This window comes from Nicotiana sylvestris, chromosome 10 (genome assembly GCF_000393655.2).
Source record: "Nicotiana sylvestris chromosome 10, ASM39365v2, whole genome shotgun sequence".
In the NCBI taxonomy this organism is placed as follows: domain Eukaryota; kingdom Viridiplantae; phylum Streptophyta; class Magnoliopsida; order Solanales; family Solanaceae; genus Nicotiana; species Nicotiana sylvestris.
The window spans coordinates 18,975,156-19,047,244 of record NC_091066.1 but is presented as its reverse complement, the minus strand read 5'-3'; the positions used below and the strand labels follow the sequence as shown (position 1 = coordinate 19,047,244).

Genomic DNA, 72,089 nt, shown 5'->3' with positions numbered 1-72,089 from the left:
GTGAGGGAAAATGACAAGTTTTCCAGATTCTGAACCTGATCAAGTGACCTCTACCCATTCAGTTGGGTTTTCCTTTCTGGTGTTGTTCAGATCTACCATCTTTCCTTTGTTCCTGCTTCTGATAGGACTAGGAGAAGGAGTGGGTGGAGGGCCCTTTGATCTTGTGGAATATGATGACGATGCCAGAATGCACGAACTAACCTTTGGGAGGGGAATAAAAATGAAAAATAAAACAAAAAGTAACAAGTTAGTGAGGATTATAAGGAAAAGATGTTGCGATATTTAAACATATAGTGCAAGAATATAAATCATGTCCTAATTTGGGGACCTCTTTGTGACCGAGGTAGGCCTAGCGACAAGTTGATTTGGAGAACTTAGAATGCTAAATGCCTCATTTTATCGATAAAAACGGACGAATCCCAAATCGATACTAAATAAGCAAGAAATAAAAGTTACTAATGGTCATTGGCCTTATTACATTTATAAAGTGAAAAAGATGAACTCCTATCTACTTGGTCCCAGAAGGATCTTCCTCAGGTTGAAAGCTCTCGTTGATCAGATCCTCCAGTTCGCATAGGTTCACCAGTAAACATGCCTTTGCCAGTTGTTCTCCTTCGTTTCCCTCAGTGTTCTGGCAGTCAGTGACTCTTTTCCTCGCTTTTCCTTCCAATTCCAGCAGACTGTATTCCAGATATTCCAACATTTTGCTAGCTTTGGCGGCCCTTTCTTTCCACTCATTGATTTGGTCATTTGATGGAAGACTCCTCCACCAGTCTAGCAAGAGTGAGGGTATGCTAACCATACCAAAGTTGGGGACCTCATTCTTTATTTTCTGCAAAACAAAAGGGTTAAGACCCTACCCCCACCAGACACGACTATTAAATATCAATAATTGGCATAAAAATATTTAGTTCTCCAAATAAATGCACAAAATGTGGTAGTGTCCGTTTGGGTTTTGGAAAAACCCAGTGGACTTTGGACAAGGCTATCTTAAAGAGTCATTATGCGGACCACATAACTGACTCAGCTAGGTTTGACCATGATGCATGCACAATCAAACAGAGTAAGGTTTCTATGGGGTTTTTAGACTGGTACCCTTGAGCGGACAACTCAAGAGGGAAAGGCACGGAACCATCGACTACACCGTTGATCGACTGGTTTTACTGCAAATATGCCTTTGCCGGATTTAAAGGGTGATAATATTGGAAGAGCGCAACCACTCATTATAAGCGTTGCAATGGTATTTGTTTGGCACGAGTGGAATATGATGTTGAAAATATGCTTATGTAATAATTAAAATAATTTGTCACATATTTTCACGTTATGAAGTAATTACAGCAATTCTTCATAATTTAAAGCAGTAATAAAGAAAGCAGTAAAAGAAATAAAGGAAAGAAACAAAAGACAAGTCAGTTTTGTAATAGGAGAGGGAACTAAATACTTAAAGGCATTAAGCAAATAAAGACATATAGAAAAGCATAAAGTCACAATAATAGCCTGAAATGGTAAAAGCCTAAAAGATATCCCCAGCAGAGTCGCCATGCTGTCGCGCCCCCTTTTTCTCGCGAAATCGGGTTTATGATATTTGGGAGGACAACCTGTTCCCTTTCGGGAATTGGGTTTGAATTGAAGAGTCGCCACCTAATGATTTAAGTGCATTAGGACACTAAGAAATGTTTGATTTGAACAACTAGAGATTGGGTAAGGGCTTGAAATTATCCCAAGGGGAAGGTATTAGGTACCCCTCAAGATCCACTAGTGTAGTTCCTGGCCAAACCATTGTTGTGACTTTAGGTACAAATAACAAGTAGGAAAATAAGAACTTCAAACAAGAGGGGATTTTCACGTAGTGGTTACAAAATAGGTGAAGTTAAAAGAACTAAAAGAAAAGTTGATTTTTTTTAAAGAAAATAGTTTGAAATTTGAGAATAAACAACGAAACAAATAAATAAAGGAAAATGGGTCCTAGGTTTGTAAATAATATGGATCACCCCACACAACATACAGTAATCACTGCTCAATGAGGGGCTATACGAGATGTTATTGCATGGTCATCATATCCATATCTACCCTTTCCCACCCCGTTGAGGTATTAAAGCGCGGAATGGTCTCGTTTACTTATTGCATGCTATTACCCGCCCCAATCCTATCAGACCCAGAGGTATTTGGGACTACTAATCCTAAAGGGGAGGGATATTGGGCTTACTTGTGGTTTCAAAAGGTAAAAATACTAAGGCGACAAACAAAAACATATATGGCAAGTATGGGGAAGCATATAAACAAATGAAAAGGCTCAAATAGACCTCCTTTAAGCAGAGAAAAGCAAGTAGTTAGCATGACTTACACATACTGTTTAGGGTCTGATTAAACTTGACCAAAATCCGACTCCAACTAGGGTTTGGATTCCGATTTTTCGTATACTGGTTCTATTACTGATTTGTATGTGATCTTTTCCTTCCTTATTTACGTTTATTTGAATATTTTCCATATTTATTCATCCTAATTTGTCACTATATAAACCCTTCCCCAATCTCCCCTTAAATGACCTAATTTTTTACTGCTATTGCACTCACTATACTTTTCCCTTACTCGTTTACTTCTTCAGAGACATTTGGATCTTTGGCCGGCTGAAAGCCAATACCATAATATTGTTAAAACGACCTCCTCCGGTGCAAGCACTGCTCGGAGCCCTTTTCGAGGCTCTTGTGAACTCTGAAGCATCGGGGATCTGGGGTTCTTGTTACCAGTATTCTAAACTCCCTATTCTTTTTCTTGTTTAATTTTGCTACTGGTTAGTGTCCTTAACTCTTGCAAGGTTAACTATTTTCCTTCTGTTTATTTATGACATATGTGTTCTATGTGTTAATGTTGTTTGAATTCTGTAAGCATGATTCAATTTTTTTGTTATTTATGGATCCCTAACATTGTACTGCCTTGATATTGTTTTATAATCCCTAAAATTCCATGTTCTTTGTTAGTTGAATTCAGTAGGTTTCAGCACATGTGAGATGTTTTCATTATTGGAATGGATTCCAGCATTCTTAGTTTGTTTTAGACTATTGTGTGTTCTCTATTATATCCTACATTTCTATGTTTGTATTCTAGAATTTGTGAAGTTCTTCTTGATAGATCTCTGAGGTTGTATCGATTGGCTAAAGCATGTTTCCATTCAAGTTCTGTTGCATGTTTGGTTTAGGATGAATGCTAGGGTGAATTGCTATGTTAGTTCTCCCTACTGTCTAGGCAATTGGGTGCAAACGGCTATGATTGCTTGTCTCATTCCCTTTTAAGTGCTGCATGATCTCATGAATAATGACATTGCTGAGGTTTATAATAAGCCATGCTATTAGTGTTGCCATGCTGCTTGTGGTCACCTTCATGTGGAATTTCATATCCCTATGACAATAACAACTTCGAATAAGGCTCACTTGGAAATATTCTTTCTGACTCCTTTTGGTTAATGTCTGGATTGCTGGAAATTATCATGTGTGTGTTTGTTCTGTTAACTCAATGAACTTGCCTTTTTCAGTATTTTATTTGCGTGTTTCCACTATTGTGTGTCCTTAGATAATATATCTTAGGACACTGTAATATTTTACTCACCTAGATGACATGCCTATAGGATTTCAAAATAATCATTCTATCAATCGCTTTAATTACTTTTAGTGTGCTGTTTATTTAGATACCATGGCTATATGGTCTAATATTCCAACCAACTATCCCTCTTTGTTTTTCTATCACACTGTCAAACCGGCATCAATAACTTAGAACTACGATTGTTTTCATTAACTTTTTACCCAAATGATTAGATATTATGCCTATAGGATTTGCAATAGTCAATTTGCCTATGCGTTAATCCATAAATTGTTGCACTGCCCATATACTATTAGAATCCAGAATCGTTTAGAAATCATGCCTATAGGATTTGCAATTTGCCTGAACGCTACTTGTATATATAATACTGGAAATCAGAATCGCTTAGAGACCATGTCTATAGAACTCATAATGATCTAATTTACCCGTACATTAGCATAGTCAATGCAGCGTTACCTGTCAATATTAGAATCATATAGAAATCATGCCTATAGGATTTAATGACTCTAATACGTCTGAACCCTGTCTATTTCCTAAACTGCTTGCGTGCATTCGTTGTTTATGCGTGGAGGCTAACTTGGGCCTTTAACTGTCTTTACGTGAAGTCTTATTTGTTTTGAATGTCGCCTAGTTTTATCATTTTGAGCAGCCTAAGTAAGTCTAGAACCACCCAAATAGAGGTCGAAAGCCTCCTGGACCATAGGCATGGGACGGGTAGTGCATGCATAAGGTACGATTTAGAATTGAATTAGAGTGCCTTTAAGTAAACAACTTTAACATAGTAATTAGGTAGCAGGAGATGATAATTTGTGCCCGCTGAATAATATGAGCCCTTAAAGGAGTTACGAAGTATTATTTATATTACACGGGGTGATCCTTTAGGATAAAAAACTTAGGATCCCCTCTCCCCTTCCTTTATGTACTTATTATCTACGCTTAGTCGTTTAACATAGACCAATGGAGTTATATCATTGTAGTCATTAAGATTTGTACCAATTCTCGTATGTTATAATAAAACTCTTCGACTTTTATATTTCTTTGTTATATGATTATTTAGCCTAATGACATATCCCATATAGTGTTATGTTCAGTCGGGACCCACAGTTGTGGACCTCGAAGAGTGCCTAACACCTTCTCTTTGAGGTAATTTGAGCCCTTACCCGATCTTTGGTGACATCAACTAGTCAAACAGAGTTATTTGCATAATAGGTGCCCTAACGAACCTTAAAAATTATTAGGTGGCGACTCTTCTCTTTTAATACCCACTTTTAAAAGAGTTGTCACATGTCAAAATTTGTTTTCGCGAGAAAAAGGGGCGCGACACTATCGGTATATGAAATAAAACCCTATTATTATTTACTAGAATTTATTACAAATGATTCACCCCTGAAAGTAATAGAGAATTGATTTATTTTATGAAATTATTAGGAATGGTTTGACGCACATACTAGTTATTTATACTGTGGAGATTATTTATACTCTAAATGATAATAAAGGTTTATCATGCAACAATAATAATGCCCAAATATTATGTATTAATTTATGAGCATTTTAGTCTTTAAATACTTGTTGTCGCAATATTGCAGCTAATTCACAAATTGTTTCATTTCCTTAACGAAGAAAAACTTCTAAAAGAGAGGAATGCCACCAACAAGAGCCAGGATATACCACCCAAGGTTCTGTTAAATGAAGGGCTTACAACCCAAGAACCATCTTCCACTGAGGTGAGCGAGGATGAAGTAAAGGTCCTGCCCGAGTACGTCTTGCTCGGTACAGAGTGGGTGATGAAGATGAACACAAGGATGGACATCATGGAGGTCTTTGGCCAACGCTTGGGGAAGATGGAAGCCACCCTTAGCATTCTTGAGGGACACACTCTTGAAGAGATTGAGAGTATCCGAAATGACCTGGAGGGACGTACACAAACCAATATGGAACTAAGGCAAACCATCATTGCCTTGGAGTGCAGACTCATGGAGGCTTTGAGTACTATCAATGCTATGAAGGCAGAGATAGAGTCACTCGAGGAGCATGTCGATGTTGGTGTGATCGAGGCAGCCATTAATGTTGTGGTGATGAGGGAGACCAAGATCGAGGCTCCCAAACCCTCGGTGTTCAAAGGTGTTTGTGATGCACATGAAGTGGAAAACTGCCTTTGGCACTTGGAGAACTACTTCTAGCATGGCAAAGTGAGGGACAATGAGGCCAAAATCAACACTGTCATGTTGTACCTCTCAGAGACCGTCATGCTATGGTGGAGAAGGAAGATGGCTGATGTGGATAAAGGTCTATGTACTATTAGCATGTGGGATCAGTTCAAAGCTGAGTTCAAGTGATCATTCTTTCTAACTAATGTCTTATACAAGGCAAGGTGCAAGCTTAGGGAGTTGAAACAAACAGGGAGCATATGTGAATATGTCAAGGAGTTCTCTATCCTTATGCTTCAAAATCCCCAATCTGACCAATGATGACTTGTTGTTCCACTTCATGTACGGGTTGCAAAATTGGGCTAAGCAGGAGTTACAACATCGACAAGTCGTAGATATAGACAAAGCCATAGTGGAGGCCGAATCATTGATGGATTTCAAGCATGACAAGCATGACAAAGGCAAAGGCAAGGAGTCAAAGGTTAACAATGTCAAAGGTGGGGGAGATCGTGGCAAAGGCAAGGAAATACAAGAACAATATTCCAAGACTCAAGATTCTAAAAAGTCGAGTGGACTTTAGAGCTACACCGAGAAGAAGGCGCTGGCCGAGAAGAAGGGATGTTACATATGCAGAGGGCTGCACGGCTTCAGGAACTGTCCCAGCCTAAAGAGCCTCAACGCCATGGTCCGTGAACGGAAGGAATAACTGCAAGGAGAGAGTTCAGGAACCACATAGTTGGGTATGATTGGATAATGTGGTTCTATCACGAAGCAAGATATCCAACCTACCAAGAACGACAACCAGTACGTGGATCTCACCATCAACAACAAGCCTGCTCGTGCAATGGTGGATACTGGAGGACCTCATAATTTCTTACGTCAAGATTGTGAATGCTGAGGTACAAAATGCTCGTGGGGTAGCTACTGGAGTTGGTGTCAAATTGGGAACTTGGAAAGCTATGACAAACTTTACCGTAACCGCTATGGATATCTTTGACATCATACTAGGGAAAGAGTTCGTTAGACATTATCATACTTTGATCGACCCCTACCTCCAATGTTTCTTGGTTATGGAGCGAGAAGGATCTTGCATGATACCTACAGTGACTATGCCATATGGACAGAGGCAAGTACAACTTTAAGCTATGCAGGTTGTCAAGGGGATTAAGAAGGGGGAGCTGACGTTTGTGGCAACCGTTGCAAGTCTGGAAGAAGAAAAGGGTTTTCAAGAGACACTACCACCTTGCATAGAGAAGTTACTTGAGGAAAACAAAGATGTCATGCCCGAGGAGTTGCCTAAGCACTTTCTGCCTAGGCGAGAGGTGGATCACAAGATTGAGTTGGAGCTAGGGGCTAAGTCACCCGTATTTGCCCATATCATATGGCACTGCCCAAGCTAGAGGAGCTCAAGAAACAATTGAAAGAGATACTAGATGCTGGTTACATTCGCCCATCAAAGGCACATTTCGGCATACCAGTATTGTTCCAGAAGAAGAAGGATGGATCGTTGCGCTTATGCATAAACTATTGAGCACTTAATAAGGTCACATTGAAGAATAAGTAACCGATCCCGCTCATTGCTAACTTGTTCGATAGACTTGGGCAAGCCAAGTACTTTACTAAGGTGGATCTTCGCAAGGGCTACTACTAGGTTCGTACTTCAGAAAAGGATGATCCGAAGACATCATGTGTGATGAGATATGGAGCCTTTGAGTGATTGGTGATGCCCTTCGGCTTAATCAATGCACCAGCCACATTTTGGACCCTTATGAACAAGATTTTCCATCCCCACCTTGATCGGTTCATGGTAGTCTACCTAGATAACGTAGTCATCTTTAGCAACACCTTGGAGCAGCACATAGAGCACTTAAGGAAGGTTTTCCAAGTCTCACAGGAGAGCGAGCTATACATCAAGAGCGAGAAATGTAAGTTTGCATAATCAAAGGTAAACTTCTTAGGCTATGTCATTAGCAATGGCGAGCTATGCATGGACGAGGCTAAGGTACGTGCTATCCAAGAATGGAAGGTACCTATAAAGGTAACTGAGTTGAGATCCTGTCACGACCCAAACTGAAGGGCCATGACTAGCACCCGACCACACTTGCCGAGCACCAACGTACATTTCATCTAACCTTCATTATTATCTTTTAAGGCTGACGAGATCAATATAAATGGTAGACCTAGATCATGGACAACCAGCAATAAAATATGACGGCATGAACATACATAGCAGGGGATGACCAGACAATCAAGAAACTACGTATAAGGTATGAGCTACCACGCTACTATGAAAGACTATACAACAAAAACTAGCCGACAAGGCATACCAAACTATACATGAGCCGACACCTGTCTATGAGCCTCTAAAAGAACATAAGTGTTGCAACATAGCCGGAACAGGGCCCCGACATACCCATAATGTCTATAACAAAAATTGCATACCAAGACCAAGGCAAGTCCGGAGAAGGGATCTCGCCAATCACCGCTGAACTGGACAGTCTACTGTGGTGGGGGAGCTGCACCTGCCTATCTATCAGGACCTGCAGCACGACATGCAGTGTCCACAAATAAAAGGACGTCAGTACGAATAAAGTACTGAGTATGTAAGGCAAGGAACCATAAATACGATCAGTAATGTAAGCAAGGATAGAGAATATACAACCTGTAACATCTTAGTACCTCTGAGGGCTACTTACATGAAATGCATGATACATATGTATAAATACATAAACCTTTAAAGCATTCGCCTCTGTGGGCATCATTATCATCATATCGTACCCGGCCATAATAGGCTCGGTAGAATCGTACCCGGCCACGTGGAGCTCGGTAAAACCCAACTGATCAGTGGTTGCACAATAGGTGCCGTACCCGGCCAACTATAGCGTGGCTCGGTAGAGTAAAATAGATACATATATATAATGCATGCTCGACTCATGGAATCACATTCTAAACCTTTCAGAGTGACGTAAGGTCGGTATCCTCTGTACAACGTTATTAGGACTAACTCTTCACTATGAACCTTATAAGAATTAGGAAGTACCAACAACATTGATAACATAAGAATAAGAGAAGCAACATTAACATCAATCGTTCCATAAGAGGGAAAACAATGTAAGTACTGCTAGCTTCTAAGAGTAGAGTATCTTGGAAGCTCGTTCATTACATTATGTACAATCGGAGTCGTGCAAAAGAAGGAAAGGGATAGCCTCACATACCTTGTATATACTGCCCCAATCTCAAGCTATGCAATTTTCAAAACTCCTTAGTCTACAATAAGAGAAACGATACTATCGTTATCATTTAAGCGTCATAACTATTATGTATCGACCACAACCTATTTTACGATGAAACGGACAGCACCTCCCCTATATATATGACCTCACACCATTCAAAACAGTCACCAAACATCCCAAACAACATCAATAATAAACATATTGAGCCTCCCAAAATAGTCCACACATAGCCTAATCACTCCATACATACGACGACCACCGTAGTCGTGTCAAACAACCTGGAAATGTTACGAATAACTATCAGCCCATAAACCTACATATATATGGTGTTTCTCCACACCCTTCCTCCTCCAAAACTCCACAAGATAGTAGTAAAATACGCAGCCCAACAACAACGCAAAACAGTCCACAAAACAATAACATTACTACCAAGCCTTTCGATATATATCTCACAAGTTCTAGCTTCAATGGCTTAGCCGCAACTTGGATAATCTTAAATACATATAGAGTAAGAGGTTCCTTACCTTTATACAGAAATAACAACTCCAATTTGACCTTAAATTTCCATGAAATATCCCTCCAATGCTGCCACAACAACAACAAAGCGAAACTAGCGATCAATTAGTGTTTTTCGGCACTAGAATCACTTTAGAAGGCCTGAAATCACCTAGGATTGATATTAAGAACATGAGGGAGTATTTACAGAACATAAACCCTTTAAAACCACCTCCCACACGAGCTGGAACGACACAAAAATGAGCAACAACAAGAAGAACAAGAGACTTACTAGCGCCACGGAATTCCCGACACTTGATTTGTGTTGTTTGCCCTTTTTTGGGTCTTGAATCTTGAGAGAACCTTGAGAGGATGTTCCTAGGGTTCTAAGGTCTGAAAATAGTGAAAATAAATGACTTAAAACGGGTTGGAGTCATCCTATATAGGTCCAAATATCTTAAACCGACTTAGTGGGCCCCATAGAGAGGTGCTTGGCGCAGTCTCGCGAAAACGCGAATATCTCTCTACTCCGAGATCGTATCGATGAACGGTTTAATGCGTTGGAAACTAGACTCATAGATATTTAATTTGGTGGGTAGATCACCCCGTAATTCCTTGTAAATTATGAGAAAAGATTAGAAACATTTGACCTAATGTTTAAGTAAAATTATGAACCTAAGTTGCGACAACTTTTGTCGACTTTTGTTTCATAACTCGTTTGACTTCAAGACTTATGATACGGATATTATATGATTAAAATACCTTCATAAATGACCTCTTGAGTGTATTAAGCACCGCTAGATTACCTGAAAATTCGAGTTACAACATCCTTGATTCGTTTAACTTCTAATACTGGTTAATCACCCTTATACACTCTTGTATCACTTAAGACCAATAGGATTGACTTCTTATCATCTCAAAGATAATTCCTTCTTGGATTTATGTTAACTAATATATGGCATGAACTAACACATGTGGATATGGGTTGTAACACCCTCCCCCCTTAGGAACATTCGTCCTCGAATGTAAGGGTTTATGGGGAGTTTAAATCATCGTGGATTCCAATGGAAATTTCCGATCAATTTTCCCCTATAAAATGGTCACTAGCAAAACTTGCAAGTAATTAATCCCAACATATGGCTTCACAAGGCTACACAAAGCATTATGCGTATTTACATTATCTACATATCACCATTTTGTATTAAGGAGGAGTATTCTCAAATTATTGCTTACCTCATAGAGCCGTTTCACCTTCCAATGTATTCTGTCTTCCACCAGCATCCTTGTTATCTTTATTCTGGAATAAGTAAGGGTATTTAGACTTCATCTCCTCTTCTGCTTCCCATGTCATTTCTTCCATATTTTTGTTCCTCCACAATACTTTGACGGAAGCTACATCTTTTGTTCTCAGCTTGCGGACTTGCCGATCTAATATCGCCACTGGCACTTCTTCATATGATAGGTCCTCTGTAACTTGTACATCTTTGATAGGGATGACTCGAGAAGGGTCTCCAATACATTTTCTCAACATAGATACATGGAATATCGGGTGGACAAATTCCAATTCGGATGGCAATTCTAACTCATAAGCAACCTGTCCAATCCGTCGAAGAATTTTATACGGCCCGATATACCTTGGACTTAGCTTACCTTTCTTCCCAAAACGCATAATACCCTTCATTGGTGAGATCCTCAGGAAAACCCAATCACCAACCTCAAACTCCAGATCACGACGTCGAACATCAGAATAAGATTTTTGCCTGCTTTGTGCCATCCTCAATCGCTCCTGTATCACTTTCACCTTCTCAATAGCTTGGTGAATCAAATCTGGCCCATATAATTCTGTTTCACCGACTTCGAACCATCCAACTGGTGATCTACATCTCCTCCCGTATAGTGCCTCGTATGGGGCCATTTTAATACTGGAATGGTAGCTATTGTTATAGGCGAATTCTATGAGTGGAAGATGATCATCCCAATTCCCCTTAAAATCTAGAACACATGCTCGTAGCATATCTTCCAGTGTCTGAATGGTACGTTCAGCCTGTCCGTCAGTCTGCGGATGAAATGCAGTGCTGAGATTTACCTGTGTGCCTAAACCCTTCTGGAAAGACCTCCAAAAGTTAGCCGTAAATTGAGCTCCTCGGTCTGATATAATAGATATGGGCACACCATGAAGCCTAACAATCTCCTTGATATACAACTTTGCATAATCTTCAGCCGTGTAAGTTGTCTTCACTGGCAGAAAATGGGCACATTTTGTAAGTCGATCAATTATCACCCAGATGGAGTCAAACTTATGATAAGAGCGAGGTAATCCAATAATGAAGTCCATATTAATCACCTCCCACTTCCAGGTCGGAATCTCTATATTTTGAAGCAATCCACCGGGTTTCTGATGTTCTATCTTTACTTGTTGACAATTGGGACACTGGGCTACAAATTCTGCAATAGACTTCTTCATATTATCCCACCAATACTGCTCCTTGACATCATGATACATCTTTGTCGAGCCGGGATGGATGGAATATCGGGATTGATGAATCTCATTCATAATCTTCTCTCGCAACCCTGCCACATTAGGCACACACAATCGGCTCTGGTATCTCAGTGCCCCATCTTTTCCGATCCCAAAAGCCATACTTTTACACTGTTGAATGCTTTCTCTTAATCGTACTAAGATAGGATCTTCATATTGTCGTGCTTTTACCTCGGCTACCAAAGATGATTCTGATGTATTCTGTACAGTAACACCTCCATCATCAGAGTCTAACAATCTGATTCTCATATTGGCTAGCTGATGAAGCTCTTTAATCAACCCCCATCTACCTGCCTCAATATGTACTAAGCTTCCCATTGATTTACGGCTGAGAGCATCTGCCACAACATTGGCTTTACCGGGATGATACAATATCTCGACGTCGTAGTCTTTCAATAATTCAAGCCACCTACGCTGCCTCAAATTCAACTCTTTCTGCTTGAAGATGTATTGTAAACTCTTGTGATCTGTGTAGATGTCAACATGGACGCCGTATAAGTAGTGCCGCCATATCTTCAAAGCATATATTACTGCAGCCAATTCCAAATCATGGGTTGGATAATTCTTTTCATGCTTCTTCAATTGTCTTGATGCATAAGCAATCACATTCCCACGCTGCATCAATACGCACCCCAAACCTATACCTGAGGCATCACAATATACCACATAACCTTCTGTTCCTTCAGGAAGAGTGAGCACTGGTGCAGATGTCAATCGATTCTTCAACTCCTGAAAACTACGTTCACAAGTGTCAGACCACTGGAATTTGGTAGCTTTTTGTGTTAACTTAGTCAATGGTGATGATATAGAGGAAAATCCTTCTACAAACCGCCTATAATATCCTGCTAGTCCTAGGAAGCTGCGGACTTCTGATGGTGTTGTAGGTCTCGGCCAATTCTTTACTGCATCGATCTTCTGAGTGTCGACACTAATACCCTCATCAGATATCACATGGCCAAGGAATGCTACTGAGTTCAGCCAGAATTCACATTTGGAGAGCTTAGCATATAACTTACGATCCTGAAGCGTCTGTAATACTATCCGCAAGTGGCCCGCATGTTCCGCCTCCGAACGAGAATACACTAGAATGTCATCAATGAATACAATCACGAACACATCAAGATAGGGCCTGAATATAGTATTCATGAGATCCATAAAAGCTGCTGGGGCATTTGTTAGCCCGAACGACATCACCAAGAACTCAAAGTGCCCATATCTTGTCCGGAAGGCCGTCTTTGGAATATCCTTCTCCCTAACCCTCACCTGATGATACCCTGAACGTAAATCAATCTTAGAGAAATACTTGGCACCCTGGAGTTGGTCAAACAGGTCATCAATTCTTGGAAGTGGATACTTGTTCTTTATAGTAGACTTATTCAACTGTCGATAGTTGATACACATCCGTAACGACCCGTCTTTCTTCCGCACGAATAGGACTGGTGCACCCCAAGGTGAAGTGCTAGGCCTAATAAAGCCCTTATCCAGCAAGTCCTTCAACTGCACCTTCAACTCTCGCAACTCTGCCGGGGCCATTCTGTATGGAGGAATAGAGATCGGTTGAGTGTCAGGCAACACATCAATGCTAAACTCAATCTCCCTTTCAGGAGGAAGGCCTGGGAGTTCATCTGGGAAAACATCTGGGAATTCGTTGACCACAGGGATTGATTGTAAAGTAGGCGGTTTCGCCTCCGCATCCCTAACGCGAACGAGATGATAAATGTAACCTTTTGAGATCATTTTCCTTGCCTTAAGATAGGAAATAAACCTACCTTTCGGTGTAGCAATGTTCCCTTTCCATTCAATGACGGGTTCACCCGGAAATTGGAACCTAACCATCTTCGTACGACAGTCAACATTTGCATAGCATGAGGCCAACCAGTCCATTCCCATTATCACATCAAAATCAACCATTTCTAACTCAAATAAATTTGCCGAGGTTTGACGACTACAAATCATCACAGTGCAACCTCTATATACCCTTCTAGCAATCACAGAATCTCCTATCGGAGTAGATACCGCGAGGGGTTTACTTATCAATTCAGGTTCAATGCCAAACTTATTAGCCACAAAGGGTGTAACATATGATAATGTAGATCCCGGATCAATCAGCGCATATACATCATAAGAAAACACAGATATAATACCTGTAACAACATCTGGAGACGACTCGAGATCCTGTCGACCTACTAGAGCATAGGTTCGATTTTGAGCACCACTCGAACTCGGCACTGCACCTCTACCCCTACCACGACCTGTCGACTGCTGAAAACCCCGTGCTGGAGGTCGAACTGATGAGGAAGAACCAGACACAGATCCAGTCGGCTGAGCCATACCATCACCTCCTCTATTAGGACAATCCCGCATCATATGGCCAGGCTGCCCGCACGAATAGCATGCATCAGAACCTCGACGACACAGTCCAAAGTGGGCCTTGCCGCACTGATCACAATGTGGTGTTGGGGGTCTCATCTGACTAGTATCCCTGTGATGTTGCGAGCCAGATGCCCGCGAACTCTGACCTGGACCAGAATAGGATCGATCATATCGAGGCCTCTGAAACTGTGGAGGAGCACTAGCTACAGGTGGCGCCGAACTCCTCGAAAACTGTGGCCTGATGCGGCCTCTGAAGTCATCAGAATACCCTGCAAATCTCGCCCTCTTATGCTGGCCCCTATCCTGCTCCCTAACTGCCCTCTGCTGGCGCTTACGATCCTCTAGGGTCTGGGCATAAGCTTGAATACGGGAAATATCCATGCCCTCCACCAAGGAGGCTGTCGTACACTCATTTATCAGATGTGGTCCCAACCCATTCACGAACATATGCACCCTATCACTCATCTCGGCCACCATATGGGGAGCATACCTTGCCAAAGAATCAAACTGCATACTGTACTCTCGCACACTCATATTACCTTGTCTAAGGTTCAAGAACTTATCAGCTCTAGCTCGTCGTATCTCAACTGGCAAGTAGTGACGAAGAAAGGCCTCAGAAAATTCCTTCCACACAGCTGGAGGAGGGTTCGGACCCCTGGATCTCTCCCAACTATCATACCAGAGAACCGCTAAATCCCGTAGCCGATAAGAAGCCAACTCTACTGCCTCTGTATCACTAACATGCATAACCCGAAGTGTACGATGAACCTGGTCAATAAAAGTCTGTGGGTCCTCCTTGGGGTCTGATCCGGTAAACACTGGAGGGTCTAAATTAATAAAATCACGAACTCTTGTACTAACTGGTTTCTCAGCAGCACCTGTATTCTGCCTCTGAGCCTGAGCAGCTACCAAGCTAGTCAATAACTGCAAAGCACTCCGCATATCCTGGTCTGGAGTGCCAGACGGAGGAACTGGAGGCGCTGGGTGCCTTCTAATATCCTCTGGAGGAGATGGAGTAGATGAGGTATGAGAGGGCATCTCACTTTGAGCCTCACTTTGTCCTGCTCTGACTTGGGGCACCTGACTGGTACCCTCTCCCGCTGCTGTATCAAGCCGTCTACTAATCGTTTGCTTCCTAGTCGAAGGCATCACTGAAAAAACAAGGTGAATATTAGAGACGAACACTTACGACTCAACTCTACGCACGATCTAGATTCAGGAAGAAGGTAACAACCCTAGATGTCATGTAGCCTCCTGATTATAAATGTGGCGCGCTACACATCCATAATCAAGACTCTACTAGACACGGCTCATAGACAACCCCTAGGACAGACTTGCTCTGATACCAAGTTTGTCACGACCCAAACTGAAGGGCCATGACTAGCACCCGACCACACTTGCCGAGCACCAACGTACATTTCATCTAACCTTCATTATTATCTTTTAAGGCTGACGAGATCAATATAAATGGTAGACCTAGATCATGGACAACCAGCAATAAAATATGACGGCATGAACATACATAGCAGGGGATGACCAGACAATCAAGAAACTACGTATAAGGTATGAGCTACCACGCTACTATGAAAGACTATACAACAAAAACTAGCCGACAAGGCATACCAAACTATACATGAGTCGACACCTGTCTATGAGCCTCTAAAAGAACATAAGTGTTGCAACATAGCCGGAACAGGGCCCCGACATACCCATAATGTCTATAACAAAAATTGCATACCAAGACCAAGGCAAGTCCGGAGAAGGGATCTCGCCAATCACCGCTGAACTAGACAGTCTACTGTGGTGGGGGAGCTGCACCTGCCTGTCTATCAGGACCTGCAGCACGACATGCAGCGTCCACAAATAAAAGGACGTCAGTACGAATAAAGTACTGAGTATGTAAGGCAAGGAACCATAAATACGATCAGTAATGTAAGCAAGGATAGAGAATATACAACCTGTAACATCTTAGTACCTCTGAGGGCTACTTACATGAAATGCATGATACATATGTATAAATACATAAACCTTTAAAGCATTCGCCTCTGTGGGCATCATTATCATCATATCGTACCCGGCCATAATAGGCTCGGTAGAATCGTACCCGGCCACGTGGAGCTCGGTAAAACCCAACTGATCAGTGGTTGCACAATAGGTGCCGTACCCGGCCAACTATAGCGTGGCTCGGTAGAGTAAAATAGATACATATATATAATGCATGCTCGACTCATGGAATCACATTCTAAACCTTTCGGAGTGATGTAAGGTCGGTATCCTCTGTACACGTTATTAGGACTAACTCTTCACTATGAACCTTATAAGAATTAGGAAGTACCAACAACATTGATAACATAAGAATAAGAGAAGCAACATTAACATCAATCGTTCCATAAGAGGGAAAACAATGTAAGTACTGCTAGCTTCTAAGAGTAGAGTATCTTGGAAGCTCGTTCATTACATTATGTACAATCAGAGTCGTGCAAAAGAAGGAAAGGGATAGCCTCACATACCTTGTATATACTGCCCCAATCTCAAGCTATGCAATTGTCAAAACTCCTTAGTCTACAATAAGAGAAACGATACTATCGTTATCATTTAAGCGTCATAACTATTATGTATCGACCACAACCTATTTTACGATGAAACGGACAACACCTCCCCTATATATATGACCTCACACCATTCAAAACAGTCACCAAACAGCCCAAACAACATCAATAATAAACATATTGAGCCTCCCAAAATAGTCCACACATAGCCTAATCACTCCATACATACGACGACCACCGTAGTCGTGTCAAACAACCTGGAAATGTTACGAATAACTATCAGCCCATAAACCTACATATATATGGTGTTTCTCCACACCCTTCCTCCTCCAAAACTCCACAAGATAGTAGTAAAATACGCAGCCCAACAACAACGCAAAACAGTCCACAAAACAATAACATTACTACCAAGCCTTTCGATATATATCTCACAAGTTCTAGCTTCAATGGCTTAGCCGCAACTTGGATAATCTTAAATACATATAGAGTAAGAGGTTACTTACCTTTATACAGAAAGAACAACTCCAATTTGACCTTAAATTTCCATGAAATATCCCTCCAATGCTGCCACAACAACAACAAAGCGAAACTAGCGATCAATTAGTGTTTTTCGGCACTAGAATCACTTTAGAAGGCCTGAAATCACCTAGGATTGATATTAAGAACATGAGGGAGTATTTACAGAACATAAACCCTTTAAAACCACCTCCCACACGAGCTGGAACGACACAAAAATGAGCAACAACAAGAAGAACAAGAGACTTACTAGCGCCACGGAATTCCCGACACTTGATTTGTGTTGTTTGCCCTTTTTTGGGTCTTGAATCTTGAGAGAACCTTGAGAGGATGTTCCTAGGGTTCTAAGGTCTGAAAATAGTGAAAAGAAATGACTTAAAACGGGTTGGAGTCATCCTATATAGGTCCAAATATCTTAAACCGACTTAGTGGGCCCCATAGAGAGGTGCTTGGCGCAGTCTCGCAAAAACGCGAATATCTCTCTACTCCGAGATCGTATCGATGAACGGTTTAATGCGTTGGAAACTAGACTCATAGATATTTAATTTGGTTGGTATATAACCCCGTAATTCCTTGTAAATTATGAGAAAATATTAGAAACATTTGACCTAATGTTTAAGTAAAATTATGAACCTAAGTTGCGACAACTTTTGTCGACTTTTGTTTCATAACTCGTTTGACTTCAAGACTTATGATACGGATATTATATGATTAAAATACCTTCATAAATGACCTCTTGAGTGTATTAAGCACCGCTAGATTACCTGAAAATTCGAGTTACAACATCCTTGATTCGTTTAACTTCTAATACTGGTTAATCACCCTTATACACTCTTGTATCACTTAAGACCAATAGGATTGACTTCTTATCATCTCAAAGATAATTCCTTCTTGGATTTATGTTAACTAATATATGGCATGAACTAACACATGTGGATATGGGTTGTAACACATCCTTCCTTGGCCTTGTTAACTACTATCGTCGGTTCATCAGTGGCTACTCAGTAAAGGTCACACCATTGACTAAGTTACTAAAGAAGAACAAGCCATGGGTTTATTCTGAGCATTGTCAAAATGCGTTTGAAGGCTTTAAGGCAGCTATAACAGATGAGTCAGTCTTGGTGTTACCTGACTTTTCCAAGACATTTGAGGTGCACACAAATGCCTCATACTTTTGCCATTGGCGGTGTCCTGATACAGGATAAGCATACCATAATGTTTGAGAGTCGTAAGTTAAATGAGACGGAGCAGGGTTACACAGTGTAAGAGAAGGAAATGACAGTCATTGTGCATTGCCTTCATACTTGGTGACATTATTTGCTCGGTTTGAGGTTTGTGGTCAAGACTGACAATATGGCTACTAGATATTTTTAGACGCAGAAGAAGCTCACACTAAAACAGGCTAGGTAGTAGGATTTCTTGGCCGAGTTTGATTATGTGCTAGTGTACAAGCAGGGAAAAGTTAACATTGTAGACGACGCCTTGAGCCAAAAAACCGAGCTTGCTGTCATCCATTCAGCAAGTTGGGACATTCGTGAGGCTATAAAAGAAGGCATGCAGCATGATCTAGGAGCCAAACAACTTATCGAGTTAGCTAATCAGGGCAAGACAAGACGTTTTTGGGTAGAAGACACTCTATTGCTTACCACATCTCGGCAGGTCTACATGCCCAAGTTTGGAGACATTAGAAGATGGATCATAAGGGAGAGCCATAACACAATGTGGGTTGGTCATCTAGGCCAACATCGCACTAGGGCCTTGGTTGAGTCAATCTACTATTGGCCACGTATGCGAGATGACATAGAGTGTTATGTTCACTCTTTTCTTGTCTGTCAATAGGACAAGGTTGAGAAACAATGACCCGAAGGATATTTGGAGCCACTACCAGTTGCAGAGCGTCCACAGAAGGGCATGACTATGGACTTTATCACTTGCCTACAGAAGTTGGACGGTTATGGTACTATTATGGTGGTCGTGGATAGATTTTCCAAACATGCCACCTTCATGCTCACCTCACCAGGTTGCACTGCCAAGGAAACCGCCAAGCTATTCTTTAAGAATGTGGTGAAGTATTGGGACCAAGGCATATTATCAGTGATCGAGACCCCCGTTTTACTAGAAACTTTTGGAGAGAGTTATTTGTTATACTTGGCACAGAACTGCATTTTTCCACTAGTTTCCACCCATAGACGGATGGACAAACAGCGGCAGGCAACAGCGCACAACAACATACCACAGTGACATGGTAGCATCCTACAGCGGCAGGTAACAGCCCACAACAACAGCAAGCACTACAGTGACACGGTAGTCCCAGCTACCAAAGTTTCCCGAACTACATTGACCTGATTCCTGTTTAGACCAACCTTGATCGATATTTCCCATAAAATAATTTTTTTAAATAGAAAAATGACCAACAAGCGACCAAAGTTGGTCGCTTTTCTGGGTATAATTTTGGCAGAAACTGCCTGTTTTGGCAGCTACACCACCTGACAGCATACCAAATCCCTATTACAAGCAACAACAACAACAAAACCAACAACAACACAACAACAACATTAACAACAACATAAAACCAACAAAGTATAAAGTTCAATAGAACTAACACATTAAGCTAACCAAACTAATTTAACTCTTATTACAAGCCCATTCGAAAACCGATTCTATTTGTCCAGTTCAAAGTGTATAAAAGTCAAGGAGTGTTTTGTACATCATTATCATCACCGTCTGATGAACTTTCATCACCAAGACGGTATCTAGAAGGGTCTACTTGTTGAGAACGGGAAGAACGATCACGGGGAGGACGAGAGGAACGAGCATGAGGAAGCCGAGCCTCTGGCAATGACTCACGAGACCGGGGAATCGGAAAACCTCCAAAAACTAGGAGAGATTTGAGCTGCTCTTGCATGCCCTGGAACTGAGCTTGCATGCTAATGTACTGAGCATCTCTAAGCTTTTCTCTTTCCTTGGCTGCTTCTAGCTCGAATGTGAGCTTTGTCACAGTCTCCCACATAGCGGGGAGGATCTCCCCATCAAGTTGCTCAGCTTGCGAGGAAGTCCCTATTCCTTGAATTCCACACTTATAGCAATGAAATTTCTTAGTAGGAAACTCGTATACCTTCCCCTATTTTGGACCGCCTGCAGCCTCCGTCTACATTTTTTCAGCATCCTCGTCCAAAGGTTGGATTGGCTCGCCCGACTCATTAGGTGGTTGACTACGTATGAATTCTTCCACTTTAGTTGTGAAGCGACCCTATAAGAAAAATTACATTCAATTAGTATTTCAAAATTTATATAAAAGTAAATCAAAATACTTAATGAAAAGTGAAAACTTACATGTACAGTCGAGGCTCGGCCCTTGACCCACTTTTCTTGATCCGTCTCTTTCTTCTTCTTTACAATATGAGTCTCCTTGAATAGCTCATCTTGGTTCATCAGACGCCCCAACTTCTTTTTCTGAAAACTCATAAATTTTAGTTAATAAACAGAATAGATATACTTTGAAAATTAAAATAAATTAAGCAATTACGTATCATTCTTGTTTTTATTGTCCCTAGGCTGATCGCACCTCTAGTGTGCAAGGATCCTCCCTTCTCAGATGCGCGAGCTTTCTTTCCTTTTCGCTCTTCTCTAAGAACTTTGCGGTAATCCATTGCATTGCCTTTGTAAATCCTCCCATAAATTCTGAAGCAACCAGTCAGGCTTCTGGTTCAACTTTCTAGCTTTGGAGAAAGTATGCGATAATCGCTTGCGAGCTTTGAGATGAAAATTTGCAGCCACTTCTGCGCTATAGCGGTGTTCCCATACACACTTGCTCTGCATTTAAAAAGTTAAATATTATATGAAAATATCATAAATATAAATAATTATACTGCTTAAAAGAACATTTATACCTTAAATTGATTGAAAATTTGCTCCTTCAGCGAGAATGGAAATTCACTCCAAGTCGCATAAGGGCCATCATAAAGCTTTCTAGTTGCTTTGGTGATTATCCTCGTAGTAATATTACTCGGGATGAACCTGCAATTTAATAAAAAAAACACATTAATATCTTAGCAAAAATTGTACAAAATAATAAATGTAAAAATAACAAATAACTCTTACCCATCACCCTCAGGGACTGTGATGATCCTGCCATATTGATCATAATGCACCTCTTCGTCATCATCAGCATCACCGTCCGAAGCATGTATATCAAAGGCATGTGTGGAAGGTGTATGGGTGTCAGAGCTAGTATCTCGCAGGCGATGGCCTAAAATAGGTGGAGTCCCTGATGAAGATGGTTGTGATCCCTGTGACTGCGACATAGTTGGATGGACCGCAAGTGGGTGTGATACTGATTGCTGTGACCCGAGTGGTTGTGACACTGATGTCTGTGATCCATGTGGATGTGACATGGATCAATGTGATCCATGCGATGCAGATGGATGCGATCCACGTGGTCGTAAGGCAGGTGGACTGTATATCGGACGTATAGTCTTATGGCCCTGTGACGAAAGAGCTGGTGTCTGCACGAAGGTGTAGGGCTCATGATGCTGTGTCAGCTCAGAAAAGCCCTAGGGTGGAGGCATAGGCATAAGCACCTCTGAAGAGGGTGGAAAAGATTGAGTATTATCTTCTACCCTCCTCTTTGGTTTCCTAGCCTTTTCTCGACCCCGAGAACCAGTAGGGTCATTGTTACCTAGACCCTTACCTGTCACCTGCATAATATAATACATATTTAGATTGAAACATATAAAGAAACTAGCTATAAACGAGAGTTATTAAAGAAACCAACTTTTTAAAGCTCATCGACGTATTGTTCCTCATCAGAGAATTCTTCTTCCTCACTAGTTTGAGCTTCATCAGTTGATTCTTCTTCCTCGTTTTCTATAATTCTTACTTCATTTATATCAACTTCTTCCAATATGTGTTCAGGATGTTCCAAATCATTTTCTAAAAGTTCGTCCACTATTTGGTGAACACTGGAGATATCGTTTTGATATGTAACATCTAACACATTCTCGACTTCCACCCTACCTACAGGCTTAGTTTTGATTACAACCCACCAATCGATAATACACTTGCCTAACATTATGTGCAATTATGAAAGGATCATAGCGATCATTACTCCCTCGTATGATTAACCTCAATTATGTTGTATTGATTGTGTACTCTTGTACCTCTTGTTGGATTTGGTACAAACCACTTGCTTCAAAGAGTATCAATTTCTTAAATGGCCAACCTGTATATTCTAGTTCTATTATTTCTTTGAGCACACCAAAATAATCAATATCCCCAACTTGGTTGCCATCACCACCTTGAACCCACACCCCACTGTTGTTGCTATTTTTATTTTTAGAGCAATCCTTTGTGTGAAACTTATAACCATTCACAACGTACTTAGACATTGTTGTGACCTCAAGCCCAGGTCCCCAAGATATATCTTTCAAAAATTGATTTACACCATTATTTGGATCATTTACCTATACATTGTTAAAAAAATCCATAAGTTAGCATAACTTCCAAACATGCTTACCTACATAGTGTTAGAATATTTTAAGGATAAACTTATAAATTGTTTGAACCACGTATCAAATGTCGTATATACAGCATCATGGCCAAATTGATCCACGAAGTGACTGTGACACATCAAATATTTTTAGTAGTTGCATTGAGATGTAATCACAGTAATTTTATATTTTGATAACTACTAAATCAATACTTACTTGAGAAATGGTACAACTTCGGGACAATTTAGCAACACATGAAGTGTAGCTGACTTGTACTCCATATCACTCAAACTTCTTTTTCTAACATCCTTAGAACATCGGCTGGGTTGATTGAATATGGACATAGGCGTATATAATGGATCATTCACACATTCGACCGTGTACCTATTGGGCCTATTCCTAGCACATGGCACATTACTCTCAAAATAATAAGAACAAAAATGAGCAGTTTCCTTTGCAAGATAAGCTTCGGATATAGATCATTCAATCCTATTCCTCTTCTTAACAAATTATTTGCATTTGCCAATTGTCCTACATAATTTCAGGTTAGCCAAGAACATTCAAATAAAACAGAAAAGTACATCAAACTTATAATATTACCTCTAAAAGGGATACATCCATTTGCATTGAACAGGCCCTCCAAGTCGTGCCTCGTGTACAAGGTGGATTGGAAGGTGTTCCATCACATCAAAAACCCCACATGGAAATATCTTTTGCATCTTACTAGAAGTTACACTAATGTTATGATCCATCTGGAGTAGGTTTTCTTCCCTTAATGTGGAAGAACACAAGTCTTTGAAAAACAAACTAATCTCTGCGATGGGTTCCAGATTCTTTCAAGCAAACCACAAAATGCAATAGGCACTAAGGTCTCTATGAAAACATGACAGTCATGACTTTTCAAATGGCTCAACTTCCCTACCTCCATATCAACTTTTTTCCCAAGATTTGACGCATAACCCTCAGGCATCTTCAATTTTGTTACCCAATCACAAATTTGCCGTCTTTCCTCCAAAGTGAATGTGTAACTTGCTTTGGGCTTGAATATCTTACCATTGTTTATTGTCTGCAAGTATAATTCAGGTCGTCTGCAATATTCTTGTAAGTCCATTCTAACCTTCGGGTTATCCTTTGTCTTACCTTTAACATCCATGACTATGTTGAACAAATTGTCAAAATAATTCTTCTCAATATGCGTGACATCAAGGTTGTGATAGAGAAGATTATCCTTCCAATAAGGCAACTCCCAAAATATACTCTGTTTCGTCCAATTATGAGTAACATCGTATTCGAAAAATCTATAAGGTGGAGCTTCAGTAACTTTACTGAAGTTCTGGACCCTCTCCCAAATTTCTTCACCTGAAAGTATTGGAGGTGGAGAATCATATTCCATTTTATTCCTTTTTAATGCATTTTTCATCCTTCTAAACTCATGATCAGGAAGTAAGAATTGACGATGAGAATCAAACCATGATTGCTTTCGGCCATGTTTCAAAGTGAACGCTTTACTATTTTCCATGCAGTAAGGACAAGCTAGCTTCCCAGCAGTCATCCACCTAGACAACATTCCATACGCAGGAAAATCGTTAATTGTCCACATTAAATTAGCACGCAAATTGAAATTCTTCTTGGTTGATATGTCATATGTTTCAACAACATCGTACCACAATTGTTTCAGCTCATCAATCAAAGGTTGCAAATATACATCTATCAAACTTTTTGGATTACGTGGACCGGGGATAATACAATTTAAGAATATATATGGACTAGCCATGCACAACTCGGGTGGTAGATTATAAGGTGTAAGAAAGACAGGCCAACATGAATACGGTATCGCAGATACAGAAAAAGGCGTGAAGCCATCCGCACACAGACCTAACCGAATGTTCCTTGGTTCACTAGCAAAATCTGGATATGTCCTATCAAAGTGCTTCTAAGCTTCTCCATCTTAAGGATGTCACATACACCAGGTGTCGACGCCCCCTTTTTCCCTCCTAAAACAAGGTGAAATCGGGTTTACGACATTATGGGCAAAACAACTCTTATTCCCTTTTGAGGAATCGGGTTATGGAATTTGAAGAGTTGCCACCTAATGATTATAGTGCATTAGGACACTTTTAGAGAAGAGAAGAAGATTTTTTGGAAGAAAACCAGAGTTCGGGTAAGGGCTTGAGATTATCTCGAGGGGGAGGTGTTAGACACCCCTCAAGATCCACTAGTGTGGTTCCCGGCCATGCTTAATTGTGACTTTAAGAAGAGTAGGAGTAGACAAGCAAAGTTTGCACATAAGAAATATAAACAAGTTGACAATTTTGAAAGAAGAAAGACACAAGTGATTTTTTTTGAAAAAAAAAAAGGAAAGCTTAGTTTGAGGAAAACGTTAATTTAAATGAAGGAAAAGCAAAGAAAAGGGTCCTAGGTTTAACTATAATATGGATCACTTTGGTGCAATACCCAACAATCATTCTCACACGAGATATTAGCGCACCGGTCATCATATACATATTCTACCCTTCCCACCCCGTTAAGGTGTTAAAGAGCATTTAGTCTCGTTTACTTATTGCATGCTAATACCCGTCCCGACCTATCAGTCCCGGGGTATTACGACTTCTAATCCTAAGAGGGAAGAAAGGGATGGGGCCTTTATGGAGTTTAAAGGATAAAATTCTAGTTTCGACATTCAAAACAAATATCAAATAAAGGGATGAGTAAACAAGCAAACAAGGCTCAAATAAACCCCTTAAATCAGACAACACCTAGTTTAGCATGTCTTAGCATACACTGATTTGGTCTTAAGTTAAAAATTAAGCGGCGAGCGGACTGGTTCAACACATATATTTAGACAGAAAGTCTGCATTAGGCAACTCGGATATAATTGTCAGAGATTAAGGCACTTAATTAACACTAGTGAGATGACTGATTCTTTTGAAAATAGACAGAAAAGTTTTGAAGAAAAGGCAAGCCGCAGACTTAACAAAACGACGTAGAATAGTTCCCAGAAGACAGACCATTGAATTGCAGATTAGTAGAGAAAGAGCAATTTTAAACATGTTTCAAAAGAGGCAGATTGTTTAAGGAGAAAATGAGTTTGAGTTGCAGAACTTATTAAAAAATGATAAAATACAGAAAAGTGATATGTAACTCAGTTGGAAATCGTTCATCAAACTACCAGAAAAGGCAGTAAGTTTCAGAAAGCATGCAAGTTTACCAGAATATTAGGTTTTAGAAAGAGTTGCACTAATCTGAGAAGAGGCTCAATGGTTCGGAGAACCACTGGTTTTTGTCCGTTAGTCAATGAAATCGTTATTGCTTTTAGACGAGTGAGGAAAGTTTGATTTAAAAAAAACTTCCTATAGACATGATCTATACGAGTCATTTGTTTTAAAACCATGTTAACAAACTTGTAAATAGATGCTGATTTGATTAACCCTAAAAATTTGCCCAATATCGTGAACATGCACATTCCTATAGGCATGATATCTATATGCAAGATTGCAGAAAGTTAAATATTGTCTCCTATAGGCATGATTTCTATGGGATTGGATCAGAAACATTAAAAAGAATTAAAACCCTAAAGCATGGTTTCTACCCTTTGATGCAGGAAAGTAAAATCCCTCCCACACCCTTTTACTAGATTCCCCGAGTTTGTACAAGTTATTACAGACCAAAAGAAAAGATAAAAATACATCAAAGACCAACAGCTGCATCCGAGGAACCTAATTCAATCTTAATGTCTAATAATATGTGATTAACCAATTCCGAATCCAGATTTCCAAAGCCTTCTCTTATCCAAAGTGTTTCAGAGTTCCAAGGAATCTCAAGGATTCTCGGCATTGCTTACACCCAGGATACCATTAAAAGAATAGTGCAGTGTGGAAGAGCCAGCCCTCAAGCATCCAAGTTCAGTGGGAACTCAAGGGTCCCAAAGCATGGCTTACAAGAGGGGGCAGAACTTAATTGCTAAGAATGAGTACAAAGTGAGAGAGGGATTAAAGAGCCATAGCAGAGGGTGGTCATACCCAGCCATGGGTATAGACTGGCACACCCCTAACCCTCTCCTTGGTCCAAGCAAATAAAGAGCAGACTTTAGAAGTCAAACTTGGCTCTGGATGGTGATTAGGACACCACCAGACCTAAGTTAAGGCTCAGCACATAAGGGGTAAAGGGAATGGGGAACTGACTTGAGTAGAGGTTCAAGAGAACCTGATTCTAAGTCATGAATGGCAATAATAGAATACCAATATGACTCAGAATTACTCACACATAAGAGGGGGGCTAGAGGGAAAGGGACTTACATAGAAAAGCATATACAGAACCATTAGGGAAAGACAAGAGAGCATAATAGACTGAAGGTGCAGTAACATAAAGAAAGAAGCATAAAGTAAACACCTTGGAAAGAATGCATAGCAGGATAGAAAGAGTAAACACATAGTCAGGAGGGTAGTATTTAATTAGGAAAGACATACCAGACGCAATTTTCAGAACAACAGAACAACAATGGCAAGTAAACAGCCAGGGAGTCAGCAGAAGCAAACTCAGAAACTTCAGCAAGCAACTGAGGATTCAAAGGAACTCAAGAATGTTTTTGCAGTAATGAGAAGAGGAGCAGGGTGCTCAGTAGAGAAAGCAGTAGTAGAGAAAAGCAGTAGTAGAGAAAGTAGTATACTTTTTTAAGACAGAGGTGTCTGTGTGTCTGTTGATTGATGTCTTCCCAAGAGAATGGGGGAGGGGTATTTATAGCTTTTGAAAATAGTAGAGAACAAGGTATAATTATAGAAACAGTACCAAATTGAATCAATCATAGGTCCTGATTCAAATAAATCAGGGACTCATGATTCGAATAGGAGTACAGACTATCCGGTAAGGAAAGAATCAGTCAGATGACTGATTATACCATAACAAGAGCAGTAAGCATGTTGTACGCAATAAAGGCTAGGAACACGATGCTTAAAACAAGGAAAATATATTCTGAATACTTAAAAAATATGTTAAAGTGCACAAATATGGCAAAAATATAAGTTAACTCTGAAAAATCAATCAAAGAATCACAGACAAGACCAAAATTAGAGGGAATCAACATCAAATATAGAAAGCGACTCACAAGTAAGGAAATATTTTGAAAAATTAGTGTAAGAACTTTTAAGGGAAACACATGCAAATCAGGGATTCAAAGAGATGCTCGGAATTAACAGCATATTCAGTAAAGAGGAATATTCAAACGTATTTATACACAATAATCTCAGAATTAAGAACCCTAGGTAAGAAATCACATAAAATAGTAGGAAGTCGGAACCCTAGAAAAGATCTAAGACATGGAACTCAGAAACAAAAGGTTTCAACCAAATAACATAGGAGTAATCACATAATACCCAAAAGAAATAGAAGCATAGTGATTTAAAAAGGGGTCGGAAACCCTAGTTTTGAAAAGAGGAACAAGAACATTTTAAAACTTGAGCTAATCGAAGATATCGAGTGACAAGTAGTGTAGAACACCAAAATAAAACAAAAAATCGTTTAAAAGACATAGATTAAGAGATTTAGGCAAAGAATTAGGGTTTGCAATAAAATCAGTGAGATGAGAAACCTGGCCGTGAAACTTGCTAACAACGATATTTAAAGCATCATCGGACAAAAACCCACCGGAGAAAGGCCGGAAACGGACCCAGGCGAGGCTTCAATGACCATTTTGCATGATGAAGACTCCTGGAGTTCCAAAGATGAAGAGAACCGGTGAGATAAGGCTTCACGGCGGCTGGTGGTCGAAAGAGGCGAGGCTGGAGTTGGCCGGAGAGGCGATGAAAGCCATCGGAGAAGGTGAACCAGAAGGTTCTAGAGAGAAGGGGGAGGTGAAGAGTTTTAGAGAGAGACCGGTCTTTTTGCAAATGAGGGTAAAGGGAAGGGGGTCGTTTGATTTATTTTAGGCAAATTAATCTGGGTCGTTGATCTCGTTTGATCAACGGCTCAGATCAAAACAAAGCTGGACCGGGTATCCAAATGGGGTGTGGGTCGGGTCTCAATTGAAATTGGGTCGAATTTGGGGTGCAATTTGGGCTGTAATTGAAATGCAACTGGGGCTAGGTTTTAAATAGCCACTTTTCCCCTTTCTATTTTATAAAAATAGTAATAACGATTTTAAAAGCAAATTAAGAATACTAGGTATTCAAATATTATATAAATATTAGTTTAAAAATATTGTAGCAAATTTCATTTTTATAAAATGCTATTAATTACAAAATAGGCTATAATTGCAATTATATGCAATTTAGCTTTAAAATGCCAAATAAATTGGTAAAAATATGCAAAAATCACCTTAATTATATTTTGGTGTAAATATGAGAAAGAAATAAGTTATTCATCAAAAAATGATAATTTTGAGAATAGTTATTGGATTTTGTGGTATTAAAATAGGCAGTAAATTGGTTTAAAAATCACAAAAAAATACCAAAACTCTTGGGTGTGCTTATATATGCACATATATGCTATTTTAAAAATATTTTGGGTATAAAATACATAGGGAAAAATTGGGTATCAACAGCTGCCCCTCTTTACCCGAGGAGGATGAAAGAGTTGTCGGGGAAAGACAAGATGGCCACTTTTGACCGGAAACGGTGATTGAAAAAGAACTTTGACCGCGCCTTGATTTCTGAGCTGCCTACATATCCCTGGTTTTACAGGAATCAGGCCACATGTAGTTCAGGAACCATTGACGGAATGTGTCGATGGAGATATGAAAAGACGGACGCGATGGTCAGATTTAAAAGGTGTTTGGAGTCGAATAGATTGCGGAGAACCGGAGCGGATCGCTTCTGCTGAGACGGCTGTTCTCTAGCCGGTGTACCTGTAGATGAGCAGATGCACATATTGTGCGTAATTTAAACATGATGCAAATTCCCGTTGGACCATGAATGTTGTCTTTGGACGGCTAGGATGACGTCCTCAGACTATGATGTCCTGGGCCATGAAGAGCATAAAATAAAGATTTGCAGGCCATGAAATGGTGTTCTCGGGCTATACAGATGGTGCCTCCGAACTATGACGCCTTTGAATAAGTTGGCGATTTTCAGCCCATGAGAAGGTGACAATCTTTCAGCCGAATGAATGCAAAGAGTGGCAATTTTTCAGCCAAGGCGTGAATTTGAATGCAGGTGGCGATATTTCAGCCGAAGCGAGAATTTAAATAAAGTGGCGATATTTCAGCCATGCAGGATGGAGACAGAGCTTAGTCTCGAAAGGCAGATAGATAGCCTTATGCAATATGGAGGTAGAGCTTAACCTCGAAAGGTAGAGAATAGCCTTATGCAAAATATAGATAGAGACAGAGCTTAGTCTCGAAAGGCAGATAGATAGCCTTATGCAATATGGAGGTAGAGCTTAACCTCGAAAGGCAGAGAATAGCCTTATGCAAAAATATAGATGGAGACAGATCTTAGTCTCGAAAGGCAGATAGATAGCCTTATGCAATATGGAGGTAGAGCTTAACCTCGGAGGCAGAGAGTAGCCTTATGCAATATGGATGGAGACAGAGCTTAGTCTCAGAAGGCAGATAGATACCCTTATGCAATATGGAGGTAGAGCTTAACCTCGAAAGGCAGAGAGTAGTCTTATGCAGTGCAGGAATGTAAATGAGCAAATAGTAGTAATTTTCTTAGCTGATAGGCGGTTGCGATATCATGACTGCTGGGGAATGTTGGGTGTAGATAGTAGACCTTTGTGAGTTGAGTGATTGTTTCGAGGGTTTCGACTTTGAAGAGTGAATGCGTTTTGCATTATCTGAGTTCCTGCATCCAAAGAAAAATCATGAGTTCTGTAGAGGGGAAGGTTAGTTCGTATCCCTTGGCTCCTGACGTTACGTATCATTGGGGTAGCATTGCTAAACGACGGTAATTCAAATGATGTTTATGCATGATTCAGTAAATGTAATGTAAGTATATATATTTTGAAAAAACAATGATTTTATTTTGGATAAACCAACAACTGCAACGGGGTTCAAGACACGGCAACCTTACTTGCTCCGAAATTTTGAGGGTCCTCCTCAAAATTTTGCCCCAGTTCACTAGGCTGGCGCTGCTGACGGTTGTGTTGAATAACTGAAAGCGGATCGATTCCAAAATTTTGAGGGTCCTCCTCAAAATTCTGCCCCGGTTTACTGGGTTGATGTTGATGGCTGTGCTGAATAACTGAAAACGGATCGATTCCAGAATTTTGAGGTCCTCCTCAAAATTCTGCCCCAGTTTACTGGGTTGATGCTGATGCGAAAGCCGACAAACTGACTTCGGAATTTTGAGGATCCTCCTCAAAATTCTGCCCCAGTTCCAATAGCGGGGAAAATGGAATTTTTATTAAAATGTGATTGAACCCATAGGGCTGCCTACGTATCCCCTCTTAAACGGAAATCAGGTCAGGCGTAGTTCAAATTACATCCTAAAGAAAATCATACGATCATATGTAGTATCTCTTTACTGCGTCTGAGTTGATCGGCTTTGGCCAGACTTCTCCGTCCATTTCTGATGGTATCCAGCAAAACAATCGACAAACAACTGCAGCTCATGTTTGGCACAGTTGTCAATCAATATGTGTATATTTGGCAAAGGGAAGTCGTCCTTGGGACTGGCCCGGTTGAGATCCTGGTAGTCGACACAGACTCTAACTTTCCCATCTTTCTTTGGAACTGGCACGGTGTTGGCCAACCATGTTGGATACTCTACTACTCTGAGAATCCTGGCTTTGACTTGTTTGGTAACCTCTTCTTTAATCTTCTAACTCATGTCTGGCTTGAACTTCCTGAGCTTCTGCTTTGCCGGCGGACATGTAGGATCTGTTGGCAACTTGTGAGCTACGATGGATGTGCTGAGACCAGTCATATCATCATATGACCAGGCGAAGATATCCTCATACTCTTTTAGGAACTCTGTGTATTCTTTCTTTTCTGATGGCGACAAATTTGCGTCGATACGTGTTTCCTTGACATTCTCTGCGTCTCCCAAATTAACAACCTCGGTTTCGTCCAAGTTAGACTTGGGTCTTTCCTCAAAGTTCTCGACCTCTCTGACAACCGCTTCTGGTATCTCATATTCTTCTGAATCCATATCCGTTTGTTGCATTGCCTCGTTGCAAGTTACAGTCGTCGGTTCATCATCAAGATATGTAATAGTAACGCTGTGTAAAATAAAGTAAATGATAGAGAAAAGTAATAAGAGTGCAATATATAATGAATTTGAAATGCTTTGATTGAAATTCATAATTGTTCAAGACATCAGAGCTCTTTTGGAAAGTAAAGACAATGCAGAAAGGAAAAGAAACTAAGAAAATAAAGATGTGATGCATGATGCTCGTTCAGCCTTGCTACCCCGAAGATGTCCGGGCACTAGTGGTCCTGACCGACCAATTGGTGAGGCATTCCCCTCGGTTCACGGCTTGAATGGAAGGGCCTTCCTCCCCTTCCTCCTGGAAGATAACACAACAATCCATATCATCTTCCAGAAACATGTTCTTTATTGCTGCTAGTGCCTCGTCTTCCTCTGATCCATATATAATGTCAGCTGGTTGAAAGGTCTGCTCCAACTGAGGTATAGGGTGCTCCAGTGGATAGTATGGTCCGCGCCATGGAGGTGACCAGTGGTTGAACTCCTCCCAAGTGTACTCATACCCTAGGCCAAAAGTGGTACCGTGCTTCTTCAGCTTGATAGGTTTGGTGATACCCTGCAGGTTCTTGCCAAGTCCTTTTCCGGGTTCATACCTGCTCCAATTCAGGATGCTTTCGATCTTGTTATACCACCACTTGTCTTTGTCTACAGCATTGACCCGCTCGATGTGGTGGTACGTTTCTCCTCCTATCCTTCTTTTGCATCCGATCATCGGAATGGTTTGGCGACTGTATATAGGGTTGCTACCGTCGCCATGAATGATTACTTCCTGATGATTCCATTCAAATTTTACAGCTTGATGCAAAGTTGATGCTACAGCCCCAGCGGCGTGGATCCAGGGTCGTCCCAGCAACAAATTGTAGGATGCTGGTACGTCAATGACTTGGAACTCGACATCAAACCAGGTGGGTCCCATCTGTAGGCATAGGCTAATTTCTCCAATGGTAGACCTTTGAGATCCATCAAAAGCTTTGACGCTGATAGCCCCGACTTTGACCTCGTGCAATCCCTTACCCAATGTCCTGAGAGTTATCAATGGACAAATGTTGAGGCTGGATCCCCCGTTGACTAAAATTCTGGTGATAAAGTGATCCTCGCATTGCGCAGTGATGTGCAATGCTTTGTTGTGACCAAGCCCTTCTGGTGGTAATTCGTCCTCGTGGAAGGTGATCTTGTGGCTTTCCAGTACCTGCCCCACCATGTTTGCCATTTCGCCTCCTGTTATGTTGCTGGGAACATAAGCTTCACTCAGTATTTTCATTAAGGCGTTTTTATGTGCCTCAGAGCTTTGCAGAAGAGCCAGAATAGAAATCTGTGCTGGCGTTTTGTTCAGTTGCTCGACGACTGAGTACTCTTTGGCCTGTACCTTCCTCCAAAGGTCATCGGGTCCGGTTTCAACAACCCGCCCGGAGGCTTGCTTGCTGGACACAGCCAAGTGCTCCGGGGTGTATACCCTGTCTGTACTAGTCATGCCCTGTGCGGCAATTTCTTCGCCGATATATGTCTTTCCTTTCCTTCTAGCCTCAGCGGTGTAATCCCAAGGTATAGCATTTGTCTTGAACGGGGTAACGTCTGTCATGGAGACTGGAATAGGCACCATGTGAGGTAACATAGTAACTTCGACAGGTGTAGGCGCCTTTGGAATTCTGAACTCAATCTCAATCGGTTTTGGCGCCTTTGCGGAAGGTGCTTCAAACTCGAGCGGTACAGACACATTTACCATATCGCCCTTAGAGGGCTGAATCTGAGCAACAATGGGATTGAGAGTAACTGCTGGCTTCTTAGGTTCGTCTCCTTCAATTATCAAATCGATTGACCCCTTAGGGTCCCAATCATCTTCAATCTCGATCATATGGATGCCTCCACCCTTGTGGTCAGGCAGCGGGTTGTTGCGAACATTAGGAGCGGGCTCCTTTGCTATAATGATCTTGTTGTCAATCAGGTTCTGAATCTTGTCTTTCAACGAGTGACACTCGTCGATGGTATGGCCCTTCATCCTAGAATGGTATGCACAAGTCTTGTTTGGGCTGATCCATTGGGAAGGATTTTCTGGAGTTATGGCTGGAATAGGGGTAACGTAACCGGCTGCTTTGAGTTTTTCATATAATTGGTCAATTGGCTCGGCTATGGCGGTATATTGTCTGGGAGGTTTACGGTCGAAGTTTAGTCTAGGTCGGGGAAAGTTTTGGCGGGTAGGAGGTGATGGGTAGTGAGAAGGTTGGGAGTTGTATGCTTGGTATACGGGAGCGGGTTGAGAATATCTGGGTGAAGTGGGTTGATACGTAGGTGGTGGAGGTGATTGGTAAGCAGGTGGTGGAATTTGGTAAGTGGGTGATGGTGCTTGGTAGTTTAGGGTAGGTTGATATGTGAGTGGAGCTGAGGGATAGGTTTGGTACTTCATAGGGGAATTGTTCCTTTGCGCAACCATTACGGAATTTACATCCTTTTTCTTCGACGAGCCACCAGACTGTAAAGCCTTGTTGGTAGCTTGCAATGCCTCGAGGTTAGTGACCATACCGTTTTTGATGCCTTCTTCAATCCTTTTTCCCAACTTGATGATGTCGGAGAACTTTTGGCCCTCTATTAGCATCAGCCTCTCGTAGTATTGCGGATCCTGAGCACGGACAAAAAACCTATTCATTTGTTCTTCCTCCAAGGCCGGTATGACCTTAGCAGCTTCTGACCTTCAACGAGTAGCATATTCGCGAAAGGTCTCTGTGGGCTTCTTATTGAGATTCTGGATATAGAACACATCTGGTGCGTTCTCAGTGTTGAACCTAAACCGGTCCATAAAGTCAGACGACATGTTCACCCAACTAGTCCATTTCTTTGTATGATAAAGCATCACCCTTCAAACTCCTCATGAACAACTCCATGCGGATTTTCTCGTCCCTTCCGACTCCTACCAACTTGTCACAATACATTCTCAAGTGGACCCTGGGATCACCTGTACCATCGAACATCTCAAACTTGGGGGGTGTGTACCCCTCAGAGAGCTTAACATCTGGCTGAACACAGAGATCTTCGTAATTCAACCCTTCGACACCTTTGTTACCTTCGAAACCTTGAACCTGGCTAGTCAACTTCTTGATCTCGGCGACCAAATTCTGAATGAGGGAACTCTTGTCATCTGACTCGGCTGCACTTGTGATTGGCTGACTGTAGTGCGGCATAGTGTCCACAAAGATAGGAGTGTTATGGTCTTTTGTGGTGTTTTGTGGTTCAGGAATGAGCAGTGGAGTATTATGAGTGGGTTGCATCGGAGGTTGTGGGGTGTTTTGTGGAGGTGCAGGGTTCTGGGTGTTAACATCAGGAGCAGCAAGAGTGATTGACAGGCTTGCCAGGTTTCTAACTTGATCCAATTCCTCTTGGAATCTTAGCAAAGTTTTCTCCAGATGAGCAGCAGTCTCCTTGGTGATTGCAGCATTCTGAGAAGTTTCCTCAAGTTCCTTTCTAGCGCTTGCATCTCCCATTTTGCCTTTGTTCCCGTTTCTGGTAGGACTCAGAGGAGGAGGAGGTGGAGGACCCTTGGATCTTGTTGAGTATGTTGATGGTGCCAGAATGCACGAACTAACCTTTAGGGAGGGGAATAAAAAATAAAAGAAAAACAAAAGGTAAGAAGTTAGTGCGGATTCCGAGAAATAATATTGCGATATTTAAACATATTGTGCAGGAATATAAATCGCTTCCTAATTTGGGTGCCTCGTTGTGCCCGAGGTAGACCTAGCGACAAATTAAATTTGGAGAACTTATAATGCTAAATGCCTCATTTTATTGATAAAAATAAGACGAATCCCAAAACAACACTAAAATAGCGGAAAGTAAAAATGTCACTAATGGCTATTGGCCTTATTACATTAAAAGCGAAAAGAAATACTCCTAACTACTTGGCCCCAGAAGGACCTTCTTCAGGTTGAATGTTCTCGCTGATCAAGTCCTCCAGCTCGCGTAGATTTTCCAGTAAAAATGCTATCGCCAGACGTTCTCTTTTGCCTTCCTCAACATTTTGACAGTCGATGACTCTTTTCCTCACTTTCCCTTCCAATTCCAGCAAGTTTTACTCCAGGTATTCTATCTTCTCACTAGCCTTGGTGACTCTCTCCTTCCACTCGTTGATTTGGTTGCTCGATGGGAGGTTTCTCCACCAAGTCTGCAAGAGTGAAGGCATGTTTACCATACCGAAGTCAGGAACTTTGTCATTCATTTTCTGCAAAACAAAAGGGTTAAGACCTCACCCCCACCGGACTCGACTATTTAATACCAATAATCAGCATAAAAAGCATTTAGTTCTCCAAATAAATGCACAGAACATGTAGGTGTCTGTTTGGGTTTCAGGGAAACCCGATGGACTTTGGACAAGGCTATCTTAATGAGTCATTATGCGGACAACATAACTGACTCAGCTAATTTTGACCATGATGCATGCACAGTTAAACAGAGTAAGGTTTCTATTTTTTGAAGTGCTAGACAAGGTTCCCTTGAGCGGAAAACTCAAGAGGGAAAGGCGCGGAACCATCGACTACACCGTTGATAGACTAGTTTTACCGCAAATATGCCTTTGCCACATTTAGGGGGTTTATAATATCGGAAGGGCGCAACCACTCATTATAAGCGTTGCTATAGGATTTGTTTTGGCACGAGTAGAATATGATGTTGAGGAATGCAGTTATAACAATGAGATAAATTGCATGTATTTTCACGTTCATAAGATAAAGATTACAATAAATACTCAGTAATTGCAACAGAATTGAAATAATAAGGCAGTAAAAGAAGAAATTAAAAGGAAAGAAAAACATGAAGAGCCAAGTTAGTATTTTGATGAAATAATTAAAGACAGAACGTAAATGCAATTAAGGAAGCAATAAAGTCACAAAAACACGTAATGGTAAAAGCCTTAAAGGTTTCCCCAGCAGAGTCGCCATGCTGTCGACGCCCCTTTTTTCCCTCCTAAAAGAAGGCGAAATCGGGTTTACGATATTATGGGCAAAACAACTCTTATTCCCTTTTGAGGAATCGGGTTATGGAATTTGAAGAGTTGCCACCTAATGATTATAGTGCATTAGGACACTTTTAGAGAAAAGAAGAAGATTTTTTGGAAGAAAACCAGAGTTCGGGTAAGGGCTTGAGATTATCTCGAGGGGAAGGTGTTAGGCACCCCTCAAGATCCAATAGTGTGGTTTCCGACCATGCTTAATTGTGACTTTAAGAAGAGTAGGAGTAGACAAGCAAAGTTTGCACATAAGAAATATAAACAAGTTGACAATTTTGAAAGAAGAAAGACACAAGTGATTTTTTTTTTTTGAAGAAAAAGGAAAGCTTAGTTTGAGGAAAACGTTAATTTAAATGAAGGAAAAGCAAAGAAAAGGGTCCTAGGTTTAACTATAATATGGATCACTTCAGTGCAATACCCAGCAATCATTCTCACACGAGATATTAGTGCACCGGTCATCATATCCATATTCTACCCTTCCCACCCCGTTAAGGTGTTAAAGCGCGTTTAGTCTCGTTTACTTATTGCATGCTAATACCCATCCTGACCTATCAGTCCCGGGGTATTAGGACTTCTAATCCTAAGAGGGAAGAAAGGGATGGGGCCTTTATGGAGTTTAAAGGATAAAATTCTAGTTTCGACATTCAAAACAAATATCAAATAAAGGGATGAGTAAACAAGCAAACAAGGCTCAAATAAACCCCTTAAATCAGACAACACCTAGTTTAGCATGTCTTAGCATACACTGATTTGGTCTTAAGTTAAAAATTAAGCAGCGAGCGGACTGGTTCAACACATATATTTAGACAGAAAGTCTGCATTAGGCAACTCGGATATAATTGTCAGAGATTAAGGCACTTAATTAACACTAGTGGGATGACTGATTCTTTTGAAAATAGACAGAAAAGTTTTGAAGAAAAGGCAAGCCGCAGACTTAACAAAACGACGTAGAATAGTTCCCAGAAGACAGACCATTGAATTGCAGATTAGTAGAGAAAGAGCAATTTTAAACATGTTTCAAAAGAGGCAGATTGTTTAAGGAGAAAATGAGTTTGAGCTGCAGAACTTATTAAAAAATGATAAAATACAGAAAAGTGATATGTAACTCAGTTGGAAATCGTTCATCAAACTACCAGAAAAGGCAGTAAGTTTCAGAAAGCATGCAAGTGTACCAGAAGATTAGGTTTTAGAAAGAGTTGCACTAATCTGAGAAGAGGCTCAATGGTTCGGAGAACCACTGGTTTTTGTCCGTTAGTCAATGAAATCGTTACTGCTTTTAGACGAGTGAGGCAAGTTTGATTTAAAAAAAACTTCCTATAGACATGATCCCTACGTGTCATTTGTTTTAAAACTATGTTAACAAACTTGTAAATAGATGCTGATTTGATTAACCCTAAAAATTTGCCTAATATCGTGAACATGCACATTCCTATAGGCATGATATCTATATGCAAGATTGCAGAAAGTTAAATATTGTCTCCTATAGGCATGATTTCTATGGGATTGGATCAGAAACATTAAAAAGAATTAAAACCCTAAAGCATGGTTTCTACCCTTTGATGCAGGAAAGTAAAATCCCTCCCACACCCTTTTACTAGATTCCCCGAGTTTGTACAAGTTATTACAGACCAAAAGAAAAGATAAAAATACATCAAAGACCAACAGCTGCATCCGAGGAACCTAATTCAATCTTAATGTCTAATAATATGTGATTAACCAATTCCGAATCCAGATTTCCAAAGCCTTCTCTTATCCAAAGTGTTTCAGAGTTCCAAGGAATCTCAAGGATTCTCGACATTGCTTACACCCAGGATGCCATTAAAAGAATAGTGCAGTGTGGAAGAGCCAGCCCTCAAGCATCCAAGTTCAGTGGGAACTCAAGGGTCCCAAAGTATGGCTGGCAAGAGGGGGCAGAACTTAATTGCTAAGAATGAGTGCAAAGTAAGAGAGGGATTAAGGAGTCATAGCAGAGGGTGGTCATATCCAGCCAAGGGTATAGACTGGCACACCCCTGACCCTCTCCTTGGTCCAAGCAAATAAAGAGTAGACTTTAGAAGTCAAACTTGGGTCTGGATGGTGATCAGGACACCACCAAACATGAGTTAAGGCTCAGCACATAAGGGGTAAAGGGAATGGGGAACTGACTTGAGTAGAGGTTCAAGAGAACCTGATTCTAAGTCATGAATGGCAATAATAGAATACCAATATGACTCAGAATTACTCACACATAAGAGGGGGGATAGAGGGAAAGGGACTTACATAGAAAAGCATATACAAAACCATTAGGGAAAGACAAGAGAGCATAACAGACTGAAGGTGCAGTAACATAAAGAAAGAAGCATAAAGTAAACACCTAGGAAAGAATGCATAGCAGGATAGAAAGAGTAAACACATAGTCAGGAGGGTAGTATTTAATTAGGAAAGACATACCAGACGTAATTTTCAGAACAGCAGAACAACAATAGCAAGTAAACAGCCAGGGAGTCAGCAGAAGCAAACTCAGAAACTTCAGCAAGCAACTGAGGATTCAAAGGAACTCAAGAATGTTTTCGCAGTAATGAGAAGAGGAGCAGGGTGCTCAGTAGAGAAAGCAGTAGTAGAGAAAAGCAGTAGTAGAGAAAGTAGTATACTTTTTTAAGACAGAGGTGTCTGTGTGTCTGTTGATTGATGTCTTCCCAAGAGAATGGGGGAGGGGTATTTATAGCTTTTGAAAATAGTAGAGAACAAGGTATAATTATAGAAACAGTACCAAATTGAATCAATCATAGGTCCTGATTCAAATAAATCAGGGACTCATGATTCGAATAGGAGTACAGACTATCCGGTAAGGAAAGAATCAGTCAGATGACTGATTATACCATAACAAGAGCAGTAAGCATGTTGTACGCAATAAAGGCTAGGAACATGATGCTTAAAACAAGGAAAATATATTCTGAATACTTAAAAAATATGTTAAAGTGCACAAATATGGCAAAAATATAAGTTAACTCTGAAAAATCAATCAAAGAATCACGGACAAGACCAAAATTAGAGGGAATCAGTATCAAATATAGAAAGCGACTCACAAGTAAGGAAATATTTTGAAAAATTAGTGTAAGAACCTTTAAGGCAAACACATGCAAATCATGGATTCAAAGAGATGCTCGGAATTAACAGCATATTCAGTAAAGAGGAATATTCAAACGTATTTATACACAATAATCTCAGAATTAAGAACCCTAGGTAAGAAATCACATAAAACAGTAGGAAGTCGGAACCCTAGAAAAGATCTAAGACATGGAACTCAGAAACAAAAGGTTTCAAGCAAATAACATAGGAGTAATCACATAATACCCAAAAGAAACAGAAGCATAGTGATTTAAAAAGGGGTCGGAAACCCTAGTTTTGAAAAGAGGAACAAGAACATTTTAAAACTTGAGCTAATCGAAGATATCGAGTGACAAGTAGTGTAGAACACCAAGATTAAACCAAAAAATCGTTTAAAAAGACATAGATTAAGAGATTTAGGCAAAGAATTAGGGTTTGCAATAAAATCAGTGAGATGAGAAACCTGGTCGTGAAACTTGCTAACAACGATATTTAAAGCATCATCGGACAAAAACCCACCAGAGAAAGGCCGGAAATGGACCCAGGCGAGGCTTCAATGACCATCTTGCATGATGGAGACTCCTGGAGTTCCAAAGATGAAGAGAACCGGTGAGATAAGGCTTCACGGCGGCTGGTGGTCGAAAGAGGCGAGGCTGGAGTTGGCCGGAGAGGCGATGAAAGCCATCGGAGAAGGTGAACCAGAAGGTTCTAGAGAGAAGGGGGAGGTGAAGAGTTTTAGAGAGAGACCGGTCTTTTTGCAAATGAGGGTAAAGGGAAGGGGGGTCGTTTGATTTATTTTAGGCAAATTAATCTGGGTCGTTGATCTCGTTTGATCAACGGCTCAGATCAAAACAAAGCTGGACCGGGTATCCAAATGGGGTGTGGGTCGGGTCTCAATTGAAATTGGGTCGAATTGGGGTGCAATTTGGGCTGTAATTGAAATGCAACTGGGGCTAGGTTTTAAATAGCCACTTTTCCCCTTTCTATTTTATAAAAATAGTAATAACGATTTTAAAAGAAAATTAAGAATACTAGGTAGGCAAATATTATATAAATATTAGTTTAAAAATATTGTAGCAAATTTTATTGTTATAAAATGCTATTAATTACAAAATAGGCTATAATTGCAATTATATGCAATTTAGCTTTAAAATGCCAAATAAATTGGTAAAAATATGCAAAAATCACCTTAATTATATTTTGGTGTAAATATGAGAATGAAATAAGTTATTCATCAAAAAATGATAATTTTGAGAATAGTTATTGGATTTTGTGGTATTAAAATAGGCAGTAAATTGGTTTAAAAATCACAAAAAATACCAAAACTCTTGGGTGTGCTTATATATGCACATATATGCTATTTTGAAAATATTTTGGGTATAAAATACATAGGGAAAAATTGGGTATCAACACCAGGTGGTCTTCTATTTTCAAAGTGTCATCTCATATGAGGAGCAGAACTCATCGACGCATATAACCTCTTTAACCTAGGTATAAGAGGTAAATAATGCATCACCTTGATCGCGACCATATTCCCGCTGGAAAGCCTCTTGAAATGAGGCTTTTCGCAAAATTTACAACTGTTTAAATTTGCTTCATCTTTATAATATAACATGCAACCATCTTCACAACAATCAATTCTCATTGACGAAAGTCCTAACTTAGAAACTAATTTCTTTGCCTTATAGAAATTACCAGATAATTTGATATTAGAGTCAACTAGTTCACTCATAAGGTCAATGAAAGAGTCCATGGCTGCTTGAGAAATATTCCAATCAGATTTGATACTTAGTAATCTAACTGCAACAGACAGCTCAGAGTGCGGACTTCCATTACGTAGTGGACGACTAGCTTCCTCTAATTGTTCATAAAAATATTTTGCGTCATCATTAGTAGCTTGTTCAACATTTTCATTGGGCTCACCCCCTAAGTGCATCCCAAAAGCATCCGCAACCATATCATGAATTCTAGAATCACGATTTGTATACTATATACTATATACTATACTATATACTATATATATATATATATACACACACACACACACACAGACACTTCACTGTAATACTATAACGTTTATATAACTTGTTATAGTATATGTTAGTGTGTGTATATATATAACACACACACTTCGTGCTACTTTAACTACATATATAGCATGTTATAGTACATGATACTGTATTCATTATTTGTATTGTAACAGAGTTAATGAATTACATTCATTCATCACTATGTTATAAGTCGATGAATCAATTATAACATATTAATTGATATAAGTCGAGACATTTTTTTTAATATTCAACGATGCATCTGAGTAGGTTATAAGTCGATGATTCAATTTACACACACACACACACACACACACACATATATATATATATATATATAACACGCTTCATTGTACTATTTTAACTACATATATAGCATGTTAGAGTATATTTTAGTGTATTCATCCCTTGTAATACAAAAGTGTTAACGGATTACATTTATATTATTTAGATAGTAAATACAAAAGTGATTTTTAATTTTGACCAATGTTGACCTGAAAAGAGACCAACTTTGGTCGCTAATTATCCAGAAATTCAAATTAGCGACCAAAGTTGGTCGCTAAATATCCAGAAAATTAAAATTAGCGACCAACGTTGGTCGTTAAATTTAAATCAGATTTATTTATATTTTATATAATATTTAAAATAATAATATAATTGTTAAACGTTAGAACTGGGTCCCAGATTAGCGACCAAAGTTGGTCTCTATCTATTTCCCCTTTAGTAAGCGACCAACTTTGGTGCTAACTTTGAATTATATTTATTTATATTTTATAATTTTTTTAAATAATAATATAATTATTAAAATTTTATAACTGGGTCCCAGATTAGCGACCAAAGTTGGTCTCTATCTGCTTCCCCTTTCGTGAGCGACCAACTTTGGTCGCTAATTTTAAATTATATTTATTTATATTTTATAATTTTTAAAAATAATAATATAATTATTAAAATTTTATAAGTGGGTCCCACTTTAGCGACCAAAGTTGGTCGATAATTTCAGTATTTCTTTGATCAAGCAAGTCTGATGTCACGACCCTAACCCCGAATCCGATCGTGATGGCGCCTCTCGTGAAGACAAGACCAGCCAGTTCAACCCAACTCAACTTTTAAAGCAGTTAATCAACATAAAAATAGTCTAAACATGATTTAAACAATACTAAATAGCGGAAATATCGATAACAATGTGGAAAGTCCAACCCGACACAACCCTAACTGGGGTGTCACAAGTCACGAGCATCTCTAAACCATAATACTAGTCTGCTAAAGTCATAAACTACTACACGTGTTTGAAAGGAAACAGAAAGTGATAGAGAAGTAGAGACACGGGGCTGCGGACGTCAACAACTACCTCGTAATCTCCGAAAAACCGCTTGAAACAGGAGGAATCAGCACTTAGGGGTGGTACCAGCTATGCCTGAATCTGCACACAGGGTGCAGGGAGTAAAGTGAGTACTCTAACTCAGTGAGTAATAAAGGTAAATAATGACTGAAAGTAAGAGAACGCGTATACATAGGGTATTCTATAATGAATCAATCAAATAGGTAATTTGTAAGCAGTAAACCAAGGAAAAGCAAAATAAAGTACTTCTACAACAAATAAACAGGTAATTGACAGACAGTTATGATAAAGTAAACACATAGAAGTTCGCCCCTCGGGCACAGTATCAACAATTCCACCCCTCGGGCTCAATCTCACATCACAATGGGTACCCGCGCTCACTGGGGGTGTGCAGACTCCGGGAGGGCCCCCTTACAGCCCAAGCGCAATATCAAGCCATCTCGTGGCATCAAAGCTAGGCCTTCGACCTCATATCAATCAAGCCACCTCGTGGCGTATATATGTATCTCAGGCCCTCAGCCTCGTATCAGTATCAGTGTTCCTCACAATATAGGCTCTCGGTCTTACTCAGTCAAAAATCATCACAAGCCTCTCAGGCAATAGTAAAATAGTGTTTCTCAGCCCAAACATCATTTAAAATATCATTTAAGTCTTAAAATTGAGTACACGTGGCTGAGTAGTAAAATAGTGAAAAATAACGTGACTGAGTTTGAGTATAAGTCAAAACAGTGAGAAAATATCAATAAAAATTCCCGAAGGGTTCAAATAGTTGGCACTAGACCCATAAATGGCATTCAGCCCAAGTAATGATGATAGCAAATAGTATTTAATCAAATGCGCGGTAAAATCATCAATCGGGACGGATCAAGTCACAATCCCCAATAGTGCACGACCCCACGCTTATCATCATGTGCCTCACCTCAATATAGCTCTATGATGTACAATCCGGGATTTCAAACCCTCTTATTTACAATCACTACTCACCTCGAACCGGCTAACTCTCTAGCTCGCAATGTCTTTGCCCCTCGAATCGGCCTCTACGCGTGTCGAATTTAACCAAAATCAGAACGAATAAGTCATAATATGTTAAGGGAACAAAGCCCAAGCGAAAACAATCAAAAAATACCAAGAATCCCGAAATTAGCAAAACCCGAGCCCCGGGCCCACTTCTCGAAAATCATAAATTTTCACATCATTAGATTCCTCATCTCCCCACGAGTTCATACATATCAAAAACACAAGAATCGAAGCTCAAATGACCCCTCGAATCCTCCATTAAAGGCCTCTTAAACTCAAGCCCTAAACCTCCATTTTTAGTCCTTTAATCCCTTAAATTTCAGTCCTAAATCATTAAATTATACCATAGAAATGTGTTTTAAGTCCAAAATCCTTACCTCAACGAAGTCTCTTTGATTTCTCTCTTCAAAATCTCCCATAGCTCCCAATTTCGAGTTAAAAAATGGTTAAACCCTTCAAAAATCGTGAAGGATGAAATATATACCTTCTGGCCAGGCATTTCTGCATCTGCGGTCCAAAACCCGCTTCTGCGGTACCGCATTTGTGGTCAAACCTCCGCGTCTACGGAATTCATTAAACCGACCCAAAATCGCATCTGCTAACTCCCTCCGCATCTGCGATTCCGCAGATGCGATCCCAATAGCCGCTTCTGCGGTCCAGCTCGCCTGGCCTCTTTCCGCTTCTGCGCCCATCTCGCCGCTTCTGCGGCACCACACCTGCGGTCCCCAAACCGTAGGTGCAAAAATACCAGAAGAAGCAAAATCTGAAGCTGCAATTAACATCAAACTCCTCCGATAACCACCCGAAATCATCCCGAGGCCCCCGGGACCTCAACCAAAAGCACAAACATGACCCAATACCTTATTCAAACTTGTTTCAATCATCAAAACACCTCAAACAACATCAAACTACCCAAAACTCATCGAATCCAAGCCTAAGTTTCTAAAATCTTCTGAAACACGCTTTTGATCAAAAACCCAACCAAACCACGTCCGAATGACCTGAAATTTTGCACACACATCCCAAATGACACAACAAAGCTATTGAAACTCTCGGAATTCTATTCCGACCCTTATATCAAAATCTCGCCTATCAACCGGAAATCGCCAAAATATCAACTTTGTCAATTCAAGCCTAATTCTACCTCGGACCTCCAAAACCCATTCTGATCACGCTCCTAAGCCATAAATCACCTCCTGAAGCTAACCGAACCATCGGAACTCACATCCGAGCCCTCTAACACATAAGTCAACATCCGGTTGACTTTTCCAACTTAAACCTTCTTAAAAGAGACTAAGTGTCTCATTTCTTACCAAATCCTCTCCGAACTCAAACTAATCAACCCGATCACATAAACAACGGATAACGAAGCATAAAGAAGATTAAATGGGGAAAACGGAGCGGTAACTCATGAACTGGCCGGGTCGTCACATCTGACCAGTCCGGTCAACATTTTGACCAAATTATCGACCAAAAAGCGATCAACCTTGGTCGCTAATGTATTTAGAATAATTATTTAATTATTTTCTCCAATTTAGCGACCAACGTTGGTCCCTTTTCTTGACAGACCAATTTTGGTCGTCAAATTTTGGTCGCTTTTTTCCAGATTTCTAGTAGTGATAATTAATATTTACACATTAGCTCCTAGGAGACTAGTATATAAAGGGGGTCATTCATTTGTAATTCACCAAGCAAGCAATTCAAGTTCTCTCTAATACAAAGCTTTCTTTTAACAATTCTCTTATGTTTTTTCTAACATTTTCTTAGCGATCTTAAGTGTAGTAAGACTAACTTGGCATAGCAAAAACGTGAGTAAGTTGTACAAGATCGTGATTAAGTTATCAAGTGCGCATGTGTACTTAGTTAACAACTAAGGACGTAACAATTTTCTCGAATTTTTTGTTAGAATCGAACATGGCTCAGTGGCAGAGACCTCTGGGAGTTGGGGCGTAAACATTTCGAATTGCTTACTAGTTTGGCATTGAGTCAACATCCTGAGAATGAGAGAATAACAATGATATGATAATGGGGATTATGTGCAATGTAATGTATTGCTCGTAATAATAAAAAAGGAAGTTTACTTTGACTTGGGACTTTGTTTGCTAATATGGTAAAGCACTACTGCAAATTCTGCTGGCATGCAGTGGTACAGGCGTACAGCTAAAAGCTTCAACTTGAGGATTTTTAAGGTCATGAGGAAATTCTATGGTAAGAATTAAGAAAGATTGATTCGTTATACATAGTCGTGGTCAACATGATTATTTATGGATGCTTACCCTGAAAATTAGCTTCTAATTAACTGCTAGCATTGCAATATGATAATTATAGAAAGCCAATATTTTGGTGCCAACTCTATTTTGACTCCTGACCAAGGATTTAGAGACATTGCCAAAAGTCATGGCAATAATGGAGGACTAGTTGTCACATTGTCATAAAAGAATATTTGCACTGTGTAACTTAACCTCTAACAATTATCTGTCTGGTTATTATGAACAATTCCTTATTTTTTAAGTTACTTATTTCACGAGTTCATTACTTAAATAGTCACTGAACTATGTAAAATTATAGAGTAAAGTCGATTTTCTTTCATTTGTAACAAGAAAGTCACTCAATTATCCCTATTGCACTCTTATGATCACTCAACCAGATTTATTTATTTATTCGGTAGAAACAACTGACTTGGCAATCCACATGTACTTTTGGATCAAATAAAATAACTAACACCCAAACAAAGCATAGAAATCTATCCATACACCCAATCTGTCCCGTTCATAAGAGAGAGCGTTGTAAGACTTTTGGGTGAATTTTTATCTTTATAAATGGGTCGGATCGGGTCGATTGGGTGTATATGCTTTGGTCAGGTGTTAATTACTTTATATGGTCCAAAAGTCTATGTGGACGGCCAAGTCAGTATTTTCCACTGAAAAAATCAATAAATCTGATTGAGTGATTATTAGAGTGCAATAAAGATAGTCTAGTAACTTTCATATTACAAATGAAAGAAAATGACTTTACTCCATAATTTTACATAGTTTAATAACCATCTGAGTAATGGTCTATGAGCAATTATAGTAAGTAGTTATAAACTGAAAGTGTATGAATATTAACTATAGTTCCCATTTCTTAATTTTTCAGCTGAATGACAACTCCAGAGTACTGGTATTCCAAAGTCTCAATAGGTCCTTACTATATGCATCTTTTCTTCAATTACAAGAGCTATTGTTGTATTTATACTTTTCATAATGTTCCAAATAAGATGCACGAAGCAGCAACTAGGTGCTATTCTAGTCAACGTTGACTCCAACTTCATAGAAAAACATAGTAGTAATGAATTAAAAACAGCATAGGGAATTTCTTATTGACCAATTCAAACTTGGAACAGCCTTTATCTGGGGAAGATGGCTTCTAAATTCCAGCCATGCATTCAATCCTAGAACTATGAATGTACAAATATTTTTATTTCTCTCTCATTTCTCAAGTATTGAAATCAAAATCATTATTTGCAGTCCACTTAAAAGTATATCAATTGATCATTAACTAATTTAATATAGCTACACGATAGTACCATGACTCTTAATTAAATTACAAATATTTTCTTGGCCAAACTCTCAAAGCTCACGTTACCGATATATACGTTTACAGTTCTCCATATATTATACACAGCAAAACCTGCCTCATTACTCTTCTTATTACCTTGTCATGACAGGAACTCCGGTTACCAACAGCGGTGCTCCGGGACAATGGACCACCGGTTTATGTGGTTGCTGTGATGATCGCTCTAACTGTAAGCCAATTAATTCTTCTAAAAAATTTATTTGAAAAACAAAATCCCCTTGTTCTTTTTTATTTTATGTTATAAATGTGGTCTTTTTTTTTCCCTGGTTCTGAATTTAATCAGTCTTGACTATTTGCAGGTTGTGTCACTTGTTGGTGTCCTTGTGTCACCTTTGGGCAAAATGTTGAAATAATTGATAAAGGAACTACTTGTAAGCTATAATAGTTTCTTTTTTCTGTTTTTTCTTTCTTTTTTTTCCTATTCATTTTTACATGTGAAGGAGTGTCTTGGAGAAACAGTAAAGTTGTTTTCACGTGACTTATAGGCAGGGGCGAAGCTACACTTTGGTAAGGGTGTTCGATTGACCACTCTTTGTCAGAAAATTACATTGCGTATATAGGTAATATATCAGGTTTTAGAGGTACATAACATATATCGAACACCCTTTGTTAGGATTTTTTTTTTTTTACTTCTTTTAAGTTTGAATACTCTCGAGGAAATTCCTAGCTTCACCACTGCTTATAGTTCACGGGTTCGCATCATGGAATCAGCCACTAATGCTTATGTCAGGGTAGGCCTGCCTACATATTACACCTCTTGCGGTGCGACCCTTGATCAGTAAACCCTACATGAATATGGGATATTTCGTGCATGGGGTCTCTTTATTCATTTTTAGATTTGACGACATATGTATGTATAACCTGCTAATTTTGCAGCTTGTGCTCACGCTGGTGCAATATACTATTGCTTAGCTCATGTGTGTTGTGCTTGTGTCTACACATGCACTTATCGTACAAAACTGAGAGCCTACTTTAGCTTGCCTGCGGACCCTTGTGGAGATTGCCTTGTTCATTTCTGTTGTCTCCCTTGTGCTGTTTGCCAAGAATACAGAGAGCTCAAAAACCGCGGTTTTGACCCCTCCCAAGGTATATAAACACAATGCTACCCTACTGAAACTTTTACGTGCCACAGTTATCATTTGAACTCATTATTACTTATTTTGACTTTTAGTAAGAAGCCGTTTGTGTTTGACTATTTAATTTAAAAAATATTTCTGAGTTGCAATTAATGTTTGACCAAGCTTTTAAAAACTGTTTCTAATGTATTTTTCTCAAAAATATGTTTTCCAAAAAACTGTTTTTAGAAAGAATCTATTTTTTCTGTTTCTCCAAAACTGTTTCTGTTTCTCCTCAAAAGCATATTTTTTTCTTCCAAAAGTTTAGTCAAACACTTTAACTTTGAAAAAAAAGTGATTCTAGGATTGAAGAACCTTGGCCAAACAGACTATAAATATAGTATACATCAACAAGAGGTAGAATGTTCAGACTTGAGTCCTTTTATCCAAAGACTTTTTTTAACAATATTTCTTTCGGTAAATAACTAGTCGAATCTGATTAAATAGAGTGTTTTTATTAGAAAATTGAATTTATTGTTAAGGGTTTTGGTTCACCAAATTTTGGAATATTACAAATTTAGGAGTAAATATGACACATGCTAAATTGATTTGAATTTCTCATGAGATTAATTTGCATTCTGATAATCGATTGGTTGCATGGGTAAAGGATGGATGGCTAATGCTCAGAAATGGAGTCAAGATGGAGTCACTGTACCTCCCCCTATTGCACCAGGCATGACTCGCTAAAAGAGATTTCAACCAGCAGGCTGTAATTCTATATTTCCTGGGCTTGTTCTTTCTTAACTCTGTTGTATCTTTATTTTTTAATTGTGGCATGTGTCAAGTGAGAATTGTGCGAGTGTTTTCCTTCTGTTATTGCCCTATAAATAGTTATGAACCTCTTTATTAATTTGGTCTGCTTTATAAATAAAGGTTCTTCCATTTTGTTTTTTCCTTTGTCGACGCACACATTTGTGATGCATATTTACAAGGAAGCAAATGGCGTAGAAAACCGCCGGAAATACAATGACATATGCATCCTTAAAACAATTAGTGGAAAAAGAAATAAAAGGCAAGTAACTTGCTCGTCATTTTTACATTCCTATACACTATATGAAACTATATTACCCTCTCTATTCAAGTTCTACTATAATTATATTTTATATACCCAATTATCATTTATGTACATTTTAAGGAAATTAATGATAATAATTAGTGTCCTAAAATCACTCTAACGTATCTTCCACTCCCCCACATTTCTCTCTCCACATTCCATCCCCTCCCCCACGTATCTTGCACAAGAGAGCAGCAATTCCACTATTGACAACCATTAAAAGCTTTGAATTTAAATTTGGGTTTTCAAAAAATATTGTTTGTTTGAATTGGGTGTTGTTGCAAAGAATTGAGAATTCTCTCTACGTCTCTCTCTATCTCTCAATTTCTCATTTCAGTAGTGCAAAGCAAAGGAAAAGAGAGCAGCAATTCCACCATTGACAACCATTAAAAAGCTTTAAAGCTTTGAATTCGAATTGGGTTTTCAAAAAATATTGTTTGTTTGAATTGAGTGTTGTTGCAAAGAATTGGGAATTTTCTCTACGTCTCTCTCTATCTCTCAATTTCTCATTTCAGTAGTGTAAAGCAAAGGAAAAGAGAGCAGCAATTCCATCATTGACAACCATTAAAAAGCTTTGAAACTTTGAATTTGAATTAATTTGGATTTTCAAAAACCATTATTTGTTTGGATTGAGTGTTGTTGCAAACAATTAAGAATATGGTTTGGAGTTTATATCTCAATTTCAAGAGTGTTTTGGTGAAGATTAGACTTGATTTTGACTGAATTTCAGATTGAAACTCGAAGAAGAAGAAGAAGAAGAAAAAGAAGAAGAAGGAGGAGGAGGAGGAGGAGGAGGAGGAGGAGGAGGCATGACATACATTATGCTGGAGAAATTGTAATAAAGTTGTAGTAAATTGTATTCTGTTGTTTATATAGATATATATTTTTATTTAAATATTGTATGAAAGTTGAACAATATTGTATAAAAATTATATTTAAGTTGTATGATATTGCAGTTGTATATATCTGGGTAGAAATAATGTGTGAAAGTTGTGAATAAGTTGTATAATATATAATTAGTTGTATGAAATTTGTTATTACTATATATAAATCAGATACAAAATATACAAAAGGCATATTGTATATTTATGTGGTATGATATTGTAGTTGTATATAACTTGATAGAAATAATGTATGAAAGTTGTAGATAAATTGTAGATAAGTTATATAATATACAATTATTATGTATATACTATACTTTTACATTTTAAAAGTATGCAATTACCATGACTCAGTACAGGCAAATAATAAATCAGGTGTTGAAGTAGTGATTGATATTCCTGATGAAATTAAAGGCACGAACAGTGACTGTTGTATTTGCTTAGGAGAATTTGATGAAGAAGAAGATGATGATATGAGCGAAGTGATACTTGTTGCTTGCTGTCATAGGTTTCATGCTGCTTGTATTACTCCTTGGTTATTAGTACCAAAATACAAGACATGTCCCTTTTGCCGTACTTGTGTTACTGCGCTCATGACTTTTTGAAGTTTAAACATTTTGTTACATTCTAGTGTTATACAACACTGTGAAATTAGCTCTGCTGCACACACCTTTATCCACCTTCTTCCTCCGAGAAACATAGTAGCAGAGAAGAACCAATACCGCAACTGTGATTAGACTAATTAAGACGGCTTTACCCACACGTCTTCAAGTGAATATAAGAAACAGAGTGTGAACTTAGCTTCAATCAAAGTTACTTAGAACCACAAGAGAATAGAAACAAAGATCAACTAACTAGAGGGAGAAAAGACTGCTATTTGAGAGGTCAATAATCCATGATTTGGCAAAGATTCATGTTCTCAGTGAAGCATCATCTTCAATGGCCCTTAATTGAATTTTTACATCTTATGTTCTTGTTTCTTTTTTTAATCTCCATTATCAGCATTCAGCGCTATTAATTACGTGGAGTTTGCTTCGTAATTGTAAAAATGGTTTTCGAAAATAAAAATTAATTTTAAAATCAATAACAGAAAAGTAACTGAAAAATTTTACTAGAGAGAAAAGGGGAAAGGGGAGAGAAAAAAGGAAGTATGTATAACTAAATCCCTTAATTAAGTAACAAATAATGGATTGAGAGCTTTTTAAGGTGGATTGTATATATTTGATAAACAAAACTTGTTTATGCCAGGTAATTAGTTAAGCATGGACATTAAGGGTAATAAAGTTTTAAATAGTGTATATGAATGAAAAAACCTCTTTTAAAAAGGGACAGCCCTATTATGCACGGGCTTCGGGAAGGGCCGAACCACAAGGATATTCAGATATTGTATGCAATCTTGTCCTACATTTTGCAAAAAGCTATTTTTACGGTTCGAACTTATGACCTCCTACTGGCCATTTTGGTAAAGTGTATATTTCTGTTAACCTCTGTCTTTAAAATTAGTGGAAAAATAAAATAATGTTTTGACGATTCTCATCCCCACGGATAATTAGCACGGAGCATTACGGAAAATTCCAAACAGCCAAAAGTATCGTTAACTTTTGTCGCGAAAATTCCAAATATATAAGTTTATATATTTTACAACTACCAAATATAAATAATTTTTGTCACAAGCTAAAAGTGATTTTTACCTGCAAAAATATAAGGAGGCGCGAAAATATGGTTTAATATAAACTCATAGCTATGCATTGAATACGCCCCTGACCACGCTTGTTAGCACGACACGCTAGCTTTCATCTTTTCTCAAACTAAGGTGTTGGTTGAACTCATCTTTTAATTTATCGTGGATTTAGCACGTTTTCTGTAATAAAAAATCTGTCAGCTCCGTTGAAAAATTTATTGTTCGTTTTGAATTTCGAAATTACTTTTTTCTATTTACAGTAATTTTTCTTCTTTAAATTAATTCCTTACGGTCAATTGATTATTTAGTATAACAATTATAAACGTTCAATTAGATATGTGTCATGCAATTCTTACAGTTCTCAATTCGTATTGGATTTTCTTTTATATGATTTTCATTAAACTGTTTATTATCTATTTCTATTATTTCATTTACGTGTATCCCAAATTCGTATTAATCTTTGAATCATCAAATAACTCACTAAAATGAAAAACATCCAAATAACTCACTAAAATGAAACATCCAAATAAATTTCATATAATCTCATAGAAAGTGAGTAATTAAATGAAAAGACCTTGAATTAACTTATGCTCATAGTTCTATAACTTTGCCGCCTTATTCATTTATTTCCAAGTCATACGCTCTAGAGTGGCTCAAAAAACATTGTTTTCTTTTTCTCTTTTTCCTTTGTTTTGGGTAAACAAAACGACGCCGTTGGCCGCCATAGAGTCGCAATTCCTTTTCAGTCGATCCGTTCCCATTCTAAATTCGGATTCCAACACGTCTCTTACCATCTAAAAGCATAATGAAACTAGCATGTGCAATTTCTAGCAGTGCCTCATCGGCGACGGTCCTTTGCCGCCGTGGCGGCCGCCTCTTCTCCTCCTTCTCCATTCCCAAAACCCTAAATTCATCATCATACTGGAGGAGTTGGATGAGCAACACCGCCGCGACTAACTCTTTACATCAAATATCCTGTTCAATGTCCACCTCAACCTCCCCACCACCCTCACCGGCGTTATCGGAACCACCGCAGGAGAAGCCGAAGCCGAAACCACAGCCTTGGCTTATTGTTGGCCTCGGTAACCCTGGGAAACGATACGCTGGCACCCGTCACAACGTCCGTAATGTTCCTTTGCTTCTAGTTGATGTTTTCGTACTGATTTATATATCATGTAATGATTGGACTATTGAATTTTGCAGGTGGGTTTTGAGATGATAGATACTATAGCTGATGCTGAAGGGATATCTATGGGCAGTGTTTCCTTTAAAGCTCAATTTGGGAAAGGTACTTTCTTTAAGCTTGATTATACTGGATTTCGTAGTTTTCCTGATATATGCAGTTACATTGCGACTGTTATATTGTGATCATTGTATTGCACAGCATCATTGCATTGACTAGTCGTTTTGGCCCAACCACATGACACACGTATTCACGACACTAAACTATAGTTAATTAATACACATTCACAATTTAATTTTTGACTTAATCATCGTAACTTAGTATGGTTTGGTGTATACACCGAGTGCAGGTAAGCTTTTATCCTTTTTGTGGTTCTAATACAATCTGTTTCTGTTTGCTAATTATGTTATAATATTCCCTAACTTTTGAACCCTGGATTTTGGTCTTAGTGGTAAGAGTGCACGTCATGTGTTCAAACCCTGCCAAGACTTTGTATATAACTGGAGAAGGAAGGGGTTGGTCCATTATCCGTCGAATCGTGTGCCACTGGCTTTAAGTGATTTCTTGGTTATCAAAAAAAAATCTTTTGCTGATTAGCTTTGTTACATGGGTCGTTGATTTGCTTTGACATATTGTTTTAGAACAGTCGTGACTATTATGTAGGTGCTTCATCTACATTCTTCAAAATGCAGTTAAAATTAGCAAAAGAATTTAGTCATACGCTTATGGATACTACATTAACTTAGCTAATTATTGAAGCTAGTGGGCTTTGCTTTGTTGCATTGAGGTTTTCGCTCTAATTTAGCCATTATTGAAGTACCACTAATGTTGATATTTGACTATCTTTGTGGTGAACTACATTGACATGCTGTGTCTATAGGGAAGATTATTTAATCAAAGCTTTTCCAAATTAAGAAGTGGAAAGAAGGAACAAGTTTGATAATGAACTCGGTCGTTCAAAGTTGCTCTTTAGGATCACTTTCATCTTCTTTGGTTTCTTTTGCTTTTAGGTTTCATTGGAGATGTTCCAATTATGCTTGCTAAACCTCAAACATTCATGAATGCAAGTGGTGAGTCTGTAAGTTCACTCGTCTTGGCATGAGCTGTCTCTTGTAGCTTCCATTCACCAAGTAAGCGTAAGATTGATATTTTACACTGTTTGACAGGTTGGAGCAATCGTTTCATATTATAAGATTCCACTGAAACAAGTTCTTGTGGTAAGCTATTGACAGTTGAGCATAGAACTTATCTTTGTAACAACTTCTAACTGAAACTTTATATATGCAGGTCTTTGATGATTTAGATTTGCCTTTTGCAAAGTTGCGGTTATTGCCAAAAGGTGGTCATGGAGGACACAACGGGTAATCTTTATTGTTGAATTGTGTCCTTTATCTGGAGCTTTCATCATGCGCTTATAATGATTCTGAAGTCTATTCCAGATTTTAATTTCTGCTATTTGCCTGAATAGTTGATGCTTGAATTATGTAGATAGTCATTGATTGAAAATTTGGAAGCAAGATTATTGATGTATACCAAGCATTTCATAGTTAACTCCTCATACTTGTGGTTAATCATCAAAGTGTGGAGAAGACGTAATGAAGGATTGATCAATTTGCGAAGTTTCACAAGTCAGGCTGGTTTACGTTAGTTTTGGCTTTTTTCCTCAATTTCTCATTGCTTTACACTTCTACTTGATAGGCGGAATTTTTGTGGAAGGAAAATTTAACATAATCTTCACATTCAAATGATCCTCATGTGCTGGAGTCAAAACTGCTTGTTGACTGCTTTTCTCCTGGCTTTAAGTGAAAGAATAAAACATATGATTTGTTTCTCGTTTTGATAAATGAGAAATCCCCAAGAGCTAGTGGCACACGGTTCGAAACCCGCGATGTGCGCCTAACCACACATCATGCATTGCGCTCTAACCACTACAATAGAGCCTTGTGATTGGCATTTCTGGTCTCCAACTGTAAGGGGTCTTAAATCTGTAAAGTAATGTCATGGTAGGGCATCTTATGATACATGGAATATGGAAGCTTGATATATGTAGAATCTCCCTCCATGAAGGCCATACAGTTAGCACTTTGTCTGGATAGATTTAGATTTAGCACCATTTCCTTTCTGTAATTTCTGAACGAATAAAAAAGAAATAGGAAAGCCTTGGTGATCTGAAGAATTTGCTTGTCCAATATTCTTAGCTTAGATATATTTTTCTGTGCTCTCTGCTTTATGGTACTGGTATGACTAATGTCCTGCCTTATGTTTTGAAGGATGAGGAGCATTATGAATCACCTTAAAGGGAGCCGTGATTTTCCTCGTTTACGAATAGGTATTACCTCAGATCTTTTAAGTACATCATTTCTGTGTGTTATTTTAGTTTTAAAATTTAATATTTTCTTTAGGCATTGGGAGGCCTCCAGGGAAAATGGATCCTGCTAGTTTTGTTCTTCGCGCATTTAATCGACAAGAACGGGAGGAGGTACTTGCTTTTCTTTACTTATTTAAGTAGATTTCAGAAATACAATCACATATTGATGTTTGGCTTCTTTTAATTTCAGTTGGACTTCACATTACATAATGGTTTGGAAGCAGTGAGAATTTTAGTGCTCGAGGGTTTTGACAAAAGTGCCACATTTGTGAATAGTGCCAAACCCTTGACAGTTTAGTTTAGGGAAATTCATTTTTTCATATTTTCGGCAATTCACGAGAAGGCGGCGGAAGAACCATTGCTTGTAAGCCTACAGAAATATAGTTGGTTAACCAGAGTCATTCTAATACGAAGCCATAAAATCTTGTCAAAACATTTTTGGTAATGATTTTTTGATAGAGTTTTCTACTTTTCGGGGTTCCCCTTCCGGCATTTGCATCTATACCCGATTTTTATGTCACGTTTTAACTTATGCTCGCTTTGCAAAAAAAAATTGCAAGTGTACCCGCTTTTTCGCATAACTTCAGCATACGGGGCTAAAGTAGCAAAGACAATCACGCAAAACTTCAGTATTTCTAGAAGAGGGGCCTGAAGTTCAGCTTTAGAGCTAAAGTTTTTGTTTTGTAACTGGCGAAAGTTTTTGTTTTGTAACTGGCTGAAATTTTGTTTTGTAACTGGCGAACTTCAGCTCTAGAGCTGAAATTTTTGTTTTTGTAACTGGCGACTAGAGCTGAAGTTTTTGTTTTTGTAACTGACAAATTTCAGCTCTAGAGCTGAAGTTTTTGTTTTGTAACTTTCGAATTTCAGCTCTAGAGCTTAAATTATTTAGTTCATTTGTAAAAACTTCAGCTGTATAACAAATTGGCACTATTTGTTATATTTACTTTTTTCTTATGATTCACTGAAGTAAGCTACGAATCAAATGCTTTGCTTTAGCACTTACTACTATATTGTATTTGGGTTTTTGACTTTTTAGCCTTAAAGCAGAGCGCAGAGTATAATAGATAGTGTAACTCCTTTCATTAATGAATTATGCAAATGGATATGAACCAACCATGGGAGTGTGTACTGTGTTTGGTATAAGAAAGTCATTTTTTTAATAAAGATTATGAATTGGACGATGAGAACGAAGAAAGAAAGAAAGAAAGAAAGAAAGAAAGAAAGAAAGAAAGAAAGAAAGAAAGAAGAAGAAGAAGAAGAAGACGAATGAGGAGAAGGACAAGGAGAAAGGGGCTGAAGTTATTTAAAAAGTGGGTACAAGTTAAAAATAATTTAAAAAATGGGTATAAGTTAAATGTGAGCGACCAAATAGGACACCCCGTGCAATTTTTACTTCCCTTCGCCTTTGTTGTAATCATGATAAGTTTAAACATTCATTTTTTTGTTTTAAGGTATCCAAATGTGACGTCAAACTGGTCTTGTTTCTTAGTTTTATATCCCGGTCGAAAGGGGAAAAATTCATTAATTTCATGTATGTATATTTATTCCTCTTTTTTTGTCTGTTTGTTTGTTTTTTTGGAATTTGTCTGTAAGTTACTAGCCGCAGCGTATTCAATTCGTCAACGTCGTTCAAAATATTCATTGAGGGAAGTTGTGGGACATTCCTTGCGGAGAATTTTGACACACATGTACGAGCTGCGCTAAGGATCTGATACTGAAATTTGCCTTTGTATAAGAAAACAAGTAAAAATAGCACGGTATAGCCAGTTTTCGGATTGGTCATTCAAAAATAGTCAGCGTTTACTAAGTCAATAAAAAATAACCACTATTTTGCTGCAGTAGAGACCGGTCCAGCATAATAACTGGAGTTCGATGCACCTGTGTATGAACTCCAGCATATTATGTTGGACCGATATTCTTTGCTGGCTCCAGTATAATATACTAGAGACTGGAGCACCGGTGCTCCAAACTCCAGTATATTATGCTGGACCGGTATATTTGCTGGAACTCCAGTATATTATGCTGGAGTTCTAGTGTACTTATGCTGGAACTCCATCATATTATGTTGGAGTTCCAGCATACTTATCTTGGAACTCCAGTATAATATGTTGGAGTTCAAGTATACTTATGCTGGAACTCCAGCATAATATATTGGCGTATTTTTCGGGCTTTGAATAATGTTTTCACTCAGATTTATCTTTACATGAAATATGGCTAAATTTTAATTACTTTGGAAACTGGGCTATTTTTGAACGACCAGTTATAAATCTCGTTATTTTTTAATTTCACCCAGAAAACAATTATAAAAATAGGGCTCTTTAAACATGGCATGCCTATTGAACAGGACAGCGAAACTGAAATAGTGCCATTTTTGTCACAAAATACGTTTCTGCTGTTTAAAAAAAAAATGTTACATTTCTACATAAGACGCACTGCGTTTTACTTTAACGGAAAGTTAGCCATTAAATTTAAACGAAGTATTATACTGCGTTTTGTTAAAAAATTAATTTTTTTATAGGAAAACGCATTACAATACTACGTTTTCCTTAAACGCAGTATTGTACTGCGTTTCCCTATAAAATTTGGGCCCACCTTAATAAAGTTCTGCAGGACTGCAGAGAATATTTTTTTTTTAGTGTGAAACGTAGTATAATAGTGCGTTTTGCACTGAAACATATTTTTATACTGCGTTTTATACTAATTTTTGGGTCCACCAATAAGTGTTCTACGGATAACTGACATAACAATAATTCAAATACATAAAATGTGGTATTGTACTGCGTTTTACATAAAAAAATTCTGCACCCCAAGCTCGGACTTGCCTTATTTAAAGGCGTTTGAATTTTATGAAAATCCATTCAAAACTTTCTTTCAAACTTCCGTTCATACTTCTCTCTTCTTCTTATCAATCACTTTTTTATAATGTCTGAAGAGCCAAAAATAAGGGTTTCATTATATTGGGGGGGTGAAGTTGTGCTGGAGAATAAATCTGTGAGGTATAGCTCACCTCCACAGTGTAATGTTAAATTGTCGCTTACAATGGAGTACGATAAATTGGTATCGTTGTTACGTAAAAAAATGAGTGTGAGGAAATGTTCGGTTAACCTTAAAGTAACCGGTAGATTTGCGTATTCAGTGACTCCGCAGGGATTTGCTTATTATTCTGAGTTTAACATCGAAGATGATGAAACTCTTAGAGATTTTTTGTGGATTCCGGATGAATACAAGAAATTTATTGTAATAAAATTATTGAAAATGTACATCAAGGTTGAAGACGTTCCCGATAATGAGGGCGTGCATAGTAGGGATAACCCCCAGTCATCGGGTGGTTATTCTGGAGCAGTTTTTGCCGGACAGATTGCTGATGAAAGAGCTTGCCTTGATTTAAACTTGTCACCAACGGCGAATGAGAAGCCACAAAATAATTTTTTGACTTTATATAATCCACAAGACGACCGATAAACATCAATTTTTCTATGATTTAGCGATGTTTATTTTATGTTTTAATTGGATTTGTATTAACAGTCATATTTTTCATAGGGGGTACCGTTCGGATATGAATTTTACAAGTTATGACCCCACCTCTAGTTGGAATATGCATAGTTCTGGCGTATTGGACCACGGTGGTCCATCTGAGAGTCATCACCAACAAGAAAATATCCATCATGAAACGTCAAGACAGTATAACTTGTAAGTAATGTTATATAGCTATATGTAAAGTATTTATCTAGTTGGGTAGCTTATCATTTTGTTCTTTTTGTGCAGTGAAAACGAGCATCTTGATGTTCCTGACCTCATACAGTTGCCCATAGATGATGTACTGACTCGTGATTTGGCAGATGCGTAGAGTCAGGAAGATTATAGTGATTATGACAACAATGCGGATGAGTCTAGAGATGACACACCCTTCTCTGATGAGGGTGATGACGAGGAGGAAGTAGATGCTGAACCTAAGCTGACGAGGGAGCATACTCCTTCACCTCCCGCTAGACCAAGAGTGTACGAGTCCCACGTGCCATTTCATGAGTGGAATATTCCCTACCTTGATAATTTGCCAAGTATGCCGGACGTGGATGCCCTCACAAGGGGTGATGACGAAATTCAGTCAGCGATGTGAGATGAGTCTAGACTAGCGGTGCTGGCAAAGCCCATGTATTTACCCGATAAAGCTCGCCTAATTAGGGATGTAAAAATTTACAGTGTAAGAGAGTATCGTGATATGACGGTAAGTGAGTCAAGTATGGAGGTATACAAGGCTGTATGCCGTAGAGACTTTACGGGTTGTCACTGGATGTTACGTGCCAGCAAGAAGAAATCAGGTTTGTGGAAAGTGGGTAAATTTATTAGCACCCACAGATGTGAAATGGACACATTCAATGAGAATCACTTCAACCTGGATGTGGACTTGATTCTCTAGTTTTGATTCCATATTTGGAAGTGTCCATTAGGTTCAAGATTAAAGAGTGTATTACAGCCGTCCACCGGGAGTATGGTTGTACTATAACCAAAAGAAAGGCATATCTTGGTTGCAAACGTGCCTTTGAACTTATTTATGGCGGCTGGGATAAGTCTTTTTCATCTTTGCCCAGGTACATGACCGTACTGCAACACTTTAACCCCGAGACTGTTGTTGAATGGAGGCGTGAGCGGAGTTCGAACAAACCCGAATATATTTTCAACTATGTGTTCTGGTCATTTAAACCAGCAATTGATGGTTTTGTGCATTGTCATTCTGTAATTTCCATAGACGGTACTCATGTCTATGGAAAGTATGATATTAAGCTTTTGATTGCAATTGCAGTAGATGCCAACAGACAAATATTTCCATTTGCTTTTTCTATTTGTGCCAACGAAAACGAAGAGACGTGGGCGCTTATTTTGAACCACTTGATGCAACATGTTGTCACACAACGTTCAGGTATTTGTCTAATATCTGATCGACATGGTGGTATTTTAAGTTTTATACGGCACTTGCCAAAATGGCAGGAACCCTATGCATACCACCGTTACTGTGTGAGGCACCTGAAGGCCAATTTCCAAAAGAAATATCCTGACAAGGCCTTGCATGACTTAATGTGGATGGTTGCAACTGAGCACCAGCAGTGCAAATTCATGAGGCACATGGAAGCGATCTGGTAGTTAGATCCACGAGCCTATACTTGGCTGATGGGACATGAGCTTCACATGTGGACATTGCATGCTGATGGCGGCAGACGATGAGGAGCCCTGACTACAAATGTGTCAGAGTCATTCAACGGCTTGTTGAAGTCTGCCCGTGGATTGCCCATCACTGCCATGGTCCGCATGACATTCAAACAGAGTGCGGAGAGGTTAGTTGAAAGGCATGGAGCTGCGTCAGCATTGATGGACAGGGGTGTTCAATTTATGTCAATACCCATGAGAAGATTTGAAAGGTACAGGAGGCGAGCACATTGCCATTTATTTTTACAGTACGATCACGACTGGGGTATTTTTGAAGTTAAGATCGCTTTCCGCGGACACCGTGGGAATAATCTACAGACGGTAAATGAAGCCAGAAGGTTGTGTTCATGTGGGAAATGGACCATCTACCACATGCCGTGCACACATGCCTTGAAGTGCTTTCAACAAGTTGGTTTTAGGCAACCAACTATATCGATAGGCAATACAGTGTTGCTGCATACGTAGACACGTATAGTGGGCAGTTGCAGCCATTAGGTACTGAGCATTATTGTCCGTCGGAACCTTTTAAGATGGTGTGTAACAAGGACTATTTGCGCAAGCTACAAGTGCAAAAGAGAACGCGTATACGGAACCAAATGGATGTTGGTGACACCATTTATGCGTGTAAATGTGGCATATGCTCGCAAACATGACACGACCATCGTAAATGTCCTTCAGGTGGTGTACATGGCGGTGGTAATCCAGCTACTGGTGCAAGTTCGTCGAATGTACCCAACTATCAATGATACCCCTAGTCTTTTGTTTTCGTTTTGTTATTTGTAATACATGTATGTACTTGTATATGTTGCAATATCTATCAAATAAAATTATGTTCCACAATCTTGTTACATCTTATTTTTTAACATGACCTTTTGATATGGTTGTTCAAATAAGCTGTTTCATTGCAGAAAAACTTTAATATGTAAAGCGTGGTACAATACTACGTTTTATCAGTTGTCTTGTCATTCTAAAAATAGCTGAAAAGATTGTGAAAAAGCTGTTTCGTTTCAGAAAAACTTTAATATGTAAAGCGTTGTATAATACTACGTTTTATGTGAAATCTTGCCTATAAACAACGAGCGCATTCTAGTTATTTTCTACGCTTAACAATAACCAATAACAAATATTTCCATAAAACCAAAGTTTCTCTTTAAGAAATGTTTGAACAACCCCTTTATGTCCCAAGGTGCTATTACGGAAAAAATGTAGTATGTACAATTGGTGGGAAGAAGGTGGACGCCACTACTGGGCGTGTATGAACAAGTTTGAAGGCAACCCAATGAGCCTACATGTGATTTTGAGGTATGGATGGATGAACCATGTAAGCAAGAATACTACAAAGACAGAATTTATGATCTTCATAATTTGTGTACGAGGCAATGGGAAAGAGAGTGTTGATCCAATCAAGAAATTGAGGAGTTGAAGGCGAAACTCAAGGAGGCGGAAGAAGAAAAAAAAAGTTGGAAGACCAACTCAAGTGGTTGGAGCAGAAAGTACTAGCCGGTCGTGACTAAACAGTGGCTTGTACGTGTTGAGCGTAGTAGTGTATCTTTATGTTTCCCTTGTCAAGTGTTTTCATTACTTGTACTGTTTGTTTTTGTTATGTGTATCTTTAGGTTTATCAGTTGTGTTTGTGTTGTCATGTTAAAATAAAATTATTGAAGTCTTTTCTGTTACAATAAAAATGTTGTTAAAAAAGAATTGTTGCAATTATTTACATAATGTAGTATTTTTTCCATAGAATTGCTAGATATTCAACTTATTGATGTTACTAAAGAAGATCAATCTAAAAATTTAAAAAAACTATACGTAAAGCGTGGTATAGTACTACGTTTTGTGAGTTGTCTTGCCGTTCTCAAAAAAGCTGAAATGACTGCAGAAAAAACTGTTTTGTTGCAGAAAAATTTAATATGTAAAGTGTTGTATAATATTACGTTTTGTGAGTTGTCTTGTCGTTCTGAAAAAGCTGAAAACCATGTGAAAAAACTATTTTGTTTCAGAAAAAATTTAATATGCAAAGCGTGGTATAATACTACGTTTTGTGTGTATGTAAAGCGTGGTATAATACTACATTTTATGTGAAATCTTGCATGTAAATAATGGCCGCATTCTAGTTATTTTGGCACTTAACAACAACCGATAGCAAATATTTGCATAAAACCAAAGTTTCTCTTTAAGAAATATCTCAACAACCCCTTTATGTCTTAAGGTGCGAATGCAAAAACAAATGCATGATGTACGATTGTTGGGAAGAAACTGGACGCCGCTACTGGGCGTGTATGAACAAGTTTTATAGGCAACCCGACGTACCTATATGCAATTTTGAGGTACGGATTGATGAACTATGTGATCAGGAATACTACAAAGACAAGTTGTATCATCTTCATAATGTGTGTACGGGGCAGTGGGACAGAGAGCGCCAATCTAAGCAAGAAATTGCGGAGTTGAAGGCGAAACTCAAGGAGGTGGAAGAAGAGAAAAAAAGCTGGAAGACCAGCTCAAGTGGTTGGAGAAGAGAATACTAAGCGGTTGTGACTAAACAATGGTATGTACATGTTGATTGTAGTAGTATATCTTTATGTTTCCCTTATCAAGTGTTTTCATTACTTGTATTGTTTGTATTGTATTAGGTCTGATATGTTTTTATTTGTGTTGTACTATTCAGCTAAAATTGTTGTTCAACCGCAATTAAAATAAAATTATTGTTAAAATAGAATTGTTGCCATTATATACATAATGTAATATTTACACAAAGTACAAACATAAGTAAATCAATGAGTCTCGCAGCCTGTATGCGTCAGTGCTGCTGCTGGCCTGAGTCGCATCCCCTGTCACCCAAGTACACTATCGGGATCATCATCATCAAGTCGCCTCTTCATGTGAGGATGCGCAACAGCGTCGACAATATAATTGGCAAGATCAGTAAAAGAGGTTGTCGGGCCGTCAGCAACCTACAAAACAAGTACTAAGCTTAGCATGTGAAAATGTATATTAGTATTGTACGTGTTAAGTCAAAAACGTTATCTCACCGTGGTCTCGTCGGCCTCCTGAGTATATGCATCTGTGGTGTCCTCATCAGCGCATACAGTGGCCTCCGTGATGGGCTGGGATGAAGCCTTAATAAGAAAATTAAAAATTAATAAATGCCAATTCATTAAGGAAAAGAAACCAAATTGAAATTTTACAGTAATAAAAACATACCTGCATCTGTGGTAGATCCGGATCAATCAGCGGGGATGAGGCATAACTCAACCTGCGCCCACCATCCATGTCTCGGGTCAGCCGATCCTCAGCTGCAGTAGATGGGCATGAAAAGAACTGGTCTACATCTCCATCGAATATACCCGTGATCAACAATGCATTTGACGGGGTGACCTGCGATGCTGGCAGAGATAGCTGAAGGCTGTACGACGGCATGCTGCTGGAAGGCTCATCTAGCTAAGGGAAATAACCCGGCTGATCATCTCCTAGATCCTTATCTCAAAGATCCTCATCATGTGCCTCAACGCCCCCTTGCTGGTGACTACCTCCTCGCCGTCCCCGGGACCTCGCGGGATAGCCCTTCCTCGTGGGGCACCCCTCCCTCGTGCCCTACCCCTACCTCATGGGACAACCCTACCCCGATGGTACTCCTCTGGCGCCACATACTCAGCCTCGTGATCCAACCTCGTGCCATCTCTCGCTTGATACAAGGTCCGACGATCCAGCTCTTCCACCCGCCGGCCATACTGAACGACTGCAGCACTGTCGCCATGCTGCTGCATCTCCTGTCCCAACTAGTAGAACATGTGATGCTCAATAGCCTGCGCAACATTTAAAATATTAATTAAATAACGTTATATCACAATTATAAGATATTAACAAGCCACAAAAACATACCAGTGCCTCGTACCTCCCGGCGTATGGTCTGTACCGATCGCCAAGTACATGAATGGGGTTCCCGATCATCAGTCGGGTGTGACGGTGGTACCATGACGTATGCAGCTCAATAGTGGCCTCCTGGATATATGAAGGTGGTGGCGGAATACGGTACTCTCGCTGGTCCCAAATATGGACCTGCTGCTCTAGCCATCCTACAAATGCATCATCCACCCTGGTATGGTCATCCCACTGATAATGTGTAGGCACCCATGCAGGCTCCCCCGGTATAGGCTAGGGACGGTGAAACTAGCAAAGCACACGCTCTGTGGCATGATGCTCAACCACATCGAAGACGATCATCGGGACGGAAGTGCTCCAAATCAGTCGGTCGACTGAGCAATAATCGGGCAGCTGAGCTAGCAACTCGTCGATGTATGGCGTCCAGATGAACTATCAAATAATAACATAAAAGTGAGTATGCGCAATACAAGTGAATTTATAACAAGTAAGTTTAGGTACATATTTACCTGTCCGGCCACCAGCATATCTAACACATCCCTGACTAGGGGGAGATTATGATGAGCATCAGTCCCTGTAGAAGCGGCAGAAATCTACATATGTCCACCTGGCTGCCCATGCTCGCCCGACACATACTCCTATACAGGTATGCCAGAATAGCAACATCCCAGCTGTACCGGGGTAACTTATCTAACTGTTGCAAATGATGCAGAAAGCGCATACTCACTAGATTTCCCGAATTGTTCGGGAACAAGACACCCCCAAAAACAAGGAGCAGCGCCAACCTCATGTACCGCTCAATATGGATAGCCTCTGTCTCGCCGGTAATGTCTGGGTGTAATACCTCCATATGCTTTTTGATAGCTGTCACAGAAATACGACTGCCCCCTCTAAGTGTAGCCTCACCCTGTGGTTTGTAACCAGTATACTGCCCCATCAAATCTAAATACCTGGGATGCCTCATAGCTCTCATGTACTGGGGCAGTGCAACGGCCAGCCCATCTACACACAGCCCATACAAAGCCTGAACATCCTCAAACGTGATGGTGGCCTCTCCAGTGGGCAAGTGAAAAGTGTGCGTTTCCGGTCGCCACCGCTCTATCAACGCCGTGATGAGAGACCAATCGAGCTGCATCTGCCCAATCCAAAAAATCATAAAGAAGCCCGTAGCCTCTAGGCGCTCGACTACGTGGGGATGGGAATGTCTCTACCTCAAGAAGTCCCACAAATCGCCAGGTCTCCTGGCGCGGAGAGTCTGATCCAATAGATGTCCCTCCCATATATAGGAGGACCTATGGTCGCCCTGCAACACTAATATCTGATCTTCGGCTGGTCCAGGATACACAGGCGGCAAGTCCATATCGTCTACTGTAATTTAAACAATATTAATTATGTGTTTGTGTTATAATAAATTAAGTTATTTAATTGGACAGAGTAATTATCTATGGGTTCTAGGCTCGATATTTGAGGTTCGGTAGCACTAAGTTATCCTTAATTATTATGTGTGTCAATTTCAACATTTTTAGAATTTTGTTAGTTTAAATAATTAAATAATTAAATAATTAAATAATTAATTATTTAATTGGACTGAGTAATTATCTATGGGTTCCAGGCTCGATATTTGAGGTCCGGTAGCACCAAGTTATCCTTAATTATTATGTGTGTCAATTTCAATATTTTTAGAATTTTGTTAGTTTAAATAATTAAATAATTAATTATTTAATTGGACTGAGTAATTATCTATAGGTTCCAGGCTCGATATTTGAGGCCCGGTAGCACCAAGTTATCCTTAATTATTATGTGTGTCAATTTCAATATTTTTAGAATTTTGTTAGTTTAATAAATTAAATAATTATTTTTTTAATTGGACTGAGTAATTATCTATGGGTTCCAGACTCGATATTTGAGGCCCGGTTGCACCAAGTTACTCTTAATTATTATGTGTGTCAATTTCAACATTTTTAAAATTTTGTTAGTTTAATAAATTAAATAATTAATTATTTAATTGGACTGAGTAATTATCTATGGGTTCCAGGCTCGATATTTGAGGCCCGGTTGCACCAATTTATCCTTAATTATTATGTGTGTCATTTCAACATTTTTAGAATTTTGTTAGTTTAATAAATTAAATAATTAATTATTTAATTGGACTGAGTAATTATCTATGGGTTCCAGGCTCGATATTTGAGGCCCGGTTGCACCAAGTTATCCTTAATTATTATGTGTGTCATTTCAACATTCTTAGAATTTTGTTAGTTTAATAAATTAAATAATTAATTATTTAATTTGAATGAGTAATTATCTATGGGTTCCAGGCTCGATATTTGAGGCCCGGTTAGCACCAAGTTATCCTTAATATTATGTGTGTCAATTTCAATATTTTTAGAATTTTGTTAGTTTAATAAATTAAATAATTAATTATTTAATTGGACTGAGTAATTATCTATGGGTTCCAAGCTCGATATTTGAGGCCCGGTTGCACCAAGTTATCCTTAATTATTATGTGTGTCAATTTCAACATTTTTAGAATTTTGTTAGTTTAATAAATTAAATAATTATTTTTTAAATTGGACAGTGTAATTATCTATGGGTTTCAGGCTCGATATATGAGGCCCGGTACCAAACTATCCTTAATTTGTAATTATCTATGGGTTTGAGGTTCGATATTTGGCCCAGTAGCACCAAGTTATCCTTAATTATTATGTGTATTAATTTCAATAAGTTTAAAATTTTGTTAGTTTAATAAATTAATTAATTAATTATTGAATTGGACTGAGTAATTATCTATGGGTTCCATGCTCGATATTTGAGTTAATTTGATAACATATATTAATTTGTTAATTTTGTAAGTTTATTTTTATAAATTAAATAATTAATTTTGTAAAATGTAATTGGATAGAGTTTATAGTTAGTACATACTTAAACTATAGAGACTCTACACTAAAAGGCTATATATTTTACTATGTTAAAAAACTCTATATTTTACTACGCCATAAGGCTCTATATTTTACTACGCTAAAATGCCGCTATTACATATAAAAACAACAAACATAACATACATATGAACAACAAACTAAATAAATAATATTTATTTATTATTTAAGCAAATAAAAACATAACATTAACAATAAAAATTATTTATCAAGTTTTAACTATTTTTTGTCCCAAGGCTAATAATTCAATCCGGGTAAAAATAACATACAAATTTAAACACAAACATAACACAAATCAACGTGAAAACACATTCAACAAAAACAAATATGCATATACTCTACGAATTTCGACATAAACAAAATCGAAATACCTCGATTTAAGTTTTTTGAAATAGATCCAAATCGAATTTTTGAACCCGAAAGAAGGAATCCAAGGCTTGTGCTGTGTGCGGGATCTACACTCTTCGCTTTTTGTGTGATGGGTGGGGCCCAAGATTTTCTATTTTTTTAAATTCGCGGGGGGGGGGGGGGGACCAGCAGTGGTGGGGATTGTTTTTTTTAAAAATGGAGGTTCTGTCGTGATCGTGGGGAAGAAGAAGGGGCGCTATATTTTATTATAGGAAAACGCATTACAATACTGCGTTTTCCTTAAACGCCGTATTGTAATGCGTTTTCCTATAATAAAATATAGAGATTTAATTAAACGCAACATAATATAGGGGCCCTATATTTTTTTTATAGGGAAACGCAATACAATATTGCGTTTAAGGAAAACGTATTATTGCAATGCGTTTTTCTATAAAAAAATTAAATTTTTAATAAAATACAGTATAATACTGTATTTAACTTTATGTAGAAATGTAACCTTTTTTTAACTGTAGAAACGTATTTTGTGCCAAAAATGACATTATTTCAGTTTCGGACACTATTGAACAGGTCCTGAACTGAGTCCGAAATGTGCCAATTAGACACGACTTACTGACATGGAACAAAGTGTGATCAAGGGTGCGTAAAGTGAAAAAATGCAGTTGATGTTGTCGCCTCTTCTGAGCTAAGTTTCGACATCTTGAAATGTTGTTCCAATTCGTTCATTTCAGTGAAAAACACAAAAATTTGAACATTTCGAACCCAGATCCTAATGAAGCTTATATCAATTATTGTGGTGTAACGCTAAATTGAAGACGCCATGGTCCCAAATAAACTCAGGTTGCAAGTTTTATTCTAGCAAAATCGATAATGTGTCAATTTATTTTGTGTAAATCAATTTAGATTGAAAAGTTTATTTTGTATCTCATACAACTGACACTAGTTATATGAAACACTTTTTTGTCTCACATTTTTGTGAACCCAAAATTTATGGACCCAAAAGTGTAAGATTTGGGGTCCACAAATTTGTGAGAGAAAAATGAGCCTCACACAACTAATGTAAGTTGTGTGAGGCACACAATGAAACTTCTCGATTTAGATGGATATTAATTCTTCACTTCTGGTTGTTGTGTTTATAGGTGGAAGCAATTTCTTTAGGTGGTATGTTGATAAGATGTCTGAGCAAGCAAGGAGAGTGATTTGGGGTTTATTGAATTAGGTTAAAGATTTTGAAGAAAGAGGAATCGGGCAAAAAAAAAAATGGAAGATGTTCTGCTGTTGATCCTGTTGGTAATCTGGAAACGGCTAGCTACTGTTGAATTATTACGTGCTAGTCTTAGCTTGAATTATTACGTGCTACTGTTGAATTATTACGTGTAGTTGTTGATGAAGTGTAAAACGTAATTATGTTTTCGATAAGTGTCCCTAGTGCGTTAGATGTAAGGCTGCCTAAGGGGAGGGTACTGAGACAACACTAAGGATTAAGGGTACCTAGAGGGCAAGGATAAGGGTAGTGGTTCCTTAAGGGTTGTTTGGTTGGAATACGATTTATATCGGTATAAGTTATGCTGAGATTGTTGTTTATTCATTGTTTGGTATGTTGTATTAAGAATGACAATTGCATAATTTCTAAGAAAAAGGTATAAGTTATATCGGTGCTAATTACCCCACCTTCTATAAGGTATAAGTTACCCTAGTGTTAAAATTAACACCGGGATAACTTATACCTGGTTTGCTAACCAAACAAAGTATTAAGGTGGTATTAAATTTTTATACTACCCTTATACCTTCTTATAACCTTCTTATACCTCATACCAATCGACCCCTAAGGGTACTTTTCTTAATGGTATGGGTTGATGGTAATTTTTTGGTGATACCCTACCAGTACCCCTGTCGGTCCTAAAGGTACGGTAACAGTACTTAGGGGCTCTGATTTAGAAGGCAGAATTGGGACTCGCCCCGTGGCAGAGCACTCGTAAAATGCCTCTGGGCTTATATGTGGGGCTTAGTTTCCGTGAGACTTATGCCTCGATCATCAGGGCTTACGCCCCGGACACGTCCAACGCCCAGCGCACTGGGCTCGCTTAATAGAACTTTATGCAATTGTATGTCACTAACCTTGTAAATCCTCAAATTTTCTTAATAAATCGTTGACTATTCAAAATTACTTTTTTCCTAATTATAAATCATTAAGTTGAGAGTATTTTATGTCATAATTAAAATAAAAATTATTGCACGTTATCCACTAAGACTGCTATAACGGCTAATTTTAAATAAATCTTTCAATAAAAGTATTTATTTATTAACTTTTGTTATATCTTTACTATATAACCGTCCATAATTTTTTTAATAATTATTTTTCTAAATATTATTTTTTTCACGTTTACGAGATACAATACTTATTAATTTAATAGCTAAGTATTAGCTAGTAATTATTTACAAATAATTAGTTATCATGGTATTGTATGGTGAATTATGTATCACTTTGTTAACCTGTTGAAACTTAAAAATGAATGATGCTTGAGAATCATATTTAAATTGTGAATTATATTTTTATATAAATTCTCTTTCAAATATAAAGCATGTTAAATAAAAGGAGTATTTTAAGAAAATATCAAATTATAATATCGAAATTCTTCCAAGATTCATTACTCCTTAAGAGATACATATAAGATTTTTGTCACGACCCTAAAACCGACCCCGTCGTGATGACGCCTATCGTGAAACTAGGCCACGCGACACAATTCTCAAATCAAACCATTATTCTATAAGTCATTTTTAAGCCATTAATTAACAAGAAATCTCATAATATGAGTCTAAATAACCAATGCAGAAATATAACACAGGCCCGACATCGGGGTGTCATAAGTCATGAGCATTTACTACAACTGTCTGACAACCTCAAGACCAACATGGTTGAAAAAATCACAAAATACACTAAGGGAGAATATTAAGGGAGAAAAGCAGGGCTGCGGTCGCCAAGCAGCTACCTTGCTAACTCCGATGAACATGTCATCGAGCTCAGAAATACCTGAATCTGCACACAAGGTACACGGAGTAATGTGAGTATGCCAACTCAGTAAGTAATAAAAGTAAATAAAGACTAAGCAGTAGGAAATGATAAATCCACATCATGATAAACTCAGTAATCACAACAAGCTTTCAAATCAGAATACGAGTCAATCGTCTCATTTAAAATCCAGTTTTTGGTAAAAATCATTTGAAGATGCTTTCCAGTTCAATACAGTTTATA

General features: G+C 38.8%; 3 protein-coding genes across 3 annotated transcripts; 2 read left to right on the top strand and 1 right to left on the bottom strand.

Moving 5' to 3' along the window:
* Nucleotides 1-31,691: 31,691 nt before the first annotated feature.
* LOC138879065 (uncharacterized) lies at nucleotides 31,692-34,719 on the bottom strand. The gene is made up of 2 exons (XM_070158639.1): nucleotides 32,318-34,719; nucleotides 31,692-32,091 (listed from the first exon to the last, which is right to left on the bottom strand). The coding sequence occupies exons 1-2, from the start codon at nucleotides 34,717-34,719 to the stop codon at nucleotides 31,692-31,694; spliced, it is 2,802 nt and encodes a 933-aa protein (XP_070014740.1).
* Nucleotides 34,720-48,211: 13,492 nt separating this feature from the next.
* LOC104217814 (cell number regulator 7-like) lies at nucleotides 48,212-50,181 on the top strand. The gene is made up of 4 exons (XM_009768147.2): nucleotides 48,212-48,343; nucleotides 48,474-48,545; nucleotides 49,051-49,260; nucleotides 49,897-50,181. The coding sequence occupies exons 1-4, from the start codon at nucleotides 48,259-48,261 to the stop codon at nucleotides 49,974-49,976; spliced, it is 447 nt and encodes a 148-aa protein (XP_009766449.1). The 5' UTR covers nucleotides 48,212-48,258; the 3' UTR covers nucleotides 49,977-50,181.
* Nucleotides 50,182-53,567: 3,386 nt separating this feature from the next.
* On the top strand, nucleotides 53,568-56,924 carry LOC104217813 (peptidyl-tRNA hydrolase, mitochondrial). Its single transcript, XM_009768146.2, has 8 exons — nucleotides 53,568-54,025; nucleotides 54,109-54,193; nucleotides 55,099-55,166; nucleotides 55,255-55,305; nucleotides 55,376-55,449; nucleotides 56,359-56,417; nucleotides 56,491-56,567; nucleotides 56,647-56,924. The coding sequence occupies exons 1-8, from the start codon at nucleotides 53,711-53,713 to the stop codon at nucleotides 56,752-56,754; spliced, it is 837 nt and encodes a 278-aa protein (XP_009766448.1). The 5' UTR covers nucleotides 53,568-53,710; the 3' UTR covers nucleotides 56,755-56,924.
* The last annotated feature ends 15,165 nt before the right edge of the window (nucleotides 56,925-72,089 follow it).

Excerpts from the sequence above, each read along its gene's own strand:
- LOC138879065 (XM_070158639.1), bottom strand. The coding sequence starts at position 34,719 with ATGAATAGGTTTTTTGTCCGTGCTCAGGATCCGCAATACTACGAGAGG. Across the intron at positions 32,092-32,317 it reads GGGGAATGCCTCACCAATTG|CGTTACTATTACATATCTTG; the intron begins GTCGGTCAGGAC and ends TATTTTACACAG.
- LOC104217814 (XM_009768147.2), top strand. The coding sequence starts at position 48,259 with ATGACAGGAACTCCGGTTACCAACAGCGGTGCTCCGGGACAATGGACC. Across the intron at positions 48,344-48,473 it reads CTGTGATGATCGCTCTAACT|GTTGTGTCACTTGTTGGTGT; the intron begins GTAAGCCAATTA and ends GACTATTTGCAG. Across the intron at positions 49,261-49,896 it reads CGGTTTTGACCCCTCCCAAG|GATGGATGGCTAATGCTCAG; the intron begins GTATATAAACAC and ends GCATGGGTAAAG.
- LOC104217813 (XM_009768146.2), top strand. The coding sequence starts at position 53,711 with ATGAAACTAGCATGTGCAATTTCTAGCAGTGCCTCATCGGCGACGGTC. Across the intron at positions 56,418-56,490 it reads TTTTCCTCGTTTACGAATAG|GCATTGGGAGGCCTCCAGGG; the intron begins GTATTACCTCAG and ends TATTTTCTTTAG. Across the intron at positions 56,568-56,646 it reads ATCGACAAGAACGGGAGGAG|TTGGACTTCACATTACATAA; the intron begins GTACTTGCTTTT and ends TTTTAATTTCAG.